This window comes from Tamandua tetradactyla, chromosome 16 (assembly GCF_023851605.1).
Source record: "Tamandua tetradactyla isolate mTamTet1 chromosome 16, mTamTet1.pri, whole genome shotgun sequence".
In the NCBI taxonomy this organism is placed as follows: domain Eukaryota; kingdom Metazoa; phylum Chordata; class Mammalia; order Pilosa; family Myrmecophagidae; genus Tamandua; species Tamandua tetradactyla.
In genome coordinates, this window is record NC_135342.1 from 29,914,745 (window position 1) to 29,984,855 (window position 70,111).

At 45.1% G+C, this 70,111-nt stretch overlaps 4 protein-coding genes and 2 pseudogenes across 14 annotated transcripts; 4 read left to right on the top strand and 2 right to left on the bottom strand.

Moving 5' to 3' along the window:
• The first annotated feature begins 3,176 nt into the window (after positions 1–3,176).
• Positions 3,177–11,639, top strand: LOC143658392 (cullin-1-like; annotated as a pseudogene).
• A 2,176-nt stretch (positions 11,640–13,815) lies between these two features.
• Positions 13,816–26,349, top strand: CLIP3 (CAP-Gly domain containing linker protein 3). The gene is made up of 14 exons (XM_077132050.1): positions 13,816–13,972; positions 14,292–14,486; positions 17,530–17,669; positions 17,755–17,848; positions 18,049–18,210; positions 18,694–18,812; positions 19,679–19,915; positions 22,061–22,196; positions 22,346–22,474; positions 23,115–23,258; positions 23,326–23,449; positions 23,643–23,707; positions 24,373–24,445; positions 24,816–26,349. The coding sequence occupies exons 2-14, from the start codon at positions 14,321–14,323 to the stop codon at positions 24,868–24,870; spliced, it is 1,644 nt and encodes a 547-aa protein (XP_076988165.1). The 5' UTR covers positions 13,816–13,972; positions 14,292–14,320; the 3' UTR covers positions 24,871–26,349.
• Positions 26,350–26,765: 416 nt separating this feature from the next.
• ALKBH6 (alkB homolog 6) lies at positions 26,766–31,754 on the top strand. 8 transcript variants are annotated; one of them, XM_077132055.1, is made up of 7 exons: positions 26,766–26,840; positions 27,419–27,496; positions 27,826–27,894; positions 29,199–29,259; positions 29,626–29,777; positions 30,024–30,140; positions 31,330–31,754. In XM_077132055.1, the coding sequence occupies exons 2-7, from the start codon at positions 27,443–27,445 to the stop codon at positions 31,591–31,593; spliced, it is 717 nt and encodes a 238-aa protein (XP_076988170.1). In that variant the 5' UTR covers positions 26,766–26,840; positions 27,419–27,442; the 3' UTR covers positions 31,594–31,754. The 8 variants fall into 8 exon arrangements, with proteins under 8 accessions (XP_076988170.1, XP_076988171.1, XP_076988175.1 ...); XM_077132056.1 differs by having other exon boundaries at positions 27,423–27,496; XM_077132060.1 differs by having other exon boundaries at positions 30,004–30,140; positions 31,330–31,563.
• A 110-nt stretch (positions 31,755–31,864) lies between these two features.
• SYNE4 (spectrin repeat containing nuclear envelope family member 4) lies at positions 31,865–35,931 on the top strand. Of its 4 annotated transcripts, none has more exons than XM_077132051.1 (9): positions 31,865–32,101; positions 32,189–32,323; positions 32,492–32,642; positions 33,152–33,295; positions 33,489–33,683; positions 33,758–34,009; positions 34,814–34,891; positions 35,560–35,618; positions 35,704–35,931. In XM_077132051.1, the coding sequence occupies exons 2-9, from the start codon at positions 32,199–32,201 to the stop codon at positions 35,885–35,887; spliced, it is 1,188 nt and encodes a 395-aa protein (XP_076988166.1). In that variant the 5' UTR covers positions 31,865–32,101; positions 32,189–32,198; the 3' UTR covers positions 35,888–35,931. The 4 variants fall into 4 exon arrangements, with proteins under 4 accessions (XP_076988166.1, XP_076988167.1, XP_076988169.1 ...); XM_077132052.1 differs by having other exon boundaries at positions 33,489–33,668; XM_077132054.1 differs by having other exon boundaries at positions 35,680–35,794.
• An 11,952-nt stretch (positions 35,932–47,883) lies between these two features.
• On the bottom strand, positions 47,884–48,391 carry LOC143658393 (peptidyl-prolyl cis-trans isomerase A pseudogene; annotated as a pseudogene).
• A 3,417-nt stretch (positions 48,392–51,808) lies between these two features.
• SDHAF1 (succinate dehydrogenase complex assembly factor 1) lies at positions 51,809–52,933 on the bottom strand. Its single transcript, XM_077132065.1, has one exon. It carries the CDS (start codon positions 52,809–52,811, stop codon positions 52,464–52,466), a length of 348 nt encoding a protein of 115 aa, XP_076988180.1. The 5' UTR covers positions 52,812–52,933; the 3' UTR covers positions 51,809–52,463.
• Positions 52,934–70,111: the final 17,178 nt, after the last annotated feature.

Here is a 70,111-nt window from a genome sequence, read left to right on the forward strand (position 1 = left end):
CACAGTCACATTGTGAAAGCTATATCATTACTCAATCATCCTCAAGAAACATGGCTACTGGAACACAGCTCTACATTTTCAGGTAGTTCCCTCCAGCCTCTCCATTACATCTTGAATAACAAGATGATATCTACTTAATGCATAAGAATAACCTCCAGGATAACCTCTCGACTCTGTTTGGAATCTCTCAGCCATTGACACTTTGTCTCATTTCCCTCTTCCCCCTTTTGGTCGAGAAGGTTTTCTCAATCCCTTGATGCTAAGTCTCAGCTCATTCTAGGGTTTTTCTCAATCCCTTGATGCTGAGTCTCAGCTCATTCTAGGATTTCTGTCTCACGTTGCCAGGAAGGTCCACACCCCTGGGAGTCATGTCCCATGTAGAGAGGGGTAGGGTGGTGAGACTGCTCGTTGTGTTGGCTGGAAAGAGAGGCCACATCTGAGCAACAAAAGAGGCTCTCTTGGGGGTGACTCTTAGGCCTAAATTTTAAGTAGACTTGACCTATCCTTTGTAGGGTTAAATTTCATATGAACAAACCCCAAGACTGGGGGCTCGGCCTATAGCTTTGGTTGTCCACACTGCTTGTGAGAATATCAAGAATTCAACTTGGGGAAGTTGCATTTCTCCCCGTTCTCACCATTCCCTGAAGGGGGCTTTGCAAATACTTTTCCACTCACTGATCGAATCACTCTGGGGTTCATTGGGGCATCACTCTGGACAAACCAAAAAAATCTCATGTCCTACCTGAGATTCCAAGTACTTATGGTCTTCAATCAAACTGTCTACATAAGTTATATCAGGAAATGCACTAGTCAAAATATAAATTTTGTAACAAACATTTTTTGCTTTAGTCTTGCACATAAGGTGACATTTTAAAATATTAATTACCATCTATTTTCAGCATCCTGCAATAATGACATTCCTTTGTTCTTCCTCATGCAAAAACATTTTTAAAATTTGTACATTTAGTCACTATTATTATACACTCTAGGCATTCCTAGATTATACCATCTCAATCTTTAACATCTATCTTTCTTTCTGATTTCATTTATGTCCCCAGCCCTCCTCCCTCTATCATTCTCACATGCAGCTTCATTCAGTGTTTTAACATAATTGTATTACAGTTAGGTAGTATTATACTGTCCATTTCTAAGTTTTTGTATTCAGTCCTGTTGCACAGTCTGTATCCCTTCAGCTCCAATTACCCAATATTTTACCCTATTTCTATCTCCTGATGGTCTGTTACCAATGAAATATTCCAAGTTTATTCACTAATGTCAGTTCATGTCAGTGAGACCATACAGTATTTGTCCTTTTGTTTTTGGCTAATCTCACTCAGCATAATGTCCCTGTAATACTTTTGAAGGCGAGGTGTCTCATAATGACAACCAGTGGGTTGAACATGGCCCACAAATATTATTTGTTTGCCCTTAACAGTGCTGTTAAATAATCTCTGGTCTTTCTTGAAGGCTCAGCAGATCTGGAAGCCCTGGGTTCAAATTTCCAGGTAGCAGCTGCATTCTGGCTGCATCTGGGAGTTTTAAATTTGAGACTGAGGCTTGGGCATCCTGGGCACAAAGATGATAGAGGGCAGAGTGGAGACAGAGCTCAGATTCAGGCCTGGGGCTTGTCGTGGTGCCTGCCAGGTCCCCTAGGATGACAATGGCTTTCTTCGCCTTCCCTCCCTCTATTGGATCCCTGACTTTCTATCATTCATCCCTTCATCTTTCAATCCCCTTCTTTCCCCCATATTCATCTTTGTCTTTCTGCTCCTCATCTGTCTCTTCATGCCCCATGTCTCTCTCTTTCTACATATTTCCCTATCCCCAATATCTGTGTCCTTGTCTATATACATCTGTCTGCCACACATCTCTTCTGTCTCCTACATCTGTCTCCCCATGTCTCTGACCTCCCATACCTCTCTCCCCTCATATCTTTCTCCTTATTTCCCTCTCTCTTTCCTCCCATAAATGTCTCTGCCTCTGATATCTGCTTCCCTGTCTCCCCATATCTCTCTCTGTTTCCTGACACACACACACACACACACACACACACACCACACCACACCACACCGCCGACTTCCCTATTTCTTACCATTTCTGTCTTCCTCTCCCCTCACTCCCTGTGTTCTCTGTCTCCCACATCCTTGCCTGGTGAATCCTAAGCCTTCACCACTCTCTCTGGAGATTCTGATATAGCTGTGGTCCTTGCACAAGACTCTTCATCTCCAACACCAGACAACAAGCCTGAGCTTCTGGACACTTGAACCCCCAGTGCATAAGGGTCAGGACTGACACTGTCTCAGGACAGATAATAAAAGACAGAGAATGAGCAATGTACTATGCACAGGCTTGGCCTAGATCACTGCTGATGCCCAGAGACTGACTTGGGGATAGAAGTCCCTCTTTTGAGAGCCTGGCTCCAACCACCTCCTCCTAGGAACCCCTCCCAACCAACTTAAGCTGAAGGTCTCCACCCCCTGGGTATTCAGGACCCTACCACCACCAGCTCAAATCTTTACATTCAGTAAAACAACCTCAGAGCAGACCAAGGGCGGTTTATTGGGGGATAGACGTACCTAGTTCTGAAAAGCCCCACAGGACCTTTTTATTTTGGGTGGGTTGGGGAAAGTATGTGTGGTGCACAGGCCAGAAATCAAACCCACATCTCCCACGTGGCAGGCAAGCATTCTACCACTGACCCACCCATAAACCCTCCCACATGCTCTTTGCTAAATTCAGTGCCAGCTAGCATACAGCAGTGAATCAAGCTCGCAAAATCCCTGCCCTTGTGGTGCTCACATCCTGCTTGAGAAGAAGAAATAGTAAACTAATAAACAAGACAATTTCAGACTGTGATAAATGTTATAAAGACTGCATGAAAATGTAATTGAGAGGCCTCAGGCTTGTGAAGAGATGGCAGCAGTTTTTTCCCAGCTTTCCCACCCCGGATGCTGATGGTGGGTCCATTTATCAGCTTTCCCCCAACAGCTACTTCTGCATAATAGCCTAAGCCAGTTTGCCTGCAATGAAATCTCATTCTCTACACTTAAAGGACAGCCTTTCTGAGTTGTTGTGACTAAATTTGGAATGTTCTTCTATATTTTCATCTAATGGAGATCTAGCTATATCTTGAACCAATGATTGCTACACTGGATAACTTCAGGTTATTACTCATAATGTCATCAAACAGGAGTCAGAATCCCCATGTGCAAAGCAGATTGGCTTTGACCAGATCTGGGATGACCTCAGAGCTGGAATCCGGCAAATTCCAGATAAAGTAGCACAAAATCCAAATATATGGAGCTCTACACTCATGTTTATAACTGCTGTACAAATATAAACAGTTAAACCAAGCATGAGGAGCTGGAATCCCTCCTTTTAAATCTAGAAAAGGCCAGACACATGGAGGAGCTCAGTTTCTTGGCTTGGAATTATGCAAACTACTTAAATAATTATTGAAGAATTACTTGACAAATATTAAGGATGGAGAAGATTCGATGGGTGGGAGGGTACTGAATTTTTGCACTCAAGAATGGGAAGATTATTGATTTGCAAGCAAAGCGTTGAATGGAATTTGTGCCTATCTCAGTTGACATTGGGTTTGCCATGAATGTGATGAAGGATGAGAAGGAACATGAGAACTATACACTTACATTGGTGACTTGGAGAGATTGTCTATTCAGGCCATAAATAAACAGGTGATGAATTGTATTAGCTAGGGTTTTCTAGAGAAATAGAATCAGCAGAAAATATCTGTAGATATAAAATTTATAAAAGTGTCTCACATAACTGTGGAAACATAGAGTCCAAGGTCTGTAGGGAAGGCTGCAAACTGGCAACTCCGATGAAGGTCCACAATAAACTCTCAGGAGAGGCTGGCTGAATAACCGTAGGAATAGTAGAGTCCACAATCTGTGGGGCAGGCTGTGAAGCTGATGACTTCGATGAAGGGTCTGGACGAACTCCACAGGAGAGGCTTGCCAGATGAAACAGGAAGAGAGCTGTCTCTTCTGAATCCTCCTTAAAAGCCAGAGATTAGATTAAGCATCACTCATTGCAGAAGACACTCCCCATGGCTGATTACAAATGCAATCAGCTGTGCATGCAACTGATATACTCATGATTTAAGTCCATGAAATGTCCTCATAGCAACAGACAGGCCAGCACTTGCCCAACCAGACAAAGGGGCACCACCACTTGGCCAGGTTGACACATGAACCTGACTATGGCAAATGCTGTTCTAAAACTGATTGAAAAGGAAAGAAACAGTGAAATCACTAATACAAGACATTAGTGGAATTGTACAATGTGAAATTGGGGCTGCATGAAGATGATGCATTTGCAAAAGGTCCTACATTAACAGTGTATAAAGAATCCTTTGAATCTTAATTTTTGACTGATACACATTTACACAGGAGAGAATACTGAATTCTTGCAGCAGACTCCTGTTACTGAATATAAGAAAAAGGCAGAAGCTCGTCTGCTTGAGGAACAATGAAGATTTCCAGTTTATCTTCATGAAAGCACACAAGATGAATTAGCAAGAAAATATGAGCAAGTACTCATTGAAAAACATTTGGCAAATTTCCACACAATTTCAGAACATATTGGATGCTGATAAAAATGAAGATTTTAGTCGAATGTATAACCTTGTATCTAGAACTCAAGATGGCTTAGAAGAATTGAAAAAAATTCTGAAGACACACATTCATAAAGAGGGTCTTGAGGCAATTGAAAAGTGTGGAGAAGCCACATTAAATGATCCCAAGATGTATGTACAGACGGTATTGAAGGTTCCTAAAAAAATACAATGCTCTGATAATGTCATCATTCAACGACAATGCTGGCAGCACTTGATAAAACTTGTGGTCGCTTCAAAAACAATGCAGTTACCAAATGGTTCAGTCATCCAGTAAATCCCCTGAATTGCTACCTCAATACCATGATTCCTCCCTGACGAAAAATTCTAGAAGAGGCAGAACCAGAAGATACACTCATCAAGTGATAATTGTCTTCAAGTACATAGAGGATAAGAATGTATTTAACTTGGTATATACCCAGAAGAGCTGAAAGCTGACGTGGGTATATAACCTGGCTATATACCCAATATGAACAGACATCTGCACACCAATGTTCATAGTGGCACTGTTCACGATTGCCAAAAGATGGAAACAATCCAAATGCCCAGCAACAGATTAATGGATAAACAACATGTACCATATACATATGATGGAATATCATGCAGCAATAAGATGAGGTGAGGTCCCGAAGCATAAGACATAATGCTGAGTGAAATGAGTCAGACACAAAAGGACAGATACTGTATGGTTTTGCTATTATGATTCTGGTAAAGGTAATCTCAGAGGTTACACTGTAGAATATAGCAGACCTGGAGGTACACAAAAGCTAGAGTCGGGGGAAAGGCTCCCCAATGAGGTTGAATCTAAATACAAGGGAACGGATAGAAGTGATGGTAACTGATTAGTGGGGTTATAAGTAACATTAGCATATTGAAGGTGAATATGATTGAAAGGATGTATAGTGCCATGTATCCTACTGATTAAATCTGCAATTAAGTTTGTGGAGGAACAATTTCAAAGGTTTGACAGTGGACAAAGAGTCAATAATAGAGGGGTATGGGGGAAAACTAAAAGTGCATGCTGTGACCAGTAGTTAACAGGAAGACATCAGCAGTACCACAGCAATACCAGCAGCAACTAATTGAGGGGTAGAGACAAGTGATAAGAGTTGATAACATGGCCAGTGAAAATTATCTAACATTGAGTTGTTGCTGATTGTACAACCAAGTGAAGATACTGTAAGACATGGTTTGTTTATTTTGGACATTATCCAAAATGCAGGAGCTGAAGGTTATAATGACTGAGAAGCAGAATGGTGAACGGTGATTCATTTATATGATGGAATATGGTATGGCTACAAAAAAGGAAGGACATTGAGAAGCACTCAGTGAACTGAATAAACCTTGGGGATGTGCAGATAAGTCAGAAACAAAAGAATATACTAAAGTCTCTTTCAGAAAATACTGATAAGAAAATTGAAGCCTAGATAGTAAGTCCTTACAGCAGTCTCACATAGTCTGAAGTTGCAAACATATTTCCAGATTATGAGACACTGAGCTATACGTGTATCAGCTGGTATTTCCCTGGAACTTTGAATACTCTGTGACACCTAAGAGCCAGAAATGGAGTGCTACAGCCCTGGAAGTTAGCATAGGTATATGTAATAAAAGTTAAAGTAACCAAAAAAGAGATCAGACCCAATCTGGCTGGGTCTAAGGTAAATCAGAATACAGGGTAAAAGATAATAGTGTATGTACTCTAGACTATATGAGACCAAAGGCAGAGAAGTTTATTATGTCTAGAACCTAAATTTTCTGTAACACATAATTTAAATCTACCTGTCTGGATAGCTTATTTAAACAATCCAAACTCCTGGAGTCCAGAATGGGTTAGCTTACGGTAATACTGAGATACATCTCAGACTATGGTGGGCAGATAATTAAAAAGTATTGGTAAAAAATGAAAGCATTTCCAGAAACCCAAACTGCTTCCTAACTTTTTGGCAATCTCTAATCATCGCATACCTTCAGAAGCCTAGTTTCATATCCAGGTCCAGGAGAAAAAATTCTCACTAGATTTATCCTAGGAAAGACTCTACAAACACATATACCATATCCGCTGAGAAAACAATAGGCCAGGCTCATAAATCTCACCCCTGAATGTGCCACACCGTCAACTGCAACTGCCTGTTATCACTAAACAGATGTAAAAATATCCCATCCAATGTGCATTCCTCAGTCCCTCACCCATCATCTCCATTACACAATGAGCCCAGTAGAGATGATAACTCCACTCGTTTTATGAGACCTTATATTTGAAAGAGATACTCTTTAATATGTGTAAAGGGAAATGGCAAAGCTCAGTTAAGAACAAATGGATCTGAAGACAAAACTGTGATTTACAATTGAATGAAGAATATGCAACGAAGACGTTTCAAAACAGCCCAGATATATGAACTCAATTGACATCCTTGTGAAATAAAATGAACTGTTGCTAGACAAATCTTATAATTTATACACCAAACTAAAATTTGAAGAGTTAAATTATCTTGATGTTTTGGCTAACATAACTGCCATTCCTTACCATTTTTTATAAGATATAGATGCTCTGAAATACTGGAGGGTGACAGTTTTTACAAAAAAAATAGTATTTTAATACAGGCAAATAAAATACTAACTCTGTAATTAGAAAAAAAAAGTATTGGTAAGGGGTGCAAGGGTAATTCAGTGGTAGGATTCTCACCTGCTGTGCAGGATACCTGGGTTTGATTCCTGGCCTGTGCATTCCCCCCACCCGCCCCCTCCAGAATCAAAAGATGGTGCTGCAATAACAGGACAGTCACATGGAAAAAGGATGAAATGTGACCCCCACCATACAGTATACAAAAAAAAAAAAAAAGAAAGAAAAAAAAAAAGTATTAGTAGAACTGGAGAAACCTGGTCTCAAACATTAGGGCCTCCCAATTCAATAGGCCAAGCCCTTGATCTTGAGGCTTGCTCTTGTGAAGCTTATTTATGTAGCGGAAAAGCTAAGCCTACCTATAATTACGCCTAAGGATTCCTTCCAGAGGACCTCTTGTTGTTCAGATGTGGTCTCTCTCTAAGCCCAGCTCTGCAAGTAAAATCATTACCCTCTCCCCTACGTGGGACATGATATCCAGAGGTGAAAGTCTCCCTGGCAATGTGGGATGACTCCCAAGGATGAGCCTGGCGTTGGCACCATGAGATTGAGAATGCCTTCCTGACCAAAGTGGGAAAGAGAACTGTAACAAAATAAGATATCAGTGGCTAAGAGAGTTCAAATAGAGGTAAGAGGGTATTCTGGAGGCTACTCTTAGGCAAGCTTCAGTTACATATTGCTCATTACCATGGTTTGCCAAACTCCAACCAACACCATTCCTGCCAACCCTAAAGTACACTTAGGGCTCTATCTGAGATTCTACAAAGGTTCCACTCACTGTGATTGCTTTCCAAAAACCTGCAACCTCCAGATGGGTTCCTAGACCAGATAAGTCCTGAAACCCAGAAGGGCCTGCCTTTCCAGAACATTAACTAGTTCTATTCCCCTATCCCATATTAATGACAGCCCTTTCCAACATGAAAAAGTTAGAATGGGCACAGCTCAAATACCCTTAAAGATTGAAGAAAGATCAAAGGAAAAGGTGGAGTTATAACCGAGTAGATAGGATTTAACAGAGGAGTGTGAAGGCTGAATAATTATATTGATATTTCTGTTAATCTCCAGTGTCTTGGAGCAGTTAGAAGGGAAAAACTAAAACTGTAACCTATATCAAACTGAAATCTGTTCTATAACCAACTGTTGTAGTGTGCTTTGAAATTTATTGTGTTTGTATATATATGTTATTTTTCACAAAAAATAAATATATATATTTAAAAGAGTATTGATAGTATCCCTTGAGGGTCCAAAGGGAAATACATATATATATGGAACGATTAAACTTTACCATCTGGGAAACTCTGTACCCTCTCAACCATTGGGGATGCCCAAGAAAATAGGCCAAGCCTTTGATTTTGAGGCTTGCCCTTATGAAACATTTCTACAGGTGAGAAGCTACGACTACCCATAATGAGACCTAAGAATTGCTTCCAGGAAATCTTGTTGCTCAGCTGTGGCCTCTCTCTCTAGGTTCAACTCTGCAAGGAAAATCATTACCCTTCTCCCTACATGGGACATGACATTCAGGGGTGAAAATCTCCCTGACAATGTGAGGCATGACTTTGGGGATGAGTCTGGCCTTGGCACTGTGGATTAGAAAACACCTTCTGGACCAAAAGGGGGAAAGAAGTGTGATAAAATAAGGTATCAGTGGCCAAGTGAGATCAAGTAGAGTCAAGAGACTATCCTGGAGGCTACTTTTATGCAAGCTTCAGTTAGATAATGCTAATTGCCTTGGCTTGCTAAACCCCAACCAACATCACTCCTGTTAACTCTTAAGAACACCTAGGGCTCGCACTGCGACTCTATAAAGGTTTCATTCACTAGGTTTGCCTTCCTGGAACATATAATTCCCAGAGGGTTCTTAGGTCAGATAAATCCGGAAACCCAGAGGGACCAGCCTCTCCAAGATTGATTACATCCCCCTAGTCTTTAGTGTCGACACCTCTTCTCAACATGAAAAGTCAGAACGGGCATTGCCTAAAGATCCCTATAGATTGGGAGAGGGATCAGAGGAGAAGGAGGAGGTATAACAGAGAAAATAGGATTTAACAAATGACATGACTGCTGAATCACTATATTAATATTGCTTCTAACCACCAATGTTTTGGAGCAGCTAGAAGAAAAAATCTGAGATGATGGAATAGTAGCCCATGACAAACTCTGGGATCTGTTCTGTAACTTGTTGACGTGTGCTTTGAAAATGATTGCCTTTTCTTTCTTCGCTTTGTATATAGGTTACATTTACAATAAAAAAAAGTCTTATGTAAAATGTTGGCCAAAAGAGTTGTACATCAGAACATTGCAAGTGATGATACCAAAGCAAGCATGATCTCTAAATTAAAGCAAGCTTGTGGTTTGAAGGAGACCTCTAAACTTCAGCGATGTTTCAGGACATCAGTGTAAGCAAAGATTTAATGAGCAGTTCAAAAAGCATCTGGCGTATTCAGAACCACAAGAATGGGTTTTCAGTATTCCAGTTCTGAGTTCTGGATCATGGCCCTTTCAGCAGTCTTGTACATTTGCCTTTTCCTCAGAGTTGGAATGTAGTTATTGGCGATTTACAGCATTTTATGCTACTTGTCACAGTGGCAGAAAATTGACATGGTTATATCAACTCTCTAAAGGAGAATTGGTAACTGTTTCAAAAACAGATATACCTTGCAGGTATCTATATTACAGGTGGTAATTTTGCTTCAGGACAACACAAAAGATGCCTACATTGCAGAGCAGCTGACCAAAAGCATGCAAATTAAAATGGATATTTTGGCACAAGTCCTACAGATTTTATTGATGTCTTAGAAGATGAAAATGCAAATGTTGACGAGGTGGAATTGAAGCCAGACACCTTAATAAAATTATAAATTGGTTATAAAAATAAGAAGGGTTAACAACAATGTGCCAAAGAAAACCAAACAAAAGCAGAAACAAGAAAACGCACACAAAAATATTGAGAAAGACTGCAAACTATTCATTTAGGCAGGTATTGTGAGAATTATGAAAATGGGGAAGGTTCTAAAACACCAGCAGTTACTTGGAGAAGTGTTAATTCAGCTGTCTTCAAGATTCAAACCTCAGGTTCCAGAAATTAAGAAATGCATTGAGATAGTGACTAAATGTACAAATTTAAAAATGTTTTGCATGAGGAAGAACAGAGGAATGCCAATAATGCAGGGTGTTGAAAATAGGTGGTATTTAATCTTTAAAAACTAACTTATGTATGAGCCTAAAGCAAAAACTGTTTATTTGGTACAAAATTTATATTTCGACTAGTGCATTTCCTAATATAACTGATGTGGACAGCTTGATTGAACACCATAAGTACATGGACCCTTGGGTAAGGTATGAGATTTTGTAGGTTTGTCCAGATTGATGCCTTGATAAATCCCAGAAGGATTTGAACAGGGAATAAAAAAGTATTTGCAAAGTCCCCTTGGGGGAATGGTGAGAAAGGGGGAAAATTCAACTTCCCCAAGTGGAGAATTCTTGATATTCTCACAAGCAGTGGGGACAACCAAAGCAATAGGCTGAGCCCCCAATCTTGGGGTTTGTTCATATGAAACTTAACCCGGCAAAGGATAGGCTAAGCCTACTTAAATTAGGCCTAAGAGTCACCCCAAGAGAACCTCTTTTGTTGCTCAGATGTGGCCTCTCTCTCAGCCAACACGACAAGCACACTTACTGCCCTCCCCCTCTCTATGTGGGACAGAAATGCTAGAATGAGCTTGGACTCAGCACCAAGGGATTGAGAAAAACTTCTTGACCGAAATGGTGAAGAGAGAAATGAGACAAAATAAAGTGTCAATGGCTGAGAGTTTCCAAACAGAGTCAAGAGGTTATCCTGGAGGTTATTCTTACGCATTAAATAGATATCACCTTGTTAGTCAAGATGTAATGGAGAGGCTGGAGGGAACTGCCTGAAAATGTAGAGCTGTGTTCCAGTAGCCATGTTTCTTGAAGATGATTATATAATGATATAGCTTTTGAAATGTGACTGTGTGATTGTGAAAACCCTGTGTCTGATGTTTCTTTTATCTACCTTATGGACAGATGAGTAAAACATACGGATTAAAAATAAATAAATAATGGGAACAAATGTTAAAATAAATTTAGTAGATTGAAATACTAGTGATCAATGAAAGGGAGGGGTAAGGGGTATGGTATGTATGAATTTTTTCCTGTTTTCTGTTTATTTCTTTTTCTGAATTGGTGCAAATGTTCTAAGAAATGGTCATCATGATGAATATACAACTATGTGATGGAAAAAAAAGAATGTTCATATTGTAAAAAAAACAAAAACAGAAATGCATTGACATTCTCATTGAGAAAGAATAGTTGAAGCAAGTCAATGGTGAAAGGGACACCTACAGTTACTTGGTTTAACCCTTCTTGAAAGGTCTGACTATGCAAGCCACAGCAAATAGTTGATGATAGAAAGAATGAAAACAACTCGTTTATAGCAGCCAGCCTGCTGCCATTTGGACTTCCCTTTTTAAAACTGAGACCAAGACTCCCATCAGCTAGTCTCAGATTTACATCAAAACTGCTCTGGATTGATCCATTTCAAGTCTGTAAATAGGAAACCAAAGCTATTTAACCTAATTTAAGAACACAGAGGAATTGAAACTTCCATGCTGACAGCTGCATGCTCCTGCATTTAAATCAATATATTGGCTACACGATTAATATCTGTCCTCTTAGACAGCACACAGAATGTGGCAGCATTTTAAGATAAGTCTGAATGGACCTGTGTGTAATCTGCCATGAAAAACCATTCGTGTAGTGTGTTTCTTTTCTTTTTTTTTTTGCATGGGCAGGCACCAGGAATCGAACCCGGGTTTCCAACATGGCAAGCTAAAGCTCTGCGTGCTGAGCCACCATGACCTGCCCCATTTTTTAATGTGTGGAATTAAAGGATTTCTGTACTATATATATATATATATATATATAGTATATATATATATATATATATATATATATATATATATATATATATATATATATGTAATTGAGAGGAACCAGGTGGAAAGGGCTCTCTAAAGAGGTGACGTTTGAGCAGAAGTCTAGATGATATGAAGGAGGTAGCCTGGAAGGCATGTGAACCAAATGTTCCAGGCAGAAGGTACAGTCCCTACAATGAGCCCAACACTTAGGGTGTCAGACTGAGTCGGAGTAGTGCTGCTGTGGAAAACTCTAAAGCAGGGAAAGGAGGATAGTGTGGTGGCAGGGGTGCAATTTTAGGTGGGGACAATGTAGAAGATTTCACTGAAAAGGCACCATTAAGTGAACTTCAAAAAGAGTGGGGAGAGGGAACCATGCAGGTGTCTGGAGGAAGAGCATTCCAGGCAGAAGAAACAGAGCAAAGGTCCTGGGGTGAGGAAGAAGAAAGAGGCCAGTATGGCTGGAGTGGAGTGAGGAAGGGGGAGAATGGGAGGAAGTGGGCTTGGAGAGAAGACTGGTGAGTTCACATACAACTTTGTGGGTTGTGGTGAGAATACTGACTTTTACTTGGAATGAGTGAGGTAAAGCAAAGTGAGGCCTCTGATAGAGGCAACCCCTGAACTGACAGATGTTAATAGCTCCCTATAGCTGCTTATAGGCCACAGATGCAAGAAGGTGGGGATGTGCAGAGCAGGAAGAACAAGCAGGAGGCTGCTGCAATAGCCCAGGTGGGAGAGAATGAAGGAAGGACCAGAATGAGGGCTGGGGGATCAGAAAAATTTTGGAGATGGTGTGGCTGGGTCTGCCAGTTGGGGGCAGGGAGGTGGGTTTTGGAAGACAAAGTAACCCAGCCCTGCTCCAAATATTCCTGGTCATACTGGGCTGATTGTGGATAGAGCAGGACACAGCCCAGCCCAGGTGTGATGGCTAAACCATGATGATTTAGCCAGGGAGGGTTGGGTCCTGGGGTGGCTTCAGGAAAACCTCCTAGGGTAGGTACAGGTTCTGAGAGAGTTGGAGGGGTCCACCGACAGATCTGTCCTGACACCCCTCTAGCCAGGTAGCATGGTGATGAGTTCAGACTCTATAACCAGGTTTCCTGAGTTTCAAGTCTTAGTTCTACCACCTACTTGGTTTGTGTTCTTGGGCAAGTGGCTTAACCTCTCTGGGCTTAGTAGATGCTGTGTGAGTACTGGCTGATGATGAAGATAATGATATAATGATGTTAGGAGTCTACCAAATCACCCATCTAAGACACCTCTTATTAAGGGCAAGCATGGAGGAAGGGATCAGGTCTGAGGGCCCAGAAAGAGAAAACCCACCATCACCACACACCTTGACCCCTAATTAGCCTGGTTTGTGGATCCAGAGGGGTAGGCTCCACTACCGGCTTGATGGACAAAACAACTTGTGACCGTTTCCTCATTTCTTTTTGTCCTTGTCTCTGCTTCATCTCTCTCCTTCTATCTCCGTGTCTCTCATCTTTCTCTCTGCCCATCTGTTCATCCTCTCCCTGTCACGCCGTGTTGGTCTCCTTTCCTTTGAGGCCCCCAACCCTTTCTTCGAAGGGAGCAGGCTCCCTGTGTCTCCTCCCCCGCTCCTGGCTAGGGTGATACCGCGCATGCGCCACCAGCGTTCCTTTCCACCCCCATCCTCTGTCGGCGTCTAGAGCCTCGTCCCCTTCTCTCTGTCTCCCTCTCCTTCCCCATCACGTCTTCCGACACCCCGTTATTCCTACGGTCTCCCCGTCTCGTCTTCAGTCCCCGCCGCACAAGGTAAGATACGAAGAGGGAAGGGCCGCGGAGAAGGGGAGGGGCGAAGCATCCTGCATCCTGAGATAAACAAACCCAGGGAGGGGGCGGCGGAGACTAAGGAGTCTGACGCGGGAGAAGAATGGGGGGCTGGGCCTGGGGGAGATGGTAGACGCTGGGCCCACATACCCGGGCCCTCCGGATGGGAAACGGGAGTCCCATCCCTTATGGTTACCTAAAATCCAGACCTGGGGGGCGGGGGCCACCCTGGGCCTTAGGAGCTTCCAGGGGTTTGGAACCTGGAGCCTAGGGGGTTCCCTCCCTTGCCAATCTCTCTCTCCAGGATTGGTCTGCTCTCGCCCCCGGGGGACCATGACTAAGACAGATCCTGCCCCAATGGCCCCACCACCCCGGGGGGAGGAAGAAGAAGAGGAGGAGGACGACGAGCCTATCCCTGGGGTCCCCAGCCCCACCCAGGAGCGCCGGCAGAAACCTGTGGTGCACCCCTCTGCACCTGCCCCACTCCCCAAAGACTACGGTAATCACCCTCCCCACCCTAGAAAATGGCCTGGAGTCTTTAATGGCCAAGGAGGGTGGGCTGAGCTCTGCTGGTGGTGATGCTGGGAGCATTTTGGGGTATTTGGGGGTTGTCCTGAGAAGACTGGGCTGCTGAGCCATTGGGCCTCCCTGCATTCACCCCTTAGAGCATGGAATTAGAATAATCCTAATCTTTGATTCATGACACATCATTCAATCACTTAGTCATTCAACAAACATTTGTTAAAAATCTGCTTTGGACCTGCTGTATTCTAGGAGTTGAGGCACAGCACTAACAGAGCAAAACAGACCCAGTCTTTGCCCTGACAGAACTCACAGTCCTCATTAACAACCACAGAAATAAGTATAAAAATATAATACAATGTAAATATATAGTTACAAGACATGAGGAGATTGTGTTTACCAAGAGCAGGATGTTGCAAGAGCTTTTTAAGATATGGCTTCCCTGAGGAGGTAACACTTGAAGGAGACTAGAGGGTTAACCAAGGAAAGGGTTGGGAAAAGGGATCCCAGGAGTGGGAACCACTGGAGCAAAGCCCTGAGGTAGGAGGGTGTGGAACTGAGAGGGTGCCCTCTTGGAGAAACTGAAAGTGTCTAATCATTTACCAAGCAATATTTATTGAGTGCTCCTCTGTGAAGCCTTATGCTGGGTGTTGGAGATTTAATAGTGAGTAATCCAGGCATGATTCCTGCTCATGGAAAATAAACCAGATACATTCATATTGGGGTCAGTGCTATGAAAAAACAATAAAAGATAGAGATGACTGGGGACAGCTACTTGAAACAGAGCAGTCAGGTCAGGTCTTTCTGAGGAGGTAGGATTTTTTTTTTTTATCATCACAGTCGACTTTTTCTTCTTTTTTTGTGAAAAATAACATATATACCAAAAAAAAAAAAAAAACAAAAACATTTCAGAGCACATCGCAACAATTAGCTGTAGAATAGCTTTCAGGGTTTGGTATGGGTTACAGTTCTGCGGAGGTGGCATTTAAGTGGAGCCCCAGAGCATGAGTAGGAATTAGCCATGGCAGAGCTGGAGAAAGAGTTCCATGCAGAGAGCAGTAAGTACAAAGGCCCTGAGGCAGAACTGTTATTGAAACAGAAAGAAGATCATGGCGCTGAAATTAGGAAGCCTATCGGAGCTGAGCTGAGAGGTGGGCAAGGGCCAGATCTGGAAGGGCTGTCATGGCTACAGTGAGGACTCTGGATATTTTCTGTGATGAGAGAGAGAGGAATAGGAGGGCAAGATTTAACAACAGAGGAGTGGCAGGTCTGATTTATATTTTTCAGAGTCTCTCTGGCTACTAGGTAGAGAAGGATGGAGTTTAACCAAAGTTGAATGTAGGAGGGAAGTTTTAGAAGATACTGATTGGAAATCCACAGCAACTGTGAATTCAGAAACCAGACACCAGGTTTAGAGATGGGGCACCCACCAGGATGGGACAGAAAGGACAGCACCTGAGGGCATGTCATCCATAGAGGTGGGTCAGAGAGGCTACAAGTTGACTTCAATCTGATATAAAGATAAGAAACATCTGGGGGATTAGGGGGTGGGACTCCACCCCAGGAAATTGGAAAATCTCCTTTGGAAATGCAGCTGGATGTGGCTAGGGGGCAGAATCCCTAGCTCAAAGCCCCTAAGGAATTCTGCTAGGAGAAAAAGGAGGATTTGTTCACAGAATGTGAGGGAATCTGGTATGTGGTCTAGGACAGAGCAAGGGCTAGGGTGGACTCCATGAGGGACTTCGGTATTTGTTTATTAAAGGTGTGCATTAATTCAGCAGAGATTAACTGAGCACCTAAGTGTGCCAGTTAACTGTCATAGACATCAGGGATAAGGGTGAACAAGGCCATGCAAAAACATGGTATTTGTGTGCTAATGAAGGAGACAAGTGAGAAAAAAAGAGAAAGGAAAAAACAAAACAAAACAAAGAGAAAGGGGAAGCAGGAGGGACAAAGAAAGGGAGGAGTAAACAAATTTAAGTAGAGATATGTGCTATAATTTTAAAAATAAAATAGGATAGTAGATGGAGAAGGACAGGGGTCCTGATTTAGACAGGATGGTCACATTTGAGCAAAGACCTGTAAAGCTTTATGAAGATCTGGAGAAGACTGTTCTAGGTGGGAAAAATGGAAAGCACAAAGGCTTGGAGGGAGGAATTTTCGTGGCACTTTGGAGGAACAGAAAGAGACTGATGTGGCTGGACGGGAGTGAGGGGGCGGGGGAGGGCAGAGGAGTGACGGGCAGATTGTGCAGGGCAGGGTGAGGACTTTAGACTGCAGTTTGAGTGTGTTGGGAGCTGTGGGGTGGGAGTAGGGGGCATTTCGGAGCCAGGGAGTGCTATGACGTGACTCAGGTTTTAAAAGGAACGCATGGACTAATTCCTGGAGACACGTTTTATGTGACACTTCCCTGGGCTCTGTGTGGTCAGGTTATTCATTTGCTCATTTATTCAACGTGCACACATCCCTACCATCTGCCAGGCTGGGGTGTTGACATTGCCCCAGAGAGGGATGCCCATCGCAGTTCCCACTCCTCCAGTCTAAAGGAGGGAGATTTAAGTTCCTCTGGGCGCCACACTGGTTGACCACAGATTGGATCCTGCTCATGGATGCATTGTATGTGGACTGCACAGTATTTGAAGAATTAGGAGATTTTTCTTAAAAAAAAAGGATTTCTGGCTTTTTTTTTTTACACTGGAGACTTATCCACACTACCCAGAGGCTGCCAGGGGAACAGTGGGCATTTCAAGGCATTGGGCTTGCTACTATGTGGAAAAGGCCAATTGGAAATCCTTCAATTTTTAAGAAACATGGGCATCCAAATTTTTATGTGAAACCTGATTTTGAAACCTCATGCTGACCACACAGAAAATGCCTATGTGTTGATGGTGGCCCACACTCTGCCAGTTTGAGACTCTGCATTAGGAGGTCTTAAAGGCAAGGACCTGGGTTTCCCTTGCCTCAAGATAGAAGGAGGGGTCAGCTTGCCTAGGGTGACCTTGAACCTCTCGCCACCCCAGCCTTCACCTTCTTCGACCCCAATGACCCTGCGTGCCAGGAGATTCTGTTTGACCCCCAGACCACCATTCCTGAGCTGTTTGCCATTGTGCGCCAGTGGGTGCCCCAAGTCCAGCACAAGATTGACGTCATCGGCAATGAGGCAAGATCACTGGGGAGGGCAGGAAGGGAGGGCAAGGGGTACCCACGTGTTTGGGTAACCTTCCTTGGTCCATTGGTGTTCCCAGATTCTGCGTAGAGGCTGCCACGTGAATGATCGTGATGGACTGACCGACATGACCCTGCTGCATTATGCATGCAAGGCTGGGGCCCACGGAGTCGGTGAGGGCCTCAGGTCCCCAAACCATGAACCCCAAGCCCCAGGCCCCCAGACTCAACACCCTTAAAACCATCCAGAATCCAGTCCCTAAGACTCCCATCCTGAACGTGGGACCTGAGATCCCAAAGTGCAGCCTCCGTCCCCATGCCCTGGGTCCACGTCCTGGAGAAAGGGGCCCAAGCTGACCCGGACTGTCGCACAGGGGACCCCGCGGCGGCCGTGCGTCTGTCACAGCAGCTGCTGGCTCTGGGCGCCGACGTGACCCTGCGAAGCCGCTGGACCAACATGAACGCGCTTCACTACGCGGCCTATTTTGACGTGCCTGACCTCGTGCGTGTGCTCCTCAAGGGCGCTAGGCCTCGAGGTGAGGGGGCGGGACCCAGGGGAGGGACAGGGCTGGAAGGAGAAGGAGGGCGCCCAAGGGAGTGAGGACCAGATAAGGGGGGCGGGAACCTAGGTGACAAAAACAGAGACTTGGGGAGGAAGGCCAGGGATGTGGAGTGAAGAAAGCGGAGGCCCGGGTTAAGGAGGCGGGGACACCGAGTGACTGGGCAGAGCTGAGGCCTGGGAGGCAAGAGGGGACGGGGATCCGAGAAGAGGGAGAGGGAGGCTGGAGTCAGGAGGCGTGGGAAATGGGGATCTGGGGTCCACAGCCTTAGGGAAGGGCAGCAACTGGTCGGGAGGGGGTGGCTGACACGCAAAGGGTGGGGCTCCAGGCTGTGGGCGGGGCTTTGCGGCAGAGGTGGGGTGGACCCCGGGACCACAGGGATAAGAGGTGACCCAAGAAGGCTGGGAGGTAGGGGGTCAGGGGGGGCTCACCAGAACCCTCTTCTCACCCACCTCCCAGTGGTGAACTCCACATGCAGTGACTTCAACCACGGTTCAGCGCTGCATATCGCGGCCTCCAACCTGTGCCTGGGTGCCGCCAAATGTTTGCTGGAGCATGGTGCCAACCCAGCGCTGCGGGTACTGCCACCCTGGCCCCCATTATCTCCCTCCTCTCCCCCCTTCCTGCCAGCAGGCCTCTGCAGAGAACCAGAGGGCCCAGGACCACCAGCATTTCTTAAGGATCCCAGAATATTACAAAAATCACCAATATATTCAACAAATGATTTAAAGCTGAAACTTAACTTGGCACTCATGTGCCAGGTGAAGTCTTATGAGCCCTATTTTACAATGGGGATGGTGAGGCAGAGAGATTAAGGGACTTTCCCAGCATCTCCCAGTAAGGAATATCTTTCAATTCTGGCTGACCTGCGTGGCTGTGTGTAGACAGCATTTAGAGATCACGAGGAAAGTAGAGTTGAGGCCCTCTGTGAAGAACAGGGTTGGGCTCTCTATAACCTCTCAATATGATCTTTGACTCCTGACCCCTCCAGATCCCATCCCAAACCTATCATTCAGTAGTATCCTAGGCACAGATATCTTGTGGGGACATGGTCTGATCCTCCAAGGCCCTGCCTCTCCTCATTCCCCATTAGCCCAGAGTTTGACCCCGACCCTGACCATTTTCAGTGCTTAAGCCCACATGGCCCCATTCCAGGCTTTGGGTCTCTGGGGGATGACTACCCTCATTACCTATTGGCTCCACCCCTATTCTCATCCTCAATTCCTTTACACACATCCCGAGCCCAGGGTCTCAGGGACAGACTTCCCTGGAGCTGTGGTCTGTGCCTTAATGCCTCACCCTTCTTATTCTTGTGTTGGCCCATGGTGTGACCTAGGCATTTCCCCGCTATATCACAAACACAGGGTCTCAGGGTGTGTGACTCCCCTGAGGACGCAGCCTGTGCCACTGAGTCCCCACTCCCTCTTTTCTTCTTGGCCCCCAGAATCGAAAGGGACAGGTGCCAGCTGAGGTGGTCCCGGACCCCATGGATATGTCCCTGGACAAGGCAGAGGCAGCGCTGGTGGCCAAGGAGCTGCGGACACTGTTGGAGGAGGCTGTGCCATTATCTTGTGCCCTCCCCAAGGTTACCCTGCCCAACTATGACAATGTTCCAGGCAATCTCATGCTCAGTGCACTGGGCCTGCGCCTGGGAGACCGTGTGCTACTCGATGGCCAAAAGGTCAGGGACTTGGGGTGGAGCAGGGGAGGGACAAGACTCAGCCCCATCAACCCTCAGAGCTGGGTCCCTGGGCAAAGTACAGACTCTTCCCTTTGCCTGCCTCCCCCATCTCACACTCCCCTTTATTTCATAGAACAGTTGTTCTCTGAGTGCCTCCTCTGTGGCCTCTGCTGAGCTCTTGGTCCAGGGTGGGAGATAGACCTATCATCACTTGACAGTGACAGCCCCGAGTGGCCATGGCTGTGATGGGGGAAGCAAACAGTGAACAGAGCTGCTCCGTGTACCTGTGGGTCTTCCTGAGTCTGATGATCCCCTGTCAGGCCTCCCCTCCCCTTCTAGAGTAGTCAGGACTTTGGCTGGGAAAGTACAGGCAATAGTGATCAGGCTGTGATGGGAATGTACCCAACTTGAAGATGAAGAGGAGTGGCCCAGGGAAAGGAAAAGAGAAAGGGGTCACAGGTAGGGAAAACAGGTGTAAAGGCCAGGAGGTCAGAGAGAATCTTATTCATCCAGGCATTCCAACTTCCATTCATGTATGGTGTTCCTCAGACTCTGTCTTCAGGGGTGAAGGGCCATGTCAGCCCCATCCCTGCTCTCAGGGAGCTTCACTTATTAAAGAAAGACAGTAAAGTAAACCCTTGTTTAAGATCATTTCTGACAGCACAAGGACTGTGAAAGCCATTAAATGGCTGGATTTGGTAAATCGTCCCTGACTGAGGGCAGGAGTGGTTTTAGTTGGGATGGTCCAGGAAGGCTAGGTGATGTCTAAGGTGGAGATGGGAAGGAACTCACTTTGCAAAGTTATGGGGACAGAGGAAATGGCAGGTACAAAGGCCCAGAGGTGGGAAGGGGTAGTGTGATTAGGGGGGAGTTATCCAGGCTTCTGGCTACTGGGAGGAATTTGGATTTTGTTTCTTGCATAGTTCACCATAAAAGCCACATTTTTGTTGCCTAGTTTAGGGAACAGTTTTGCACATCAGCCTCATCCAGAAAGCTTTCAGTATATGATCTGATCAAATCCAGATGACAATTCTGAAAGAGCTTTGAGTTGACTCTCCCCATTTCACAGCCCAAAAGACTGTAAGAGGCTCTGAGAGTGAAACTTTTTTTTTTGAAGATAAGTAATAACAACCACTGCCCCTTAGAGAAGGAGGATAGCATAGTGGTGGAGCTCAGACCCAGAGATTTGCTCAAGCAAATTGCAGGTTTGCCACTTTTCAGCTGTGGTATCTGTGGCCAGTTATTCCATGCTTTGGGGTCAGTTTCCTGACCTATAAAATGGGAATAATAATAATGCCCTCCTCATGGGTTTGTGGATGGTTTAAATGAATTCAAATGCATAAAGTTCTCAGAACAGGGCTTGGTACATACTAAGCGTTCTCTGGGAGCCAGGCACTGTTTTAATCCCCACAGCAACCCTTCAAGGTAGGCACTATTAATCTATTTTACAGACAAGGAACTGAGGTTTAGAGAGGTGAAGGAGCCTCACCCATTGTTGCATGATGGTGATAACCACACTCATTGGGGACTCACTGCAGTTAGACAGTTTTATATATATATTAGAAATGTTTCAGCCATACAACCACCCCATGAGGTAGGTTCTGTTATTATCCCCATTTTACAGAGGACACCGAGGCCCAGGAAGTCCCCTGACCAAAGTTACAGCATAATAATAGCCAACACTTACTTATCCCATACTCAGCACCGGCCCTGTTCTGGGGACTTTATCTCTAACAGCCATGCCCACTGGAACTTTCTGTGACGATGGAAATGTTCCCTTTCTATGCCATCCAATAAAGTAGCCCCAAGTCACATAGCTATTGAGCACTTGAAATAAGGCTAGTGGGAGGGGGGAAATGAATTTTTAACTTAATTTTAGTTAATTTAAATTTGTCCTGTGAGGCTAGTGGCTACTCACTGCATTGTGCTGGGTGGCTCTATACAGTCCTGTAAGGTAAGGGCTATTCTTGTCCCCATTTTGCAGATGAGGAAATTGAAGCATAGAGAGGTTAAATCATATAACTATAAATGGTAACGTCTGAGCTGAGATTCGAATCCAGGGCTCACCCATCATGCTGCCTGTGTGCCTGTGGTCTTCTAGGCCTCCCAAGGTCCCCTAAGCCATATCTTCCCCTGTCTCCCCAGACGGGCACACTGCGGTTTTGTGGGACCACCGAGTTCGCCAGTGGTCAGTGGGTGGGCGTGGAGCTGGACGAACCCGAGGGCAAGAACGATGGCAGTGTTGGGGGTGTCCGGTACTTCATCTGCCCCCCCAAGCAGGGTCAGTTCCACTTGGGGCCTCAGTGGGGTGAGGGGGGGTGAGGGGTGTCCTCTCAGCAGTTGGAATGCTGCTGATCAAGGTAATAGGGGTTGGGGAATGATGGCAGGGCAAAGGCTTGGACAATTCCCAGCCCAGGCTTTGTCCCCCAGGTCTTTTTGCCTCTGTGTCCAAGATCTCCAAGGCAGTGGACGCACCTCCCTCGTCTGTCACCTCCACACCTCGGACTCCCCGGATGGACTTCTCCCGAGTCACCGGCAAAGGCCGCAGGGAGCACAAAGGTCAGGGGGGGATCCTTAGGATTGGGGAGAGCCAGGCTTGGGGACATTCTATGGGTACCTCAACTTCTGTGACTCCTCAGGACCACACTGCTGTTTCAGAGGATGATTTCTAAGTTCCTGACTTCTATGATTCAGATTATCCTTTGGGCCAGTACTGGCCAGTTCTTGGAAGGACTGGTGGATTTCTGGCCTTCTGTAACTTAGTTTCCCCTCAGATCCAGAGGCTTCCTCCCAGTTCTAGGGAAGAATCTGTGGGTTTCCTGGATTTTATGACTTGATTTACTGTCAACCCGAATCCTCCTTCCCCCTTCTTCATTTTAAAAAATAGTTTCTGGGTTCCTGACTTCTGTAATTCAGTTTCTCCACTGACCCCAAACTTCTCAGTTCAGAGAAAGGATTTTGGGTTTCTCTAGGTTCTGTAATCAGTTTCCCCTTCATGCCTAAAGGTGCCTCCTAGTTTTGGAGATGGAGTTCTCTGGTGTCTGGGTTCCATTTTCCTTCAAGCCCAAAGCCACCCTAGTTCTAGAGAAGGCTCTGGAGTATTCCTGATTGGAGTCAGGGTAAAGTTCTTATGTTGGGTTTTCCGGGTGGCATGGAGCCCCCAGGGCTGGCTCCCACCCCTTGCACCCTCCACCACCAGGCAAGAAGAAGTCTCCATCATCCCCATCTCTGGGCAGCCTCCAGCAGCGTGAGGGGGTCAAGGCTGAGGTCGGAGACCAGGTCCTCGTCGCGGGCCAGAAGCAGGGAGTTGTGCGCTTCTACGGAAAGACAGATTTTGCCCCAGGTGAGAGCGGGGCACCGGGCTGGGGGCAAGCAGGGCCACGAAGCATCTTGACATTTGCCTGCGGCAGGTTACTGGTATGGCATCGAGCTAGACCAGCCCACGGGCAAGCATGATGGCTCCGTCTTCGGTGTGCGGTACTTCACCTGCCCCCCACGGCATGGGGTCTTTGCGCCAGCATCCCGCATTCAGAGGTGAGCCCAGACTCCAACCCCCAATCCAAGGCACTACCCAGGGCCCTGTGGCCCCCTCAGATGGTAAATATCCTCTTGGACCAGCAGGGCAGTGTGGATACACTACACCCCAGCTCTGTCCATGGGGCTCAGCTCTCAGTCAGACTCTGGCCACTTGTGGATCTGATTCTTTCATCTCCCCCTGTCTCCCCAGGATTGGTGGATCAACTGACCCCCCTGGGGACAGCATCGGAGCCAAAAAAGTGCATCAAGTGACAAGTGAGTTGGGGGCTGGAATGTGGGGAGAAGTGTAGGTCTGGGGGTGGGAGGAAGGGGTCATGGGTTCTCAGGTATATGCTGTTGACAGTCCCCAGTATTTCACTGGGGACACAGGTCCAGGAAAATGAGACAAGGTCCAAAAGGGGATAGGTGCTTGGGGCCTGGGAATGCTAATGACGAGACTCTAGACAGGCACTGGGGGCATGGGAAGGTAATGGGAGACATGAGGTTATTATTGACAAGAGCTCCAGATGCTATTGGTATTGGGAATGTGGGGCCTAGGGAATGTGGGTACTGGGAACATTGGTGGGTATTAATGACAGGGAGTCTGGGTGGACAGCTGGAAAATGGCTGCTATTAATGAAAAGGGGTCTAGGGGGGTACTGGGGATATGGGTTAATAACAAGGGTGGACAGGTGTCAATGGGTGTGGGATTGCATGGCTCCCGGGGGTGTGGGGTCTCAATGGTTGTTAATGACAAGGATCCAGTTGGGTGTTAAAAAACCAGAGTCTGCAAGGGGCTTGGGAGCAGAGTCTGAGTGGGTTTGGGTTGTTTGGGAGGATCCTTGTGTTTGAGCCAGTGGAGTACCTCAGGTCCAAGGGGCAGTGCGGGGCCCCATGTATCATCCCTTCACCTGAGACCTTGCACCCCCCTCCCACTCCAGTGACGCAGCCCAAACGCACCTTCACTACGGTCCGTACCCCAAAGGACATCACATCAGAGAATTCCATTTCCAGGTGCGTGGTCAACCCATACCCCTCTCCTGTGGGACGTTCAGGGAGAGGCATCCACAAGGCCACTGACACTGGGGTCTGACACCCAGGAGAGAGGCTGGGGTTGGAAATGGAGGTTAAGAAAACATACTCAGAAACAGTCTTTAGGGAGTGAGGCCCCACACTGACTTCCAGTGACTTCAACTTTTAAGGGGCAATAGAGGAAGCAGAACCTTACCCCACCTCTTCCCCGAGGCTGAGAAAACCCAACCAGGGAGGTAAAGGTAGAATCCAGAATGGTCAACCCAAATACCCAGTGAAGAGCCAGAGGGTAATGGATCCAGATTATTTTGCACCCTGCATCAAGGTGTGACCTGGTTCTCCTCCTTTCTAGGTTGCTCTTCTGCTGCTGGTTTCCTTGGATGCTGAGAGCGGAGATGCAGTCTTAGAGGCCCTGGATACTTGATGGAGACATACAACCCTCTCTAGCATCTCCTGAGACATGGAGCCCACAAGTCACCCTGAGATAGAGATCCCTCGTAACACATCCAGAATAGAGACCCCATTAGCCAATCCTCAATCACTGAGGCCCCATTAACAGATTCTCCCATGTTAACCCCCAAATACAAACCCCATGTCACCCAGAAAGAGATTCCCTGAGTATAGCACCTTCAGGCTAGTCCCCATCCCCAACCTCTCAGAGCGGACCCCCCAATTAACAGATTTCCCTGTCAACCCCAAATGACAGTGATCCTCTACACATAATGCTTCTCCACAGAGCATTTCTGAGTCACTCCCATCACTGGATCCGAAACCCATTAACAAAGACTGCCCCCAAGTTCCTTTGAAATAAACACAGATCACACCTCCAGGGTAAAAACTTTCATGTCACTATACCCCATTTAACCTCAGCCCCCTTGAGATGTCGTGACCCCATGGTCACTCTGAAATCCTCACACTTCAGTACCCTAATCACAGACCCCCTCCATTAACAAAGGCCCCTCAAGAAAAGACCCATCTTAACCAGCCCACTTTCATCCCAATTTACAGACACCAAAACAGTCCTGGAAGTGTTAATTGCAGGACCCCCCCAAGTCTTCCTACCCTCTGCACACTCAAGAAACCCCCAGTGCCTTGTATAAAGCCCACCCCACACGGCCCACAGCCTCTGTGTTGGCCAGGCTCCCAGAAAATTCTCTATTTTTTAAGTAATGACTTCCCCCTTTGGGGGACCCCAAAATTTGGAGGCCCCATTCTGAGACTCTGGGGACCCCAAACCCCAGAGTACATAGATCCCAAACTCTCCTGTGCCCCCGAGTCCTACAGCCTCTAGAAGACCCCAATGCCCTGACTCTCAGGGACACCAAATCACAGAATCCCCAAGTTCCCAGAGAATCCCAAATTTAAACAATCTATTCCCAAGCCCCCAGGAAACACCAATCATGGAGGTCCTTGTGCCTGGGATGGAAGACACCACAATCTGGGGATATGTATCCTGGGCTCCCAGGGCAACTCAAGCCCTATTTACAGGCCTCAGGAGACCCCAAACAGAGGAATTCCCGTCCCTGGAAACTAGAGGACCCTATGCCCTGAGTCCATGGATCCTGACAGCCAAATTTCAAGAGCGCTAGCCCCATGGAAACCCCAAATCCTAAAGCCTCCATCTCCAATACAGTAAGGGCCTCAAGGCCCTGAGGGGATCCCCAAATCCTGGAGTCCCCATTTCAGTCTACGAACTGGACACAGGTCCAAGACATCAGATCTGAGTCACTAGCCCCAAAGGACCCCAAAACACCTAGGTCGTACCAACAGCCCATGGGAGGACCTGGGGCCCTGACTATCAAGGACAGCTCACAACTGCCCCTTCACTGCATGTTCCCAAACTTAGCATGACCCCTGTCCCCTTCAATAAAGATGTTTCTATGGCCTCTCTGTGTCGGGTCAGTGTTTGAAGAGTTAAGGCCCTGCCTCTGTACTCTTGCTGAGGAAGGATGGGAGATGAAGTCCTTCTTTAAATCGCACCTCCCGGGGGCGTGGCCACGGGAAGGCCTAGCCTGCGGAAAGTCCTTCTAAATGCCTCTCTTGCACCCGCTGAGGCCAACCGCCGCGGCTATCCTTCCCATCCAGGCCCCTCAGCAGCGTGAACGGCCTCGCTTCTGTAGCTCTCTTTGACTGGTGCGGGACGGTGCTCTGGCTCCGATGGTCCCCCAATAGTTTAGAGGGAGGCGCAGCCTATCCCTGAACAAGGCTGAAGGGGCGGACGAATTCTGAGAACGCCGATTTGGTAGAAGGCGGGCCCGTAAGGCCTTCGCGTATTCCCATTGGTCTGAGTCGTCTTGCGTCAGGAACGTAGGGCGGAAGTGGCTGGGAAGGGGGTGGAAGTGTTGAATTTGGAAATTGGAGGGGACAGTTGTGGACGGTCAGTGTTGGGGGTGGCCGGGGACTGAGATGGGGATCCGATCGGGGATCTGGGGAAGCTCAGAGTGGGCGTCTGAGGAGGCTCAGAGTGTGGGGCCCTAGAAGACTTAAGAGTGGGGGACGCAAGAGGTTTAGGGAGGAAAGGGTTTGAGAGAGGTCAGTCGCAGGGCTGGAGGTCCAAGGGTGCTTGGGTGAGGGGTCGCTCGGAGCAGAGACGTCTGAGAGGGTCCAGACTGGGGGGGATCCGAGGAAGCTAAGGATGGATGTATGGGGGGGGGGCACTTTCTGAGGGTCGATGCTTGGGGCTTTTGAGAGTCTCCCTGTAGGGAGCCAGAGGATGTTCTGAGTGTGTGGTTCGATGGGCTCTTGGTAGACAGTTTGGGGAGTATTTGGGGTTTCACTGTGCCCGGGCAGGAAACCTGGGAGCTCATTCAGTGTGTTGCTGAGGCCTCAGGTTTTAAAGACCATATTAATTTCATAAGAGGGCCGAGAGGAGGCAGAAGGCACAGGGCAGAAGGCTGGATCATGACCTGAGGGTGGAAGCTTGGTGACTTCAGAGTGTCTTCCCCTCCCCACCAGACAGGGTGCGAGGAGTTGTTGAAGATGGAGGAGCAGGATGCCAAGATCACAGCCCTGGAACCATTCAGGGTGGAGCAGGTTGATGGGACCCGGGGTGCAGTGGGTGAGAGTGGGGACTAGAGGATAGCAGAAAATGGGGACAGGCAGGCTGACTTCCGGTTCGTGGGCTGGGACTGCTCCCTCCCTCTAAATTCATCCTTACCCTCAGGGTCCCACCCACCCCCCAGCCCCCTTGCCACCCCCATCCCCTACCCCCACCCCACCCCCCGCCAATAGGCACTAAGTCCAGGCCTTGGCCTGTCTGAAGACATCCTGAACCCCATCCCAGAGGAAAGGGCTACTCAGTGATGATAGGGTCCCAATGTGAGTTGAAGGGCCACACTTTCAGGGGTGTCTCTTCATCCTAGGCACCACCTGTAATCTACTATGTCCCAGACTTCATCTCCAAGGAAGAGGAGGAGTATTTGCTTCGACAGGTGACCCTGACATCCTCCTGGTCTGTTTTTCCCAGATCCTTCCCCACCCCCAGCCCCTATGTGAGAGTCCTCAGCACTGCAGTGTAGACTCCGGCAGGAAGAAGGGTGCCACACAGCCATCCCCGCCTTCCTTGTTCTTCTCTCAGGACCGCTGGCACCTATTACAAAGAACTTTTTCCAAGGAACTTACGGAAAACTAAACTGATTCTTAGAAAGGAGGTGATATTATGGAGTTCAACCCCCCCCCCCCCCCCAATGAGGATATTATTAAGATCAGATTTCTTGTGCTGGAATAACCCAGTGCAACCCCAGAGTTCAGGAAAAAGGATGTTAAAGGGCTTATACTCCCTGTGCTGAGATAGTCTGTTACTGCTATCTTAGAGAAAAGGGATTTCTAAACCTAAGCTGAAATGGCCCAGTTCAGAATCTTGAGATTTGTGGAATAAAGGATTTTTAGTCTTTAGATTTCTGTACTGAGATAGCCCAGGAATCAGAGTGTTATAGAGTAAATTCTTCCCAGTGTTGATACAGTTCAGCATAGACTCAGACAAGGTTATCAAGCACAGATTATCTGTGCCAAGATAGCCCAGTCTATACTCTTAAGGTTTGTGGAAAGAAGAATTTACTAAGCTCAGCTAGCCCTTTGCAGGCTAACCTCTGATCCTTAGGAATGAGTTTATAGAGCACGGAGTCGCTCAGTCTAGCTTGAGTTCCAGGAACAAGTTGTCTACAGAACACAGACTCTTTTGCTGAGATATCCTATTCCAGACCCTTGGTTTCTTGGGAATGGAGAATTTGCATATCTCAGAATAGCAGGGAATTAGGAGATAATTGGCTGTAAACTTCTTGTGCTGAAATAGCCCATTCTCGATTTTCAGAATACTCTTTGCTGTGCTGACGTAGCTCCATTTATGGGCTCCCTCCTCCTGGCCATAGGAACCAGCAAATTTCAGGCTGTGCTGAGATAGCCCAGGAATCAGGAAATTACAGAACGTAGACTATTTATTAGGCTGAAAGAGCCCAGTACAGCCCCTGAGCTCTAAGTAGATTCAGACTATGACTGTGCAGCCCTAGTATCTTTCCTTAATTCCAGTTGACACAGGTAGGCTTTGGGGCCAGAGGTTCCCCCAGGGGAGAAGGTAAACCACAAAAATCCTGGGAACACCTGTCTTAGAGAGTGACTACAGACACTGAGAGATATGCCCCCATTTCCAGCCCATGTAAAGGCTCCTATGTTGGTCTGAGTGGGAGAATCAAGATCAGGTGATCCTGAAAAAGGAGTGATATGCTTCCCTACTTCCCAGGTCTTTAATGCCCCAAAGCCAAAGTGGACCCAACTCTCTGGGAGGAAGTTACAGAACTGGGGTAAGTGGCCTTGGCTGGGGACATGGGTGATTCTGGGATGTGGGCTGGGGCAGGGGACTGAGGTTGAATGGTTCTAAGACATTGGGGGTCCTGAGAGCTCAAGGAGTTCCAGGGGGCCAGGAGGATTCTGAAAGGTCAGTGTCAGACCTGAGAGGTTGGAGATTTCTGGATAAGTTGAGGGTATCTCAAAGAGTCCAGAGGTCTGGAGAAACCAGGAAACCTTTGAGGGGTTGGGTAGTGATCTCCAAAGGGTCAGGGATCCCCGAGGAAGTCAGGGTGCTGTCAATCACTGGAATACCCTAACGGGGGGCTCCAGGTACCAGGCTCCTTGGTTAGGTGCCCTCAGGACCCCATTGCCCTCCCCAGGTGGGCTCCCCCACCCCCGGGGGATGATCCCTGAGCGGCTGCCTCTGTGGCTTCAGCGCTACGTGGACAAAGTGTCTGACCTCAGCCTTTTTGGAGGTCTCCCAGCCAACCATGTCCTGGTGAACCAGTATCTGCCTGGGGAGGGCATCATGGTAACCACATACCCTCACCCCCAGTCCCCACGGTGACTGCTTCCTCCCAGACCTCTGACCCACCACAGGGCAGGGCATCATGTTTACAAACCACCCTCTTCACTCATCAAGCTACCACACACCCCAACCAGATATTCATCTCCCTATCCCGAGCTTGGGAGTCCTGCTTTAATCCCAGAGGGTGATGGCGGTGGAGGGTGGGTGGGGGGAACCTTGCCCTGCCCAGTCCTGGTACCCACTCCCCAGCCCCATGAAGATGGTCCACTGTACTACCCGACTGTCAGCACCATCAGCCTGGGCTCTCACACCATGTTGGATCTCTACGAGCCGCGGCAGCCAGAGGATGATGACACTTCAGAGCAGGTGGGTCCTAAGATGCTGCCCCAACCCAACCACTCTGCCATGCCACATCCTCCAAGATGCCTGATCCCACTCTCCCAGACACTCTCCCCTCCCTCATCTTGGGTGTACCCATATCATTCCAGACATACAACTTATCTGCTTGCAGGGTGCCCTGGACACCACAGAATCCACAGATGGCCCAGTACCCCCACCTGATGAGGGAAATTTCCCTGATCCCACACACTCACAGAGGGCTCCAGTATCCCAAGGTTCACACAAACCCCATGTAGGACTCCCCAGTACTCTGATAAACACTGATGTCCTTAGAAAACCTCATGCCATTCACTCATAGGGTGCCCCAGACATTGTCCTAGACACCCTGACTCTGCCCACTGCACAAGGCATCCCAACACTGACATTCTTGCCACTACTCCAATAATATGATCTGCATCATCCCCAGATCTTACTTGGCCCCTCGACACATGACTTGCTGCTCTGAGGCCTTCCCCTGCCCCCAAGATATCCTGGCTCCCCTTTGTAGGGGTTGTCCATGACAGTAGCATCCTGACTTCTTTTTCTAGGTATTTTCTGGGTACCAGCCCTGTATTTCTGACACCCCATTTTCACAGAAACTCCCCTGGACACACTGACCTGGTCTGCTCCTTGGAGCTTCCCCTGTTAACCCTATATGCTCCATGATTCTCTGACCCCTTCCTCCTGTACCAGCAGTCCTCAAACCTCCTGCTGTCCACAGATACACCCTTGCTGGCTCACCTGTTCCTCACTCTGTCCTCTCCCAGTCCTGGCTTCAGCCTTCCCTTGTCAGCCCCTATTCCACCCAGTTTCTTGGGGGCTGCAGCTCCCTTGATCCCAGTCCCAGCTTTTTGGAGATCACAGCTGTAGCATCCCCCACCCTCAACCCCCCAACCCGCGGACCCTTGGATGGCCCCATCTGCAGCTTAATTCCTTCCTCTTCCCAAGAGACTGCTGATTTTTCACGCCCCACCATTCCGGGTAGCCCTTCCCAGACCCAGGGACCACAAAGCTGGAATCCCTGGGAGCTCCCTGGAAACACACTTGCCCCTCTGTCTTTGCCCCTGGGGCTGCCTGACCCTGGTTTCCTGAGCTGGGAAAGCTCCTCACCTCTCTCCGGCACTCCACCCCACTTCCGACCTCTGGAGACCTGCTGACCCACCAACCCGTCCCGCAGCCCCGACCACCCCCCAGGCCTGCTACCTCGCTACTGCTCGAACCGCGCAGCCTGTTGGTGCTCCGTGGCACCGCCTACACCCACCTCCTCCACGGCATCACAGCGGCCCACATAGACGCACTGGACGCCGCCTCCCTGCCGCCCAATGCAGCCTCCTGCCCATCTGCGTGGCCCGGAGCCCGGCTGGCCCGCGGCACTCGGGTCTCACTGACCATCCGCCGTGTGCCCCGAGTGCTGCGCGCGGGTCTCAAGCTCGGCAAGTAACTGCCGGGCTCCTAACCCCGGGGGCAGCCACCACCCTGTGGCCTTGGTGCCCTTAGCAGAGGCGGCTCCGGTCCCCACCTTGCCCAACTTCTTTATTTTCCCAGTAATTTCATGGGAACCACAGGAAAAGATCCCATGCTAAATAAACCAAAAGTATCCTTCTTTGGTTTTAAGGTTTTTTTGGGGTGAGGACAGCTGCTGGGATTCCTGAGGGAACTGCATCTGGGGCCATAAATGGATGGGGTGAAGGGCCTGCTGATGCAGATATGTGGGTCACTAAGTTAGTGGGGAGGCAGAATCCAGGTTCCTGGGAAGGGGACGGTTATATCTGGAACCTTTGGGATGGGCTGAGTTGGGTTTGGGAAGTCCATGCTCTGGTCTTGCTGGGAAGGAAAGAGTTAAGTGGTGCTGGTGTCACCTGAGTTGGGCGTTGAATTACCTGGCCCCAGGTTTCTCTTGGGAGGAGGCGGAGCCTACACCTGGGCCTCCCTGACTGCCCCAGGCCTGGGTAAGTCCTGCTAAGGAGGTCTGGGGTACACCTCTGGATAGAGAAAGGGCTCTTACTGAGTATCCTCATCTTACTCTCTGTCTTCAGGCTCCCAGCTATGGCCCTGTCTGTACCTCTGGGCCTTAAACTCCCCTCAGAGCCCCTCAGCCACCCTCCTGGAGCCCCTAGGGAACGAGACACTGATGGATGCACCATCTGCTCTGCTGGAGAGGAGAGAATCAGGTGGGGGTTGGGCCTTTTGAAACTTGGGTCCCAAGAGGGTGAGAATTCCTGTGGCTGCAACCTCCTGGGGATTTGGGCAAGGTAGATGGGAATGGGGACAAGATGGGGTAGATAGTGGGGGCACTGAGGTTCACCCAGGGGCCTTTCAATACCCTTATTACCTCACAGGCCTGAGCAGGCCAAGAAACTGAGCCAGGACTCTTTGGACAGTTTCCAGCACTTCCAGGATGGATTGAGGGGCTCTGAGTCTGCTATTGCCCCCCACAGATCACCAGAGCCATCTTCTCATGAGGACCCAGCTGGGGGAAAACACCCTGAGGTGAGCTGAGGTGACCCAGGCTGCTTCATACCCTAGTGCCAGCCCCACTTCTCTCTGGCCTCCATACTAGGAATGAGGCAATGATTCTATGATTCTAGAAAGATGCCAGGGATCTGTGGGGACAGAGACACTCTGGGCAGGTGGGGGTGTGCGAGGTCAGGGAAATGATTCTTTACCAACTGGTATAGAAATGTTGCAGTATTTTACTGCCCAGGAGAGAAGTACTTCGACATTGACCCTGGCACCTAGTCCTATCACACCCTCCCTGTCCAAACTCCCAGCCCAGCATAGCCACATTTCCAGGAGTCTTGAGAACCTGGAAACTTTGAACTTGAAGTCTTCATTAGGAAGGACCTGAGTGGGAACCTCTCAGCCCTGGTGTGGACCCACAAGTGGACACTGCTGCAGAGAAAGCATCCAGAAGGCAGGAGCCTGCAGAAATGGGGTGACAGAGAGGGGAAAACATCTGTCAGTCCACTGGTCCTGATTTGGCTCCCTGCTTTCCCCAGTACCCCATCTCTGTCTGGGAGGAATTGGAGGCTGAGTGGGACAGCCTACACTTCTGCCTGTTGGGGCTTGGCCTCCGGCTACAGGACCTGGAGCGAGGCCTGGGACCCTGGGCATCAGCCCAGAGCAGGATGGTCCAGCTACAGGTGGGTGGGCAGGAGGCCAAGACGGGGGAGTGGTGGCAACAGGAATGGGTGTCAGCTTCCCAGGGTAGGAGATGGGATGTTATTCCATCATGTTCCAGGTCTTTGGGTAGGAAATAGGGTGGAGTATTACCCCAGATCCTGGGTTTCCAGGGCCTGGTGTGTGTGTGGGGGTGTGATGTCCATGTGTCCTCAGGCTCTACAGGCAGACCTTTGTGGGGCAGCTGAGCGTGCAGATGCTTTGCTGGCATTCGGTGAAGGGCTATCACAGAGGAGTGAGCCTCAGGCCCAAGCATCCCTGGAGAAGGTCCTGAGGACCCTTGGAGCCCACCGAAACAGCATCTTCTGGCACCTGTGGTGGATACAGGCCCAGCTGGTCAGCTATAGCCTGGTATGCCCCATTCTGGTGGCCCCCAGCCCAGGCCCCAATCCCTCAACCCCAGTGACCTCTATTTTCTGACCCAGGTGCTTGAGGAGGCCAACATGCTGGACCAGGACTTGGAGAATGAGGAGGATGTGGACAAGCCAGGACGTGGTGGGATCTGGGGACCCTGGGCACCTGGTGGTGGTCTCCCCATCTCTTCAGAGCTGGAGTGGGACCCGGCAGGGGATGTGGGGGGCCTTGGGCCCTTGAGCGGAAAGTCATGCTGGACACCAGGGGCTCCCTGTGAGCTGTGCGGCCACAGGGGCTCCCAGGGCAGGGGACAGAGCCTTGAGGTGAGGGCAGGTGGCACTCACCCACCAGCTACCCACAGGGCACCTCTCCATGCCCCTAGCAGGGTCCTTCCTTTTCATGGAGGTCTGGCTGCCTGGGGCTTTCTCTCTATCTCTGTCCCTTAGTGTCTTTTTCTGTCTTGGTGCTTCAATTTTTCCCTCACTCTGTCCACCTGTCTTTCTTTGTCCCTGTGTCTTCCTCTATCTCACTCTGTTTCTCTCTCTCCCATCTCTCTCTGTCTCCATCCTCGACTTCATTTTCTCTTATCTCCTTCTTGCTTACCCACTAGCCTGACTCTTCTCTAAACATTCCAAATTCACTGTCATCTCAAAGCCCCCAGATGCATGCCCGACTCACCCCCTCACTCCACATGCTCAAATGTCACCTCTCTGGAGGGGCCTGCTCTAACCATCAAACATCATCACTCTTTTTCCTCTTATTTTCCTAATGGCACAACATCTGAGCATTATACGTTTATTTATTAATTTGCAGTCTCTCTCCCACTAGAATGAATATAAGCTCTGTGGAGGCTGGGACTTTGCCTGTTTAAATCCCCCTGTGTTTCAAGCTACTAAGACGTGCCTGACATGCCATCGACACTCATTAAATATTTGTTGAGTGAATGAATAAATAATGTCTCTCCCCACTTGGTTTCTCTGGGCTCTGTCTCTCTGTCTTTCCCCTGAGTTCTCTCTCTCTTCCCCAGAATCTTATCACTATGTCAACTCCCCCTATCCTAGCTCCTCCCCAACTTTGTGTCTCTGCTGCTGGCTCTCCAATGACCCCACACCTCTCTCTCCCCACAGAATGTGATTGTGTCAGGCCTTGGCCACCGGAGATACTTAGCAAGACACCGAAGATGTTCCCTGCTCAGGAAGCCTCAGGTAAGCTGGTCCTCAGCCAGGTGTCACTCAGGAATCTTGAGGGCAGGTGACAGAAACCCAGCCCAACTGAATAAACAAAAAAGGGGATGCTATTTTCTCATGTTACTGAAAAATTCAGGCATTGCTGAATTCAAGACTTCAAATGCTGGCAGGGCTTAGTCCCTCCCTTTCTTGGCTCTACTTCCCCAAAGTGGCTTCCATCTCAGCAAAAATGACTGCACCAGCAGCTACATGCTCACTTCCCACCTACCCCTAGGGATGGAAAATGCAACAGCCAAAGTCCCAGGGTTAATCCCTATTTGCCCAGCGGTTCCTTGAACCAATCATAGTGGCCTAGTGGATGGCATGCTCTGATTGGCCAGATCTGGGTCAGATGCCCAATCATAGGAGGGGGGAGGTGTGGGATCAGCCATACCTGAACCCAAAGGACTGTAGAAAGGCATGACCCTACCCCCAGCAACTGAGCCACTGTTATCAAGAAAAAGTGGATTGGCTGTAGTGCCGGCACAAACAACAGACATATTCCAAACCTACATGGAGTGCTAGGGATAGAAAAGGTGCCAGGCAAGTCGGAGATATAAGTCCAGTCCTATAAGTCTATAGTAAGGGAAAGTCTCTGCTAAGCATCACTTCTACCCATCCTGCTGCTGGTTGCTGTCTACCTTTAGGACAAGAAGAGACAAGCATTTCCCAAGCCCCAGGATGTGACGCTAGAGGTGGATCCTGGGTGAGATGCCTGGGCCTGGGGGTGTGGGGGACAGGGCTCATGAGGCAGCCCACCTGTATAGCTAAAACTGCATTTCCCTTTGCAGAACCTCCACTCCTGCATCCCGGCGACCCCAGACTTTCCTCCTTCTCTTCCTTCTCCTCTTCCTTCTCTTGGTGGGTGCCATGTTGCTCCTACCCATGTCAGGGGGCCTGTGCTACTCTCATGCCCAACTGGCTAGGACCCCCTACCTGGTGCTCAGCTATGTCAACGGTGCCCCCCCAACCTGAGTCCACAGCCAAGACACGTGTAAAAAATGATGATGGTCAAAGGATTTACGAGGATATTGGATGCTTGAAAACCCAGAATCTAGGATGAGGCCCTGATGTGTATGAACTGTCCCACTCCCTCAGCACATACACTCCTGCCTGAATCCACAAACCTTTTTGCCTTGACCATATAACACAGAACCTGTGAATCAACCCATCTTGGTTTGGGTTCCCCCAGACCCTGAGACAGAGATTCAAGTACAAGTAGTTTATTTGAGAGATGATCCTAGGAAGATTGGTAGGGGCCTGGGAAAGTGAGACAGGGAAGGGAGAGAGCCAAAATTGGGTGAGTTGATGAACTGGTTGCTAGTCTGGGTCCTGGGGGAGATTGTGTGGAACAAACTCGAAGTTATTCCACCCGAGGGGCAAGGAAGCTGCCATCCCTCATTGGCTGAGGACTGTTCCTAAAGATACTAACTTCCCGGGGCTTCTGGCCTGTCTCACCTATGAAGATTCTCAGGCAAAGCACAGGTGCTTATCATAGGAAGCCAGAGGCATGTACAGGAAGGGTGCGGGAGTTATGAACAAGGTGCCAGAGGCATCTCCTATAGCCCGTCCCCCACATACATACAGATGCTGTGTTCAAACTTTCCACATGATGAACTTCCGGGCTGGGCCACCACTAGCCCAGGACCTGGAATCTGCTTTCCTCAGATCTTAGCGACGATTGCAGGCTGAATTGCCAGGACTTGTTCCTGGAGTTTGGTCCCTGGCTCAATCCGTTCCTCAGAGCTTAAGGTATCAAGAAGTGGGAAGAGAATCAGACTCTAGAACAGAGGTAGAAGCCCTATGTTGGACTCCTGAATATGCACTTAACACAGATTCCCTCGCCTTTAATTATGTGCCTCCACTAAACAGAATATGAAACTGAGGCTTGGAAAAGGGAAATCACTGGCAGCACAAGTGACTGAAGTCCACCCCCCACATACCTAAACAGAAATGGGAATTTATTTTTGTGGGCCATTGAAAAGTTCAAGATTTCCAGCATGGCTAAATCCAGGGGATCAAATGATGTCTCCATCTCTCAGTTCTTTCCTGTGTTTTGGCTTCAGTCTTACCCTAGTGGTGGCTGGAGTGTCCCTCAAAACCTCCAGGCATACATCCCACCAATTTGGCCATCAACAGAGGTTGCTCTCCCTTACAGTCCTAACCAGCCCCAGGACTGTCTCACTTGGCTTGGCTCACATGCTCCACCTTTGCCAGGAGCTGCCAGTCCTGCCTTAACCTCATGGGCCGAAAATGTGGGAAGTGGAGATCTCCAGAGAAAATCTGGGGGCTGTCACCAGAAGGGGGAAAGAGATACTGAGAGGGAAGAAGGAAGCAGAAGTCAGTATAAAAACCTGGGTCTGTTTTACTTCAAATGCTAGGCCATGTCTCTACCCCTAATTAAGGGGTTGTGGTCTCACTGGGATCACCAGCCAAGAGGGCAGGCAGAGTCTTGGCAGTACTGACCCAACAGACCTAGTAATGGAGCAAATTAAGTGTCATTCATTCATTCCTCTAACACATACTGACTGGGGACCTGCTATGTGCCAGGGCCTGGTCAAGGAGCAGGGAGATGGCAGTGAACGAGACAAACTAAAATCCTTTTTCCCTGTAGGGCTGACATTTTAGTGGGGGAAGAGACAAAGTTAAGACAAATGAGTAAAATATCTAGTTAGTCAGGTGATGATGCGTGTTAAGGGGAAAATAAAGTGGGCTTTAAAAGAACGGTTGAAGAAGCCATGGGAGACAATTATGTCATTATAGTTATGCCTTAATAGAAAATTATTGTGAGGAAACAAGTCACTTGGACTTCAGGAGTAGTGCTGTCCAATAGAAATGTAATGCAGGCTGCAAATGTAATTTTAAGTTTTCTAGTAGTCTCATCTAAAAAGAACAGGTGATTAGAAGGTGCAAGGGTAGTTCAATGGTAGAATTCTCACCTGCCATGCGGGAGACCCAGGTTCAATTCCCAGCCTATGCACTTCCCACAAAACAAACAAAAACAAACAAACAATATAAAAACATTCAACAAATGGTGTTGAAATAATGGGATACCCACATGAAAAAATAATGAAATGTGACCCCACCACAGAGCATAAAAAAGAACAACAGGTGATTAATTATTTTTTTAGATATCACTTCAATATATAATCAATATAGAAATAATGAGATCTTTTACCATCTTTATTTCTGATCAGACTTTTCAAATCTGGTGGTATGCATTTCACATTTATAGCACATCTCAATTTAACAAAATTCTCCAGTTAAAATGAAATGTAGTCCTCCCTGAAGTTGTGTTAATGGAAAAAAAAACATTCTATAGTAGTTCCATTTTTAAATTTAAATTAAATAAAATTACAATTTAGTCTCTTGGTCCCACTAAGCATGTTTCCAATGCCCAAGCCACATGTAGCTCCTGGCTGCTATACTGGACAACATGGATCTGGGCAGCAGGAACAGCAAGGGCAAAAGCCCTGAGGTAGGATTGTGCCTGGCACATGGGAAGGCCAATATGGCTAGACTGTGTGTATTAAGAGGGAAAGTAGGAGAAGATAAGGAGAGGAAGGGAATGGGGCCCAGATAAGTGGGGCTTCATGGGACACTGCCGGCTTCTAGTCTGAGTGAAATGGGCACCTTTGGAGGTTTTTGTTTAACTTTCATTCCAGTAACTTTTGAACTTACACAACAGAAGAAGGAGGAAGAGCATTACAAGCCCATGTGGACTCCACCAACTCCAACAACCACTGTTAACCCAGGGCCAACCCACCCACTACCCTCCCTAGGTTACTTTGAAGTCAATTCTAGACATCATATAATTTTACCCATAAGCAATTCATGGAACATCCCCCAAAGATCAGGATCTCTGTTTTAAAGTCTAACCATAGTAGTTATATCACTGTTAAAAATCCTGGTCATCCATACCCAGGATGTTGCAGTTTGAGGGAGGGTACTGAGCAGGTGTATGGGAACTTGCGGGCGTGACTAGCAGCTTTAGTTGGATGTGATGAGTCTCCCAGAGCTCTTGAAGGCCCCCACTGGGCCACATCATGCATTCTGGTCACTGGCTTGACTCCTCAGGACATTAATTTGTGACACAAGACAAAAACATATTCTAACAACTTGTGATTTTCAATAGGGTAGAGATTAGCATCTGCAGGGAAACCAGATGTTATGTTTACAAAGGCAAAAAAACCAAGTTTAATCTGGGCAAAATCTGTGAATAAGAAGGTATGCATAGAGTTTTATAAAGCCTCAGAAAATACCTGGCTTTCCTCAGATCTTGTATAAAACTGTCCCCTGTGTGAACACCTCTAGTACCTAAAGATAATGATGAGCTGTGAGACCCTTACACAACCATTGACTTTTGGTTTTGATTTTTATTTTTTTGTTTTGTTTTCAAATTCCTGAAGTTTTAAACATAGCACAACAAATTTCTGTATACCTTTTACCCAAGATACTAATATTTTACCCCACTTGCTTCATCCTTCACACTCTAATGTATTTACCTAAATGTATATATTTTGGAATCATTTGAGAGTAAGTTATAGACATGATGCCTCTTTGCTCCTAAATACTTCTGAATGTGTTTCTTAAGAACAAAGGCCTTCTCTCCCTCCTTTTTAAAATGGGGCTTCCTTTTGATATTTTAAAAAATATTTTTATTGAGGAATATCCACACATGTACAGTCCAAGAGTATTATACAATCAATGGCTAACAATATCATCACATAGTTAGGTATTCTTCACCATAATCATTTTTTTCTTTTCTTTTTTTATTATGATCATCCCAGTCTACATATATAATCAGTGATTCATAGTATCATCACATAGTTGCATATTCACCATCATGATCATTTCTTAGAATATTTGCAACAATTCAGAAAAAAAAAAGACAACAGAAAAAAATCCATACATACTATATCCCTTACCCCTCCCTTTCATTGATCACTAGCATTTCAATCAAAATTTATTTTAACATTTGTTCCCCCCTATTATTTATTTTTATTCCATTTGTTTTACTCATCTGTTGATAAGGTAGATAAAAGGAGCATCAGACACAAGGTTTTTACAATCACACAGTCACGTTGAGAAAGCTATATCATTATACTTTAATATAATGCAAGTATATTATACTTTAATATAATGCAAGTGTATCATTATATTTTAATATATCTGCAAGAAGCACGGCTACTGGAACACAGTTGTACATTTTCAGGCAGTTTCCTCCAACCTGTCCATTACATCTTGACTAACAAGGTGATATCTATTTAAAGTGTAAGAATAACCTCCAAGATAACCTCTCAACTCTGTTTGGAATCTCTCAGCCATTGACACTTTATTTTGTCTCATTTCACTCTTCCCCCTTTTGGATGAGAAGGTTTCTTAGTCCCTTGATACTGAGTCTCAGCTCATTCTTGGATTTCTGTTCCACGTTGCCAAGAAGGACCACACCTCTGGGAGTCATGTCCCACATAGACAGGGGAAGTGCAGTGAGTTTGCTTGTGTTGGCTGGAGAGAGAGGTCACATCTGAGCAACAAAAGAGGTTCTCTTGGTGACTCTTACGCTTAACTTTAAGTAGGCTTGAGCTATCTTTTATGGGGTTGAGTTTCATATGAACAAACCCCAAGACTGGGGGCTCAGCCTATTGCTTTGGTTGTCCTCACTGCTTGTGAGAATATCAAGAATTCAACTTGGGGAAGTTGAATTTTCCCCCTTTCTCACCATTCCCTCAAGGAGACGTTGCAAATACTTTTTTATTCACTGTTCAAATCACTCTGGGATTTATTGGGGCATCACTCTGGACAAACCAACAAAATCTCATGCCCTACTGAAGGTTCTGTGTACTTACGGTGTTAAGCTGTCTACATAAGTTATATTAGGAAATGCACTAGTCAAAATATAAATTTTGTACCAAATAAACATTTTTTGCTTTAGTCTCACACATAAGTTAAAATTTTAAAATATTAATTACTATCTGTTTTCAACACCCTGCAGTAATGACATTCCTATGTTCTTCCTCATGCAAAAACATTTTTGAAATTTGTACATTTAGTCACTATCATTATACACTCTAGGCATTCCTAGTTTATACCATCTCAGTCTTTATCGTCTTTCTTTCTGATTTCATTTGTGCCCCCAGCCCTCCTCCCTATATCATTCTCACATTAGCTTCATTCAGTGTTTTAATATAATTGTATTACAGTTAGGTAGTATTGTGCTATCCATTTATGAGTTTTTACAATCAGTCCTATTGTACAATCTGCATTCGTTTAGCTCAAATTATCCAATATCTTACCCTATTTCTATCTCCTGATGTTCCCTGTTACCAATGAAATTCTCCAAGTTTATTCACAAATGCCAGTTCATATTCAACAAACAAAAATACAATATTTGTCCTTTTGTTTCTGGCTAATCTCACTCAACATAATGTCCTTAAGGTCCACCCATGTTGTTACATACTTCATAACTTTATTCTGTCTTACAGCTGCATAATATTCCATCATATGTATATACCACAATTTGTTTAGCTACTCATCTGTTGATGGACATTGTTGATGGACATTTTGGCTGTTTCCACCTCTTCGCAATTGTAAATAATGCTGCTATTAAACACTGGTGTGCAAATGTCCGTTTGTGTCTTTGCCCTCATGTCCTCTGAGTAGATACCTAACAATGATATTGCTGGGTCATATGGCAATTCTATATTTAGCTTCCTGAGGAACCACCAGATTACCTTCCACAGCGGTTTTACCATTTGACATTCCCACCAACAATGGATAAGTGTGCCTGTTTCTCCACATCCTCTCCAGCAATTGTTGTTTTCTGTTTTATTGATAATGGCCATTCTGGTGGGTGTAAGATGATATCTCATTGTGGTTTTGATTTGCATTTCCCTAATAGCCAGGGAAATTGAGCATCTTTTCATGTGCCTTTTGACCATTTGTATTTCCTCTTCTGAGAAGTGTCTTTCCAAGTCTTTTGCCCATTTTGTAATTGGATTGGCTGTCTTTTTGTTGTTGAGTTGAACAATCTCTTTATATATTCTGGATACTAGACCTTTATCTGATATGTCATTTCCAAATATTGCCTCCCATTGTGTAGGCTGTGTTTTTACTTTCTTGACAAAGTTCTTTGATGCACAAAAGTGTTTAATTTTGAGGAGTTCCCATTTCTTTCTTTCTTTCTTTCTTCAGTGTTCATGCTTTGGGTGTAAATTTGCCTTCTATTATAAGATTTATAAGATATTTCCTTACATTTTCTTCTAACAGTTTTATGGTCTTTGATCCATTTTGTGTTAATTTTTGTATAGGGTGTGAGATATGGATCCTCTTTCATTCTTTTGCATATGGATATCCAGTTCTTTAGTTCATTTATTGAAGAGACTGTTCTGTCCGAGGTGAGTTGGCTTGACTGCCTTATCAAAGATCAATTATCCATAGATAGAGGGTCCATATCTGAACACTCTATTCTATTCCACTGGTAAGTATATCTATCTTTATGCCAGTACCATGCTGTTTTGACCACTGTATCTTCATAATATGCCTTAAAGTCAGGTAGTGTGAGACCTCCGACTTCATTTTTTTTCCCTCAGGATACTTTTAGCTATTTGGGGCACCCTGCCCTTCCAGATAAATTTGGTTATTGGTTTTTCTAGTTCTGAAAAGTAAGTTTTGAGGATTTTAATTGGTATTGCATTGAATCTGTAAATCAATTTAGGTAGAATTGACATCTTAACTATATTTAGTCTTCCAATCCATGAACACGGTATGCCCTTCCATCTATTTAGGTGTTCTGTGATTTCCTTTAACAATTTCTTGCAGTTTTCTTTGTATAGGTCTTTTGTCTCTTTAGTTAAATTTATTCCTAAATAGTTTATTCTTTTGGTTGCAGTTGTAAATGGAATTTGTTTCTTGATTTCCCCCTCAGATTGTTCATTACTAGTGTATAGAAACACTACAGATTTTTGAATGTTGATCTTGTAACCTGCCACTTTGCTGTACTCATTTATTAGCTCTAGTAGTTTTGCTGTGGGTTTTTCAGGGTTTTCAACATATAGCATCATATCATCTGGAAACAGTGAGAGTTTTACTTCTTCCATTCCAATTTTCATACCTTGTATTTCTTTTTCTTGTCTAATTGCTCTGGCTAGAACTTCCAACACAATGTTGAATAAAAATGGTGATAGCGACATCGTTGTCTTGTTCCTGATCTTAGGGGGGAAATTTTCAGTTTTTCCCCATTGAGGATGATGCTAGCTTTGGGTTTTTTATATATTTCCTTTATCATTTTGAGGAAGTTCCCTTCTATTCCTATCCTTTGAAGTGTTTTCAACAGGAAAGGATGTTGAATTTTGTCAAATGCCTTTATGCATCAGTCGAGATGATCGTGTGGTTTCTGCTTTGATTTGTTGATATGGTGTATTACATTAATTGATTTTCTTATGTTGAACCATCCTTGCGTACCTGGATGAATCCTACTTGGTCATGGTGTGTAATTCTTTTAATACGCTGCTGGATTCGATTTCCTAGAATTTTGTTTAGGATTTTTGCATCTGTATTCATTAGAGAGATTGGTCTGTAGTTTTTTTTTTTTTTTGTAATATCTTTTCTGGCTTCAGTATGAGGGTGATGTTGGCTTCGTAGAATGTGTTAGGTGGCTTTCCCTCCTCTTCAATTTTTTTTTAAGAGTTTGAGCAGGATTGGTACTAATTTTTTCTGGAATGTTTGGTAGAATTCACATGTGAAGCCATCTGGTCTTGGACCTTTTTTGGGGGGAGCTTCTTAATGACTGATTCAATTTCTTTACTTGTGATTGGTTTGTTGAGGTTGTCTATTTCTTTTTGAGTCAATGTTGGTTGTTCATGCCTTTCTAGGAAGTTGTCCATTTCATCTACATTGTCAAATTTATTAGCATAAAGTTGTTCATAGTATCCTGTCATTACTTCCTTTATTTCTGTGGAGTCAGTGGTTATGTCTCCTCTTCTATTTCTGATTTTATTTATTTGCATCCTCTCTCTTCTTCTTTTTGTCAATCTTGCTAAGGGTCCATCAATCTTATTGATTTTCTCATAAAACCAGATTCTGATTTTGTTGATTTTCTCAATTGTTTTCATGTTCTCGACTTCATTTATTTCTGCTCTAATCTTCATTATTTCTTTTCTTTTGCTTGCTTTGGGGTTAGTTTGCTGTTCTTTCTCCAGATCTTCTAAGTGGACAGTTAATTCCCGAATTTTTGCCCTTTCTTCTTTTTTGATATAGGCATTTAGGGCAATAAATTTCCCTCTTAGCACTGCCTTTGCGGCATGCTATAAATTTTAATATGTTGTGTTTTCATTTTTATTTGCCTCGAGATATTTACTGATTTCTCTTGTAATTTCTTCCTTGACCCACTGGTTGTTTAAAAGTGTGTTGTTGAGTCTCCACATATTTGTGAATTTTCTGGCACTCTGCCTATTATTGATTTCCGGCTTCATTCCTTTATGATCTGAGAAAGTGTTTTGTATTATTTCAATCTTTTTATATTTATTGAGACTTGGTTTGTGACCCAGCATATGGTCTATCCTTGAGAATGATCCATGAGCACTTAAGGAAAAGGTGTATCCTGCTGTTGTGGGGTGTAATGTAGTATAAATGTCTGTAAGTCTAGCTCATTTATTGTATTTAAATTCTCTGTTTCTTTATTGATCCTCTGTCTAGATGTTCTGTCCATTGATGAGAGTGGTGAATTGAAGTCTCTGACTATTATGGTAGATGTGTCTATTTCTCTTTACAGTGTTTGCCTCATGTATTTTGGAGCATTCTGACTGGGTGCATAAATATTTATGATTGTTATGTCTTCTTTTTGGATTGTTTATTTTATTAATACATAGTGTCCTTCTTTGTCTCTTTTAACTGTTTTACATTTGAAGTCTAATTTGTTGGATATTAGTATAGCTACTCCTGCTGTTTTCTGATTATTATTTGCATGAAATATCTTTCCCCAACCTTTCACTTTCAACCTATGTTTATCCTTGGGTCTAAGATGTGTTTCCTGTACACAGCATACAGATGGGTCCTGTTTTTTAATCCATTCTGCCAGTCTATGTGTTTTGATTGGGGAGTTTAATCCATTAACGTTTAGTGTTATTACTGTATGGGTAGTACTTTCTTCTACCATTTTGCCTTTTGGATTTTATATGTCATATATAAATTTTCTTCTTTTTACCTTTACTGATAGTCTTCATTTCTACACTCTTCTCCACACCTTTCTCTCCTGTCTTTTCCTATCTGCCTTTAGTGCTCCCTTTAGTATTTCTTGCAGAGCTGGTCACTTGGTCACAAATTCTCTCAGTGATTTTTTGTCTGAAAATGTTTTAATTTCTCCCTCATTTTTGAAGGACAGTTTTGCTGGGTATAGAATTCTTGGTTGGCAGTTTTTCTCTTTTAGTAATTTAAATATATCATCCCACTGTCTTCTCGCCTCCATGGTTTCTGCTGAGAAATCTACACATAATCTTATTAGGCTTTCCTTGTATGTGATGGATTGCTTTTCTCTTGCTGCTTTCAAGATTCTCTTTCTTTGACATCTGACATTCTGATTAGTAAGTGTCTTGGAGTATGTCTATTTGGATCTATTCTGTTTGGGGTACACTGCACTTCTTGGATCTATAATTTTAAGTCTTTCATAAGAGATGAGAAATTTTCAGTGATAATTTTTTCCATTAGTTTTTCTCCTCCTTTTCCCTTCTCTTCTCCTTCTGGGACACTCACAATGCATATATTTGTGCACTTCATGTTGTCGTTCAGTTCCCTGAGTCCCTGCTCATATTTTCATTCTTTTCCCTGTATTTTCTTTTGCTTGTCAGATTTCAGATGTTCCATCCTCCAGTTCACTAATCCTATCTTCTGCCTCTTGAAATCTGACATTGTAGGTTTCCATTTTTTTTTTTTTTTATCTCTTCTACTGTGCCTTTCATCCCATAAGTTCTGTGATTTGTGTTTTCAGACTTTCAATTTCTACTTTTTGGTCATTCCTTGCCTTCTTAATATCCTGCCTCAATTCATTGATTTGATTTTTGATGATGTTTTCCATGTCTGTTTGAACATTCTGAAATAATTGTTTCAACTGCTGTATCTCATTTGAATTGTTGGTTTGTTCTTTTGACTCGGCTATATCTTCAATTTTCCTAGTGTGATTTGTTATTTTTTGCTGGTGTCTAGGCATTTAATTACCCTAATTAGTTTATTCTGGAGACTGTTTTCACTTCTTTTTCCTAGGATTTTCTTGCTGGATGACTCTGTTGTCTATCTGTTATTTGACATTCAGTTCAGCTTATTCTGGACCACTAGCTTAGTTTTGTTTAACAGAGCAGATTTTTTCAGTTATTGTTTCCTTGTTTCCTACCTTGCCTGTATGGTGCCCCCCCCCCCTTAGGCATGTCTACTTAGGTATTATAGACCCCAACCAGATTTTCCCAGACCAAACTGGCCTCCTGTCAGGAAGAAAGAGTCACCTGCATCAATTTTCCCTGAGGCTGAGACCCAGAAAGTTGAAGGACTTTCCTGAGAAGTCTCTGGACTCTGTGTTTTTCCTATCCTTCCCAGTATGTGGCACTCGTCCTCTTGCAGTTCCCACCAGCATAAAGTGATGCAGTACCTTTAAGTTCAGTAGACTCTCCCTGCTGGGGGTGTGGTGGAGACTGAGGAGAGGTTGTAGCTGGCTTTAATTGCTTCAAATTTCCAAACCCTAGGGTCTGAATTCCTTGAGGGAGGGAATCCACCTGAGCTGGGCCCCACCCCTCTCCTGAGGATGGCCCAGGTGCCAGACAAGCTCTCCAACAAGCTTGTTTCTGCCTATGCCTGGGGCAGTTGCAGCCTGAGAAGCCCTGCCGGTGTATCCAAAGGCACTCAGCCTTTGTAGAAATACAGCCACAAAAAAAAAAAAAAAAAAAAAGAAGAAGAAGAAAGAAAAATCCTTCTCAGAGCAGGACCCCCGTTCCTCAGGTTTGCCAATCAAGAGCATAATGTGGTATGTTGCTTTGTGTACCTTCAGAGCCTATGTGCCCCCTCCTTTCCTTTAGAGCCCAGACTCTTTCAAGTATTATGTGCTATCTGACCCAAAAAAACCTGTTTCTTTTTTTTCTTTTTTCTTTTTCTGCCAGCCCTGCCCCCTTGTTGCCAAGGCAAAAATCAGCAACTTCCCCTTTGACCAGGTTCAGCTGAGCTGGGGGCCTATTTTTAGTAGTCAGAATTTGTGAATTAATTCCACAATTGAAGCTTAGTTGCACTCAGCCCCTGCTGCTGGTAACGTCCCTTTCCTTTCCCCTCTGGAAAGCAGCCTGTGGGGGAGGGTGCCGGCTGCAGCTTGGGGAACTCATGGTTCTGGGGGGGGCTTGCAGCTGGTCCAGCTGGTCCAGACTGGGGTACGCTGTGTGTCTGGTTACTGATGGGGCCTCAGGAGTTTTCTGTACTGTTCTTGGCTATTTAGTAGCTGTTCTAGAGGATGAACTAAATCCCACACCTCACTAAGCCGCCATTTTGGCACTCCTCTGGGGTTTCCATTTTAAGGATACCAAAACCATTACTTTTTTTTTTTTTTTTTTGCATGGGCTGGCACCAGGGATTGGCCTTTGAGCCACCATCACACTGGCCCAAAACCATTATGTTTTAATACTTTTGGGTTCAGACTGATTCAGAGCCAATGGCTATGTAAGTTAAAGTCAAAGGATGTACACTCCCATTGAGATGCAATGAATTCGAATCCTGGCTTTCTGATCTCTAAGATCAGAGATAAGGGGCTTGATCTGTCACTTCAATTTTTTTTAAGTTTTTATTTCATAATCATATATGTTAACTCTGCAATCCAGCTAGATTTGGAAGGGGAGGATAATGTATAACCCTAAGAACTGCAGTGAGAGCACAAAGATACGATACTGAGGCAGACCAGGGGAGGTGGGACGCTCTCCTGAGCTACAGACGAAATGATCTGGTGGTTAAGACAAAACACAAATCAAATTTATTAGATTTGTCTCATTGGTAATGGTAATCTTCTTGCTGGTCTTGCCATTCCTGGACCCTCCATGGCTTGCACAATATTCATGCCCTCTTTCATCTTGCCAAAGACCATGTACTTGTCATCCAACCACACAGTCTTAGCAGTACAGATGAAAAACTGGGGGCTGTTTGTTTAGGGTCCAGCACTGGCCATGGACAAGATGCCAGGACCCGTATGCTTCAGGATGAAGTTCACATCATCAAACTTCTCTCCACAGATGGACTTGCCACCACTGCCATTACAGCGTGTGAAGTCACCACCCTAGCACATAAACCCAGGAATTATTCTGTGAAAGGAACCTTTATAACCAAATCTTTCCTCCCAATGCTCAAAGCACAAACATTTTCTGCTGTCTTTGGAACTTTATCTACAAACAGCTTGAAGGAGATGTGGCCCAAAGGCTTGCTGTTGACTGGGATGTCGAAGAAAACGGTGGGGTTGACCATGGCTGTGTGGGGGTGGGGGTGGGGTGGGGGGTGGCAGCGTCTGCAAGGCTGTCACCTCAGTTTCCTCATTGTCTTCTTAGTTTGCCAGGCTGCTATGACAAATACCACATAATGGGTTACACAACAAGAATATATGGGCTCACAATTTTGGGGGCTAGAGGCTTGCTTCCTCTCTCTAGGCAATAGCATTCTGGTGCTGGCTTGCCACAGTCCTCAGGGTTCTTTGGATTCTATCTCTTCGAGTCATCATATGGCAATTCCTCTCCTTTCTCTTCTGGGTTCCAACTGACTTTCTGTTTCTCCCTGTGGCCTTCCCTAACTATGTCTGAATTTCTTCTGCTTATAAAAGACTCTACTAATCCAGATTAAGACCCAACCTCATGAAGGTTGGGCCACATCTTCATTAAAAATAACAGCTTCAAGAGATCCTATTTACAAAGGGTTCACATTCACAGGAATATAGGTTAAGAGCACGCTAAATTAGGGTACATCATTCAATCTTCTACACTTATCTCATCTGTTGGACTAGAGGGTCCACAAATCCTCTTTCAGTCCTTGATGCTATCATCTGGGTACAGGTCATTGTTGAGCAACAGGTGAGCCGTGGGCCAGCCTTCCCTGGAAGGGGGTTTGGGCTAACTATGCCTTGGTGACAATGATTTCTGGCTTTGGATTAACACAAGACCTCAGAAATTTAGGCTCCTGGACCTTGCAAAGTGGTTAAGGGCATTGTCTTACATAACTAGAGTATGGTGACTGAAATCAGGAAATTTAATAGCTGGATTCAACACTACTATTGATCACAATCCCTATTCCAAATTACTCCATTCCTCATAACGACCTTTATAGCAATTTTCTGAGACCAGGAGATTCTGGTTTAACAAAAAGTGTTAACATGCAGGATTGCAAAATGGTGCCCCTAAGCTGCACTCATATTGAGTACCAACCACACACTGAGCACTAGTCCCAGGCTTTACACAGGACCAAGAATTCAGTTAGTGGTTGATTTGGGAGGGGATCCCAGGAGGCAGGAGTAAGAGAGAGGGGAGAGTGAGACAAGGCAGGAGGAAAGCCAAAAGTGTTCACAGGGTGGTTATCACTGTGGGAAACAGGCTGAATTCCATGAGGTACTGTTGAAGGATCACACAGAACATGCGTTATAATTGTCCCACCAGATGACAGGCAGGCTGGGACATTCACCCAGTGACTCCTGTCCCCCAAGGCTCCCATAGCATTAATGCACCTCCCCTAAACCACAGAAAGCCCTTGAACAGAGGACCAGATGCAGAGGCTCAGGGTGGAAGCTGCCCACTTCCTGGGAACCCTTTTCTGCAGCTGAAGAGAACTGAAGGGGGCTGGAGGGCCAAGGGGTGGGGCATCAGCATTATCTACTACAATATGGATTCAATTCACTGAATCAACAGGAGCCCATTTCATAGATAAGGGATTTGAGGCACCAAGCATTATTACTATGTCCATTATCATGTAGTTAACCAGTATTGGAGCCAGGATTCAAATTCAGGCATTCCAGTTCTGGAGTCCATGATCGTAACCACTGCTCACCTGCATACCTCTTTCTCAAATCAGACATCCTTCTCCCCCATCTTTTTACTTGGTAAACCTCCGTTCATCTGTAACAGTCTGGTGAATGGCTCCTCCCTGCTGATCCAGGACACACAGCCCTGTGGAAATTTTCTCACTGACTGCAGCCCTGGCTGAAGCTCCAATCCAATCCTGGGAAATCAGGGCTTTCTCAGGCAAAGAGCAAGAGGTGCTGCAGCTCAAAAGTGGGTCCTTGTCCTATGCACACGAGAGTCAACTGATACCCGGATTTTGAGAAGAGAGAGTTATTTTGCAAAAGCTAGTTTCATGAAGATTGACAGTCCTCAAATTTGTCCTCCCAAACTGGAAAAACTTTGAGTGTTTTATAGCATTCAAACAGAGGCAGACAGAGGGTAATTGTCTTACACAACTAGAGTACGGTGAACAAGATGAGAGATTCGAGATAGTCAAGTTTCTGAGTATATGCAGATTGATGACATGCTTAGCTCACTTAAGTTTGTTTTCGGCTATTGCCTAAATGTCAAGTGGGCCAACTGACTAGAACTGCTTGGTCTAGCAAGGTTTTTAGGAACTAAGATGGTCAGTTCTGGGTTGACTTCATGTTACTTGTTAAGGGGCCTATGTGCAAGGACATCTGACTTCGGGTTGCAAAATAAGGGGGTAAAAGTAGGGTCAGTTACTCTCCAGTTACAGGGTAAAGACTGTGAAGTTACAAAATACAGCATCAAAGAAATAAGGCATCTAGGTAATAATTCAGTGAGTTACAACAGTTAGAGATAATTGTTTCTGGCTACATCTTATCAGAAAGTTAGAAAGCATTTAAATAATGATTCAGTAGTTCTATTTCTTAGCTCTTGGTTACAAAGGGAAAGGTGGAAGATGTGGTTGCAGATGTAGTGGAAAGCTTGGTGGGTAGGGTCTCATCAGCTACTTTTAAGATTTCAGCTTTTACTCTGAGATGAAGTCAAAGGCAGAATTAACAGGATGATGAAAAAACCAGAGGCTGAAAGAAATGAACAAGGTGGCAGTAAAAGCCACATGCAAGTAGCCCCATAGTCTTGTGCTCTAGGGCACTCCAAGCCCCAGATGGGATACTTTGGCACCTCTAGGACTGCCTACACTGGTCCTACTTAGAAGACTATCCCTACCTCCTGAAAAACTCCTGACTTCTTCAAAATTTAATCTGACTTTAAATTGTTTGGGCATTTGCCTCTTCCACTGGATGGGTTTAAGGCAGAGAATGTTTCTCTTCTGTCCATCCTTTCTTGGATCTGAGGCCTGAAAGTGCATCTGCTAAGATTTTATCTGCTTTCCACTTATTAACCTGATATGAGTGCAAATTCAGCTCCAGGCTGGAAAATGCAATACTCAGGAGAAGGTCGAGGGTCAGTCCACATGGGGACATGGGGGTGGGGTGGGGGAAGATACGCCTGTGTCACAATAGTCTACCATCACCCCACCCAGGGCCTTGCTGACAAAAATTCTGACTTGTAATTGAGAATAGACTCTTGTTAACCAAGTTTGGGGAAGATAGAAGTTTCCAGGTTTTGTGAAACACTGGAAAGGAATTGAGGTCCCACTATTACCTAAGAGGTAACTTAGCCAGGACTCCTCAGCTTGACCATTTCCTCTCCTGCCTCATTACCTTCCATTAAGGAATCAGCTGGGATAAAGCCAGGATGGGTCCCTTCCATGGATCTGCTGGGAGAGAGAACTCTTGCTTCAACCAAACTGCCAGTCTAGAAGGCTCCTGATCTACCCACGCCCATCCCTTCCTGAGGGTCACTTTTTCCTATGTGTGGGATGGGGTGGGGGGGGGGGTTGCCTCTTAAAAAAATCTCCAAACACATGAAATTCTTAAGACCACCAACAGGGAAGTAAGCACACCCCCAATTTTATTCCCTTTGTTCAACAACCCAGGATGGGGGTAGGGGGTGGGGAGGCAGGAGTCAAGAGATTCTCCTCAGAACCAGCAAGTAAGAGTGGTTGGTCAGCTGGGGTGGGAAACCCCCTACTCCCACTCCCTTCCTCACCGGTGCAGGTTTGTCACAATTAATGGGGTAAGCGTTTTCCAAAGAGGGGTTCCAGGCTTCTCAGAGTCTATCGGGGTATCTTCCCAAACATCTCAGAAGAGAGTCCGCTCTCTCAGAGTTAAATACAGGAGGGAGGAGTCTCCTTGACGAGGCAGGGGTGGATGTGTTCTCATGAGTTAAGGTAAGGGTGTCTCGGTCTCTCGCCATCTCAGTGGGGAGTCCCGGCTTCCCATGCCTTATTAGAATAAGGAGCGCTTTCAGCGTAACACGGTCCAGCCAGCCGGTGCCCCGACACACGGATAAGTTCGGGCATCTCTTGCAGTCCATCATGGGGCTCTCTGACTCCACCAATCCTTCGAACTAGGTTCTTAAGACCGCTTACCTTCCATCAGTTAGTTACCCGGTTACCCTCACACACACACAGTCAGGAGGACGTCCGGGATCTCGTACACTAGCGGGTGGGCGTCTTCTGCCTATTACCGTCCGTCGGGCGGAGTCTCTGGTGCCCCCGCGCCGTCAACCGGGGTCCTCGGTCCGTCACCTTCTTTAGGCGGAGTTTCCGGGGACCTCACGCCGCCGGATGGACCCCTCGGGCGCACAAACGTGCCCATGGCCGTGGCGTGGCCGGAGCGTAGCAGCTGGAGCTGGCGCCGTCCGCGGCGGTACAAGTATTCTATGCGCAGCACGTCGGCGCGTGGCAGGCAGGCGTGCTGCCGGAACTCGGCCCGCACCCGCGCCTGGGCGCCCGGCTTCCCGCGCCCAGCGCGCAGCAGCTCGCGGTACAAACCCAGAACTTGCCGCTGCATCCGGCTAAGGCGGCTCATGGCAGCGGCTGAGACACGAGATTACGTCGCCGCACGCTCCACCAAGTTAGATAGTACAAAAGTAGAAGAAGCGGAAGAGCGGTGGAACACCCACTTCCGTCCCACGCGTTCCAAAACCTCTGACCCCGGCGGAGCACTTTCCGGTGCCGTCACGCCCCATTGGCTGTCGCTGCAGTTGCGTCACAATGGGGAGGGTAATAAGGGGATAGAGCCGCCCCTTCGCTCGCGTTAAGCTCCGCCATACAGAGAATCGGTGTCCTGAGGGGACTGCAGTTCTGGTCGCACCGACTTTTGGGTCCCTGAGGAGGAGGGGTCTAGCGCTTGGACTCTTCCCTGGGTCAGAGGGACAGGGGGTTCGGACCTAACTCCTCGGTCCTCGGGGAGCTGTGGGTCGGACCCCTAGGTCCCCAGGATGCGAGGCCACTGAGAGAGAGAGAGAGAGAGAAGACAGATACACGCTCGCTTCTGACATCATTTTTGAAACCATTTGGGAAACCCCATGTGTTCCCGCCTCCAGGGCAAGTCTGAGTCCGGGTCCCAGCCCTGGGGATGCGGAGAGAAATGGTCACGCGGTGAAGTCTTGGGTCACGGCCAGCATCTCTAGCTTCTCGGTGCTGCTGGGAGACACGCAAGGGAGAAAGTGGGCTGGTTGCGCCTTCGGCCCTTGGCCTGAGCTCCCGAGTCTCCGGCGGCAGCGGAAGGGTCCTCCCCGCCCATGGAGCCCCGAGACCGGCACGCCCGGATACGTCTTCTAGGCTGGCAGCCCGGAGCCCTCCAGAGAGCGTCAGGTCGTCGGCTGCAACTCCGTTGTAGTCCCCGCAGCCTGCCCCGAGTCGGCTTCGCAGTGCCGGGGAGGACCGCAGTGCCACCGGCCCTCTGTGGCCCCGCCAGCACCCGGATCGTGGGGACCACTTGGTGATAACCCCGAGCCTTCGACCTTAGTGTGCGGCCACGTCCCTGCACGCCTGGGTCAGGGGCCGCTCTTGGCGCGGGTTCACCCACACAGTGGGAGGCGGTCCGTGGCGAAGTAGGGGGTCGGAGTGGGGGAGTCAAAGCGGGTTCAGAAACCTGCCGGATGTGTCTGTATCAGATCTACATATCCCAGGTCTTTGCTAAGGAATAGTTCTGGGATTTGCTTTAAAATCCTCCAGCACGAACAAAACAAAAAGCGTGGGAGAAAAAGGTGAATTCAAGAAGAGCAGGATATATATATTTTTGTATATTCATCATCATGATCATTTCTTAGGACATTTGCATCAATTCAGAAAAAGAAAAAAAACAGAAAAAATTCATACATACCATACCCCTTACCCCTCCCTTTCATTGATCACTAGCATTTCAATCTACTAAATTTATTTTAACATTTGTTCCCCTATTATTTATTTATTTTTAATCCATGTGTTTTACTCATCTGTCCATATGGTAGATAAAAGAAACATCAGACACAAGGTTTTCACAATCACACAGTCACATTGTGAAAGCTATATCATTGTACAATCATCTTCAAGAAACATGGGTACTGGAGCACAGCTCTACATTTTCAGACAGTTCTCTCCATCCTCTCCATTACACCTTAACAGTTGAGGTAAGAATATTTAATGCGTAAGAATAACCTCCAGGATAACCTCTCGACTCTGTTTGGAATCTCTCAGCCATTGACACTTTATTTTGTCTCATTTTGCTCTTCCCCCTTTTGGCTGAGAAGGTTTTCTCAATCCCTTGATACTGAGTCCCAGCTCATTCTAGGATTTCTGTCCCACATTGCCAGGAAGTTCCAAACCCCTGGTCATGTCCCAGGTAGAGAGGGGAAGGGCAGTGAGTTTGCTTGCATGTTGGCTGAGAGAGAGAGGCCACATCTGAGCAACAAAAGAGGTTCTCTTGGGGGTGACTCTTAGGCCTGTGAAGGTAGGCTTACTTATCCTTTGCAGGGATAAGTTTCATATGAACAACCCCCAAGATGGGGGCTCAGTCTATTGCTTTGGTTGTCCCCACTGCTTGTGAGAATATCAAGAATTCTCCACTTGTGGAAGTTGAATTTCCCCCTTTCTCATCGTTCCCCCAAGGGGACTTTGTGAATACTTTTTTTTATTCACTGTTCAAATCACTCTGGGATTTATTGGGACATCACTCTGGACAAGCCTACAAAATCTTATGCACTACTCAAGTTTCCTAGTTAATTAAGCTGTCCACATAAGTTATATTAGGAAATAGAGCAGGATATTTTTAACTATTGAAGTTGGGTGTTGGATTATGAGGCGTCATAATACTATTCACTCTTCTTTTGTGAGACTTGAAATTTTCCGTAATAAACACTGTTCTAAAAGGGTTTTTTTTTAGAAACAAAAAAAAACTGAAAAAGCCTTGAGAAAAATAAGTTCTGGAACCTGTCGTATCTTTCTCACCTGTATCTCCAATAATCTAATAATTGTTTGCTGAACACTTACTGTGTGCCAGGCACTATAAGTGCTTTAATATTTTCTTATTTTATAATGTATAATATGGTAAGTTATTTTAATAAAATATAGGATACTGTCACCTTGTTTATATTTTATACTTTTTTATAACTGTAAAAATGAAAACACTTTTAATGATGAGCAAACTGAATAATTTTTAATACATAATTTTTGAATAGGGAAGGTCTTTCTGATGTATAAAACAAGATTCAGAAGGCATAAAATGATTGATAAATTTGACCAAATATGTTTATTTTTAAAATTGTGAATTTTTACCTTATTTTATTAAACATTTTTATATTTTAAATAATAATTGCCATATAATCCTCACTACACTCTGACAAGGTAGGTTTATAGTACTTTTTGCATCTTACTGATTAGGAAACTGAGGCCCAGAGAATCAACATAGCTTGTTTAAGTTCACACTGCTGATTAGTCTCTTTCCTCTTCTGGCAAAGCTCCCTTCTTCCAGTCTACCTTTAGGTCTCAACTCATTTGTCGCCTCCTTTAGGAAGACTTCTTTGATCTCCTAAACTGGGGATACCTCCTTTGGGGTCCCACAGCCTGCCTGTGCTTCCCCCATCACAGCCCTGACCACCCAGTCACTAGTTTCCAGGGAGTTCAGCAGGTGCTGTGCCAAGATGGGTCGTTGGGTCCTAAGAAGTGCAGGGCGAGGTTGGTGTTGAATCAGAGGGTCATAGGAGATCAGGGCAAGGGCATTTAGCCAATGGAGGTCAATGGAGATCAGAGGATCACAGGAAGCTGTTCACAGGAAGAGGAAGTGTCAGAAGGCCATGGAAGCTCAGTGATGGGGTCAGTAGACACCAAGTATCCATACCATATTGCCCACAGGTCTTGACTGGGATTGGGGAAGTGCCTCACCCATATTTCCTGATTGGGTTCCATGGCTACACAGCCATCCCTGAAGCAGAAGAACACCCATGGTCCGGGGGCAGGGTGGCAAGGATAGGGTAGGAAGTCAGCAATGATCTGGAATGGCCAGAGAAATGGCTTGAGACTGACTATGGCTGCCTTCAAATATCCATTGTCCTTTTCTTTTCTAGAAGTAGATTTTTTAGCTGCACATATATGGCCACCTAGCTGAAGATATATTTCTCAGTCTCCCCTGATGCAATATGGGGTCCTTCATGAAGTTCTAGTCAATGGGACATGAACAGAGGGGCATACCACTCCTGGATTGTACCCTTAAAGGGAAGAGGACTGATCTCCTTGTCCTATCTTCCCTTCCAAGTTGCTCAGATGTAGATGTGATGGGGAACTGATGAGGGCAATGCCGTGGGAAGGCATAGGCATGTGACTGAAAGAGCCTGTTACCTGACTTGGAGGAATCAAACTGGTTATTCCTGGACTATTCATGAAAAGCAAAGTCCTGTGAAGTTTAAGCCACCATAATTTTGAGCCTCATAACATTTGTACCTATAGACTACCTAATATAGAAGTTAACACAGAAAAAGGCAGACATGAAAGAGGGAGAGAGAGACTGAGCCCTGGCGACATCATTTGAGTCCCTGAATCTAGCCATGTTTCTTGAAGGCCTCAATAAAAGTGGGTAAATTTCCTTTCATAGTTAAGGATAGTTGGTGTCATGTCAGTTACAACTGAAAATGCTGGCTAGTACTTATGGTTCAGAGACTATCTTATGATAAGGTATGCGTGACTCCACTTATCCCCTCCCCTCCTAGACCTGGGGGCTCCTCTCATAGGGATGTAGCATCTATTGTGGAATAGACATGGGGGTCCTGGGACAGATAGTCTATGTCATTAAAGATGAGGCTGAGGGGGAAGCAAGAAGTTGAAATCGACAAAATCCAGATGAGAATAGAGAGTCCAGCAGATGACATGTACCAGAGCACCCAAGGATTGCCTGCAGCTCATCTTTGAGAAGAAAGCACCGCCTTGATGGTGTCTTGTTTAGGACACTTTTCTCAGCCTCCAAACTAGGTACTTGCTTATATTAGAGGACATGGATAACCTCACCATCTTACAGAATTCATACTGATGGATGTCTCAATTTCCCAGGAACTCCAGATCTTGAAAGGAAAAAAAAGAGCAAGATAATCCTCCTGTAAATAGAAGAAAGAAAATAATTAATAAATGACTAGAAATCAATGATATGGAAGATAGAGAAACAAAATGATAAAATGGCTAAAGCAAAATTGTTTCTAGCATAAGATCAAATGACTTAATTTACTCCTACATGAATGCCAAACAGCTGCCTTGGGGCCACTTGGATATGCTCCAAGCCAGCTGGATCCTGCTGTAAGTGCAGAAAGAGGGGTACTGAAAGTACAAGTGTCTGTAGGGATGCCGAGAGTCCCCAAGGCCTTGCCATAGGTGTGGGAAAGCTGGACATTGGACTTGGGAGTGTACTGAGTCCTGAAGGGGAATTGAGGCCCTCCCAAAGTCCTTGGTGAGAGCTCCCGAGCAAGACTGAGGAGGCCTAGGACCTCTAGAGGCTCCCTGTACATCCTTGAAGAACATCAATTTCAGTGAGCCCTGGGTGACCTTCAACGTGGCAGTCATTGCTAAATGAATGAATATGAAAAGTTGCAGAAGGTTTAAACCCTGATGAACATGGAAACGTGGAAAATTGAAGAAAACTAGAAGACTTTTCACACCAAACCAATGCTGATATGAAGATTTTCAGCCATTCTGACAACCCCTCTGGGCTCCTCCCCTCTCAACTTAAATGAGGTAGCCAGAAAGTTCTACACCCTGCCAGGCAAGGCCTATACCCTCTGACAAGCAGGAAGAAGATACAGAAAACTGACTCTTACCCTCAGCAATCCTTAAGATGAAGGGGCGGGAACTCTCTGGTGGGAAATTTGAGGCAGGTTAGAATAGGGAGAAAGGGGAGAAGGAGAAAAAATGTAAAGGAGACCTTAAGCAAGGGTGGTTAATCAAGGTGTCATGGTTAGGTTCATGTTTCAACTTGGCCAAGTAGTGGTACCTGCTTGTCTGGTCAGGCAAGTGCTGGCCTGTCTGTTGCGATGAGGACATTTCATATAGTTAAATCATGATCATGTCAGCTACATCCACAGCTGATTACATTGTCTTCTGCAATGAGTAATGGTTAATGTGATCACTGGAAGCCTTTTAAGGAGGATTCAGAAGAGACAGACTCTTCCTGTCTCAGCTGGTGAGCCTCTCCTGTGGAATTCATCCAGACCTTTTATCGGAGTCGTCGGCTTCACAGCTTGCCCTGCAGATTTTGGACTCTGCGTTCCCACGGTCACATGAGACACTTTTATAAATTTTATGTTTGCGAGTGTTTCCTATTGATTCTGTTTCTCCAGAGAACCCTAATTAATATACAAGGTAAAGAGGGCTCATGTCTGGCACAAATCTGCCTGCAGGCTATTCACTTATGGAAAAACCCAATGGCATACGACCCATTTGAAGCCAAACGACCGTCACCTGAGTGAGTCATCTGTGAAGAATGGTGAAACCAATCAACGCACCTAAATGCACTCTCTATTACCAGGCACCACCCTGGAGAGAAGAGAGGGCAGGAGAAAAGACCTTGAGCAAGGAAACGGGAGGGAAGTTAAGTAAAGCAAATCAATAAAAGCAGATGGCCCCAATGTCAGGGGGCCACTTGCCTCTATCCTCTTGTGCAAGTGTCCACATGTTCCTTCTCTGCATGTGTACTAAATAAATTTCATACCTACTTGCTCTACCAAAAAAAAAAAAAAAAAAGAAAGAAAGAAAGAAATCAGGAGTAGCTATATGAATTTCCAACAAAACAGACTTCAGAAAAAGGAAACTTATTAGGGAGAAACAGGGATATTATGTAATGACAAAAGAGTTGATTCTCCAAGAAGACATAACAGTATTTATTATGTATGCACCTAATAAGAAAGCATCAATATACTTGAGGCAAGAAAAGGATACCACTGTGTTCTAGTTTGCCAGCTGCAAGAATGCAATATACCAGAAAAGGAATGGCTTTAAAAAGGAGAATTTAGTAAGTTGCTAGTTTACAGTTCTAAGGCCGAGAAAATGTCCCAATTAAGCAAGTCTATAGAAATGTTCAATCTAAGGCATCCAGGGAAAGATACCTTGGTTCAAGAAGGCTGATGAAGTTCAGGGTTTTTCTCTCAAGTGGAAGGGCACATGGTGAACACAGTCAGAGTTTCTCTCTCATCTGGAAAGGCACATAATGAATATGGTCAGGGTTCCTCTCTCATCTGGAAAGGCACATGGTGAACACGGCATCATCTGCTAGCTTCTTCTCCTGGCTTCCTGTTTCATGAAGCTCCCCGGGAGGCATTTTCCTTCTTCATCTCCAAAGGTCGCTGGCTTATGGGCTCTCTGCTTCTCGTGGCTGTGTCATTCTTCTCTGCTCTCTCTGAATCTCCTTCATTCTCCAAAATATTTCCTCTCTTATAGGACTCCAGAAACTTATCAAGACCCACCCAAATGGGCGGAGATATGTCATCACCTAATCCAGCTTAACAACCACTCTTGATTGGGTTACATCTCCAAGGAGATGATCTAATTACAGATCCAAGCATACAGTATTGAATAGGTATTATTCTGCCTTTATGAAATTGAATTTTGATTAAAACATGGCTTTTCTAGGGGACATACATCCTTTCAAACCAGCACACACAGCAAGGAGCAAACCCAAATACAAATACATTGTTAGAATTGGAGACTTCAGTGCACCTCTCATCAATATGCATAAAAGTGACATATCCAGCAGGCCTGAAGTCATAAGGATAGAGCTGAACTGAATAGCACCACCAATCTACTGGTTTTACTTGACATTTATAGATTACTTCCTCCATCAACACTGGAAGAAACATTCTTCTTAATCTCACATAGAGCATTTACCAAGTTAGACCACATTCTGGACCATATAATACACCTTGACACATTTTAAAAATAGAAATTATACACAGTGTGCCCTCAGATGACAGAAGAATTAAAGAAAAAGAAAAACAGAACAATAGCTGGAAAAGCCCAACATCTCTGGTGATTAAACAACACACTGCTAAAAAAGTGTATGGGTTAAGCAAGAAGTTCAAGAGATATTAAAAAAAAAAGTATTTTAAGACAAACATACAACTATCATAATTTATTAGATTCTGTAAAAGAAGGTGCTTAGAAGTTTATAGCATTGAATGCATAGATTAAAGAGGAAAAGAGATCTAAAATAATCATTTAAGCCCCCACCTTAGGATATGAAAGAAAGAAGAGCTATATAAACCAAAAGCAAGCCAAAGGCAGAAATATATACTATGTAGGAGTAACCTCCAGGATAACCTCTCGACTTTGTTTGAAATCTCTCAGCCACTAACACTTTATTTTTTTCTCATACCTCTCTTCCCCCTTTTGGTCAAGAAGGTTTTCTCAATCCTTTGATATTGGGTCCTGGCTCATCCTAGGAGTTCTGTTCCATGTTGCCAGGTAAATTTACACCCCTGGGAGCCATGTCCCACATAGGGGGCAACGGCAGTGAGTTCACCTGCAGCAGCTTCTCAGAGAGAGAGGCCACATCTGAGCAACAAAGGAGGTTCTCTGGGGATGATTCTTAGGCCTAATTTTAAATAGACTTAGCCTATTATTTTCAGGAATAATTTTCATAAGGGGGGAACTGCAAGACCGAGGGCTCAACCTATTGATTTGGTTGTCTCCACTGCTTGTGAGAATATCAGAAAATCTCCAAATGCAGAAGTTGAATATTTCCTCTTTTCTCCCAAGTGCCCCAAGGGGCCTTGCATATACTTCTTTTTTTGTGATAGGTTTTTTGACTGGGAAGGAGAGGAGACCAAAACTTGATTGAAGACTTCTGGGAAGATAGACTAGCTTGAGCTTAGCCCTGCTCAATGGACAAGGTAGAGAAGGGAACAGGAGGACGACTGAGGTGGTGATTCAGGAGTGCAGCTGACCTGAGAGAGCCTTCTGCACCACATGTGGCAGCCCTGGTTGTAGAGGCCAAGGAACTGAGAGGCAGAAAGCTGGAGCCTGGCACGGAGACGTGGAGGCGCAGAGCCCACAGGAGTGCACGGATGGGATCCCGGGAATAGGAAGTAAGCCAGGCCACATTCCTTGGATGTTGTGCTGGTTTGAAAGGAAGTATGCCCCCTAAGAAAAGCCATGTTTTACTATAAATCCCATTTCATAAAGGTAGAATAATCTCTATTCAATACTGTATGTTTGAAACTGTAAGGGATTATCTCCCTGGTTGATGTGATTTAGTCAAGAGTGGTTGTTAAACTGGATTAGGGGATGACATGTCTCCACCCATTTGAGTGGGTCATGATTGGTTTATTGGAGTCCTATGAAAGAGGAAATATTTTGGAGAATGAGAGATTCAGAGAGAGCAGAGAATGCTGCAGCACCACGAAGCAGAGAGTCCACCAGCCCAGTGACCTTTGGAGATGAAGAAGGAAAATGCCTCCCGGGGAGCTTCATGAAACCAGAAGCCAGGAGAGAAAGCTAGCAGATGACGCTGTATTCGCCATGTGCCCTTCCAGCCAAGAGAGAAGCCCTGTGTTCTAGTTTGCTAGCTGCCGGAATGCAACACACCAGAGATGGATTGGCTTTCAATAAAAGGGGATTTATTTTGTTGGCTCTTCAGAGGAAAGGCAGCTAACTTTCCACTGAGGTTCTTTCTTATGTGGAAGGCACAAGATGGTCTCTGCTGGTCTTCTCTCCAGGCCCCTTGGTTCCAACAACTCTCCCCGGGGTGACTTCTTTCTGCATCTCCAAAGGCCTGGGCTGTGCTGCAAGTGCTGAGATGAGGAGTGCTGAGCTGCTTAGGCTGTGCTACACTGTGCTCTCTCATTTAAGCAGCAGCCAATTAAGTCAAACATCACTCATTGCAGCAGACACGCCTTCTAACTGACTGCAGATGTAATTAGCAACAGATGAGGTTCACATACCGTTGCTTATGCCTGCAGCAACAAGACTAGGTATGCTCACCTGGCCAAGTTGACAACTGAATCTAACTAACACACCCTGACTGTGTTTGCCATGTGCCTTCTCACTTGAGAGAGAAACCCTGAACTTCATTGGCCTTCTTGAACCAAGGTATCTTTCCCTGGATGCCTTTGATTGGACATTTTTAATTGGGATGTTTTCTCAGCCTTAGAACTGTAAACTAGCAACTCATTAAATTCCTATTGTTAAAAGCCATTCCATTTCTGGTATATTGCATTCCAGCAGTTAGCAAAGTAGAACAGACGTGCTACCCTCACCAGCGCGGCTCCATGATGGGCGACTCACCCTACACCCCATGCACCCGAACCCGTCATCCACTCCCATTCCCCATGCTCCAGGTGCCCCCACCCCAGCAGCCTCCAGTGCACATACTTGCGCCCCACCCCGACCCCAGGGGCAGCCCAACCCACCTCTCCTGCACCCCTCCTGAACACTACCTACCCCTTCCTGTTCCCTGCAGGCTGTTGCCAGTGAACAAAGGCTGTAGACACTAACCTCCATACTTAGGTTACCCCTGTCCCCCACCCATAGTGTTGCACAGCCTCACTCTTCCCCACCTGAGCTCTGTGCATACACTTACGGCACTCCCAGGCCCATGCATGTGCACAGCCTCTAGTTACGTCATTCATCTCTGGGAGCCACACTTTATAGCAGTCCTAGAACTGCATATGCGTTGGCACCTCAGCCACACTTCCCAGCTCTGAGAAAGTGCTGACCTGCACAGCCAGGTAACATCTGCCCCCAATCCACGAAGGCATAATGCTGACCTGCTGCCACAGCCCTATGCGTGAGCATAAAGGGCCCTGTGCCTTAGACCAGCACACACCAGGGTTACACCCCCCCCCCAGACTGGAGCACCTGTCTACATCCTCCCTGGTCAATGGGCACCCATGTTCAAGCATCATCATAACACCCCCAACCTGTGCCTATACCTGCCCTGAAACAAATCACCACACTGAGTACACACCCCGTGCTCTGCTCCCTACTGTACAACCATCCTGCAAACACAGGCTTTAGACTACTGAAAGAAATCAACTCCCAAAGTAAATCAATCAAGATATTTACATGCTATGAAGACAGAAGATCACTAAGCATATCACAATGCAGACAGATATAGTCCTGCCTAATGACCAAATTAAAACATGAGAGGAGACACAGATGCTGAAACAACTAATCAGAGGTGTTCATACAACTCTACTTAATAAAATAAGTGGGATAGCAAATGACATAAAGGGGATCGAGAAGACAGTAGAAGACCATCAAGAGGAATTTAAAAGAATTAGCAGAAAAAAAGTGGATATCACAGAAATTAAAGACTCTGTTGACCAAATAAAAAACACACTAGAGGCACACAACACCAGATTTGAAGAGACAGAAGAAAGAAGTGATATAGAAGACAGGATAATTGACTTTGAAGATTTAAAACAGCAAATGGCAAAAAAGATGGAAAAAAATGAATGGGAACTCAGGGAAATGATAGACAAAACAAAGCATGCAAATATAAGAATCATTGGTGTTCCAGCAGGAGAAGAGAGGAGTAAAGGGCTAGAAAGAGTAGTTGAAGATCTAATGGGGGGAAACTTCCCAACCCTCATAAAGGGCATAAACATACAAGTCAAAGAACCCCAAAGAACTCCAAACAAAATAAATCCAAATAGGCCTTCCCCAAGGCACATACTAATCAGCCTGCCAAATGTTGAAGAGAAGCAGAAAATTCTGAAAGCAGCAAGAGAAAAACAATCTACTACATACAAGGGAAATCATATAAGACTGAGTTCAGACTATTCAACTAGCCCCCTGGAGGCAAGAAGGCAGTGGTATGATATATTCAAGATCCCGAAAGAGAAAGACTTCCAGCCAAGAATTCTGTACCCAGCCAAATTGTCCTTTAAAATTGAGGGAGAGATTAAAGTTTTCACAGGTAAAGGGGTCCTGGAAGAATTTGTCAACAAGAGACCGGCCCTACAAGAAATACTAAAAGAAGTTCTGCCGGCTGAAAAACAAACAAACAAACAGGAGAGGGATGTCTGGAGGACGGCACAGAATTGAAGAGTACCAGTAAGAGTAATTTAAAGAATACAAAGAGAAAGAGGGTAAAGAATATATAGATTTGTCAAATAAAATTTAAAAAAGATAAGATGGTGGAATCAAGAAATACCTTTTCAATAATAACTTTGTATGTTAATGGACAAAATTTACCAATTAAAAGATACCGATTGGCAGAATGGATTAAGAAGTATAATACAGCTATATGCTGTTTACAAGAGTCTCATCTTAGACACAAAGATACAAATAGATTGAAAGTGAAAGGATGGAAAAATACTTTACATGCAAGTTGTAACCAAAAGAAAGCGGGAGTAACTATGCTAATATTGGACAAAATAGACTTTAAATGTAAAGACATCATAAGAGAGAAAGAAGGACACTATATACTAATTAAAGGGTCAATTCAGCAAGAAGATATAACAATCATAAATGTTTATGCTCCCAATCAAGGAGCACCAAAGTACGTGAGACAGACATTGGCAAAACTGAAGGGAGCAATAGATATTTCAACAATAATAGTAGGAGACTTCAATACACCACTCTCTTCTGTAGATAGAACAACCAGACAGAAGATCAACAGGGAAACAGAGAAGTTAAATAACTTGATAAATGAATTAGACCTGACAGACATATATAGGCCATTGCACCTCAAAGCACAAGGTTATACATTCTTCTCTAGGGCTCATGGAACATTTTCCAGGATAGATCATATGCTGGGTCTTTATAAATATAAAAATATTGAAATTATTCAAAGCACTTTCTCTGATCACAGTAGGATGAAGCTGGATCTCAATAACCAACAGAGAATGAGAACATTCACAAATACATGGAGATTAAATAACACACTCTTAAACAACCAGTGGTTCAAAGAAGAAATTGCTAGAGCAATCAGTAGCTATCTGGAGATGAATGAAAATGAGAATACAACTTAACAGAACTTATGGGATGCAGCAAAGGTTGTGATGAGAGGGTAATTCATTGCCCTAAATGCCTATATTAAAAAACAAGAAAGAGCAAAAATCAAGAGCTTAACAGCAAACCCATAGGAACTTGAGAAATCACAGCAAACTAACCCCAAAGCAAATAGGAGAAGAGAAATAACAAAGATTAAAGCAGAGATAAATGAATGGGATAACAAAAGAACAATAGAAAGAATCAATAAAACCAAGAGTTGGTTCTTTGAGAAAATCAGTAAAATTGGTGGGCCACTAGCAAGACTGACAAAGAAAAAAAGAGAGAGGATGCAAATAAACAAAATCAGAAATGAGAAAGAGCGCATTACCACAGACCTTGAAGAAATAAAAGAAATCATAAGAAAATACTATGACAACTATATGCCAACAAAGTAGACAACTTAGATGAAATGGACAAATTCCTGGAGACATACAAACAAGCTACACTTACTCAGGAAGAAACAAGAGCTCAGTAAACTAATCACAAGTAAAGAGATTCAATCAGTCATCAAAAATCTTCCTACAAAGAAAAGCCCAGAGCCAGATGGCTTCACAGGGGAATTTTATCTAACATTCCAGAAAGAACTAACACCAATCCTGCCCAAATTTTTCCAAAAAATTGAGGAAAAAGGAACTTTACCTAACTAATTTTATGAAGCTAATATAATTTTAAAACCAAAACCAGATAAAGATGCTATAAGAAAGGAAAACTACAGGCCAATATCCCTAATGAACATACATGCAAAAATTCTTAATGAAATATTAGCAAATCAAATCCAACAGCACATTAAAATAATTATACACCATGATGAAGTGGGGGTTATACCAGGAATGCAAGGATAGTTCAACACAAGAAAATCAATTAATGTAATACAGTACATTAACAAATCAAAAGGGAAAAATCACATAATCATCTCGATTGATGCTGAAAAAGCATTCAATATAATTCAGCACCCTTTTCTGATAAAAACACTTCAAAACATAGGAATCAAAGGTAACTACCTCAATATGTTAAAGGGAATATATGAAAAACCAATAGCCAGCATCATACTCAATGGAGAGAGACTGAAAGCTTTCCCCCTAAGATCAGGTACAAGATAAAGATGCCCACTGTCACCACTGTTATTCAACATTGTTCTAGAAGTTCTAGCTAGAGTAATCAGGCAAGACAAAGAAATAAAAGGCATCCAAATTGGAAAGGAAGAAGTATTTCTTCATTATTTGCAGATGATATGATACCATATTTGAAAGATCCTGAGAAATCTACAGCAAAGTTGCTTGAGCTAATTAACAAATTCTGCAAGGTGGTGGGGTATGAAATTAATGTGCAAAAATCAGTAACATTTCTATACACAAGCAATGACCTAACTGAGGAAAAAATTCCATTCAAAATAGCAACTAAAAGAATCAAATACTTAGGAATGAACTTAACTAGGGACATAAAGGACTTGTACACAGAAAACTACATAACATTGCTAAAAGAAATCAAGGGAGATCTAAATCAGTGGAAAGATATTCCTTGCTCATGGATAGGAAGGCTAAATTTAGTTAAGATGTCAATTCTCCCCAAATTGATCTACAGATTCAACACAGTACCAATCAAAATTCCAACAACCTACTTTGAAGATTTGGAAAAGTTAACTACCAAATCCATCTGGAAGAGAAAGAGACCCTGAATAGCTACAAGCATCCTTAAAAAGAATAATGAAGTGGGAGGATTAACACTCCCTGATTTTAAAACCTATTATAAAGCCACAGTGGTCAAAATAGAATGGTACTGTCACAAAGACAGAAATATTGACCAATGGAATTGAATCAGGAGTGCAGAAATAGACCATTAAATCTATGGTCAACTGATTTTTGCCAAGGCTCCCAAATCCTCTGAACTGGGACAAAAAAGTCTTTTCAATAATTGGGCATGGATTAACTGGATATCAACAGCCAAGAGAATGAAAGAGGACCCCTATCTTATACCCTACACAAAAATTACCTCAAAGTGGATCAAACACTTAAATATAAGAACTAGCACCATAAAGTTTCTAGAAGAAAATGTAGGGAAACATCTTCAAGGCCTAGTAATAGGAGGTAGCTTCCTAAACTTTACACCCAAAGCACAAGCAACAAAAGAAAAAGTAGATAAATGGGTACTCCTCAAAATCAAATGCTTCTGCATCTCAAAAGACTTTGTCAAAAAGTTGAAGAGGCAGCCAACTCAATGGGAGAAAATATTTGGAAATCACATATCAAACAAAGGTTTGATTTCCTGTATATACAAAGAAATCATACAACTCAACAACAAAAGAACAAACAACCCAATTATAAAATGGGCTAAAGATATGAATAGGCATTTTTCTGAAGAGCAAATACAGATGGATCAAAAGCACATGAAGAGATGTTCATTTTCATTGGCTCTAAGGGAAATGCAGATCAAGACTACAATGAGATGCCACCTCAGACCTATAAGAATGGCTATTATTAAACAAACAGGAAACTATAAACATTGGAGAGGATGTGGAGAAACTGGGATACTTATGCACTGCTGGTGGGAATGTATAATGGTGCAGCCACTATGGAAGACTGGTGGTTCCTTAGGAAACTAAATATTGAGTTGCCCTATGACCCAGCAATAGCATTACTTGGTATATACCCAGTAGAGCTGAAAGCAATGACACAAACTGACATTGGCACACTGATATTCATAGCAGCATTATCCACAATCACCAAAAGATGGAAACAAACCAAATGCCCATCAACATATGAGTGGATCAACAAAATGTAGTATATACATACGATGGAATATTATGCAGCAGTAAGAGAAAATGATGTTCTGAAGCACATGACAAGATGGATGAGCCTTGAGGACATAATGCTGAGCAAAATTAGCCAGGCACAAAAGTATAGATACTGTATGATTCCATTTTTATGACCAGCATAAAGGTACAATCAGAGGCTTATAATACAGAATATAGGGGACTTAGAGATACATAGAAACTAGAAATGGGTGAACCGTTAACTAATGAAGTTGAACACTATTCTAGTTTGCTAGCTACCAGAATGCAGTATACCAGAAACAGAGTGGCTTTTAAAAAGGAGAATTTAAGAAGTTTCTAATTTACAGTTCTAAGGATGAGAAAATGTCCCAATTAAGACAAGTCTATAGATATGTCCAATCAAAGGCATCCAGGGAATGATACCTTGGTTCAAGTAGGCCGATGAAGTTCAGGGTTTCTCTCTCAAGTGAGAAGGCACATGGTGAACAGTCACGGTTCCTCTCTCAGCTGGAACGGCATATGGTGAGCACAGCATCATTTGCCAGTTTTCTCTCCTGGCTTCCTGTTTCATGAAGCTCCCTGGAAGGCATTTTCCTTCTTTATCTCCAAAGTGCTGGCTGATGGACTCTGCTTTATGGTGCTGCACCATTCTCTGCTCTCTCTGAATCACTCTCATTCTCCAAAATGTTCTCTCTTTTATAGGACTCCAGAAACTAATCAAGACCCACCCAAATGGGTGGAGACATGTCGTCACCTAATCCAGCTTATCAACCACTCTTGATTAAATCATATCTCCAGGGAGATGATCTGATTACAGTTTCAAGCATACAGTATTGAATAGGGATTATTCTGCCTTTTTGAAATGGGATTTAGATTAAAACATAGCTTTTCTAGGGGACATACATCCTTTAAAACCTGTACAAACACCAATGTAAGAGAATAGATAGGAATGAAGGTGATTCTCTAGTGGGTCTAGAAGTAATATTACCATATTGAAGATGAACAAGATTGAAAGGGGTTGTATAGACATACATGTTCCACTGAAACACTAGAAATGTGAATTAGTTCTCACAAGAATTACTTCAAAGATATGGTTCTTGTATAAAAAGTGTTTAAGTCCAGGGTACAGGGGGGAAACTGCTACTGCATGCTGTGAGCTGTGTTCAAAAGGAAACCATCAGCACTATCACACAGCAACAGCAGAGGTAAATAATGGGGTGAGGGACAAGGGTTAAGAGGTGGTTTAGATTTGGTGTTTATTGGTTCTCTTTCTCTTGGGAACAATGAAATTATCTAAAATTGAGAATGCTGATGGACTGTGGACTTTGGGCGTCCTACATGATGCCCAATGAATGCAGGTGGCTGAAGGATGCACTTATGGAGAAGTAGATTGGCAAATGATGGTGTATACTTATGAATGAAGGTTGTTCTGCTACAAAAAAGAACAAAGTCATGAGGCATGCAATGATGTGACTGAACATGTGGGACATTTTGAGACAAAATAAGCCAGAAACAAAAGGACAACAATGGTATGGTCACTTTTAGAAAATGCTTAGAAGAAAACAGGGGCCTAGATTGTAACCTTTTAGAGCTGACACATTAAGTCCAGAATGGTGATTAATATTTCTGGATTTTTGAGAGGCTGTTTTATATATATAACCTGATATTTAGAGATAAGAATAAAGTCAAACAGGTTGGGGTTAAAGTAATTCAGAACATAGGGGTAAGGAAGACAGTGTCTATATTTTAGAACCACAAATACTCTTTGAGAACAATGGAAGAAAGGTTTATTTGATCTAGAACTGAAATTTTCTATAGTGCATAATCTAATTCAACCGATCTGTATAGCTCATTTGAACATCTGAAACACAGGGAGTACAGAATAAGAAAGAGCTCCTTTAATCTGGGATAGATTATTGAAATGCCAGGAAACATCCTAGAGTATACTAATAAGATAATCAAAAAGTATTGGCAAAATCCCCTGAGGGAGGGGACAAAGAATATGGAATCATTAAACCTTACCATCAGGGAATCCCCTGATGTTGTATCAAACATTAGGGACACCCAAATCAATAGGCCATGCCCTTGATCATGAGGCTTGCTCT

Excerpts from the sequence above, each read along its gene's own strand:
- SDHAF1 (XM_077132065.1), bottom strand. The coding sequence starts at position 52,811 with ATGAGCCGCCTTAGCCGGATGCAGCGGCAAGTTCTGGGTTTGTACCGC.
- SYNE4 (XM_077132051.1), top strand. The coding sequence starts at position 32,199 with ATGGCCCTGTCTGTACCTCTGGGCCTTAAACTCCCCTCAGAGCCCCTC. Across the intron at positions 32,324-32,491 it reads GCTGGAGAGGAGAGAATCAG|GCCTGAGCAGGCCAAGAAAC; the intron begins GTGGGGGTTGGG and ends ATTACCTCACAG. Across the intron at positions 33,296-33,488 it reads GCAGGATGGTCCAGCTACAG|GCTCTACAGGCAGACCTTTG; the intron begins GTGGGTGGGCAG and ends ATGTGTCCTCAG.
- CLIP3 (XM_077132050.1), top strand. The coding sequence starts at position 14,321 with ATGACTAAGACAGATCCTGCCCCAATGGCCCCACCACCCCGGGGGGAG. Across the intron at positions 22,475-23,114 it reads AGGCCGCAGGGAGCACAAAG|GCAAGAAGAAGTCTCCATCA; the intron begins GTCAGGGGGGGA and ends CTCCACCACCAG. Across the intron at positions 23,450-23,642 it reads CCAGCATCCCGCATTCAGAG|GATTGGTGGATCAACTGACC; the intron begins GTGAGCCCAGAC and ends CTGTCTCCCCAG.
- ALKBH6 (XM_077132055.1), top strand. The coding sequence starts at position 27,443 with ATGGAGGAGCAGGATGCCAAGATCACAGCCCTGGAACCATTCAGGGTG. Across the intron at positions 29,260-29,625 it reads GAGGAAGTTACAGAACTGGG|GTGGGCTCCCCCACCCCCGG; the intron begins GTAAGTGGCCTT and ends TGCCCTCCCCAG. Across the intron at positions 30,141-31,329 it reads ATGATGACACTTCAGAGCAG|CCCCGACCACCCCCCAGGCC; the intron begins GTGGGTCCTAAG and ends CCCGTCCCGCAG.